The following is a 53,753-nucleotide window of genomic DNA, read 5'->3' as shown; positions in this document are numbered from 1 at the left end:
TGATTTACCTTATATCAACTATTAAGACAAGTCCCGAATTTATCTGTTACCAGTTACCACATCGACATATATCATCAAATGAATCATGAATGAAATATGTGATTTGAAAGTACTAAAGGTAATATAACGGAAAAATAAAGCACATGCAAATAATAAATTCAACATATTTGTTCGCCTTTTTTTTTTTTTTTTTAAAAATAATTCGTAAGTTCATTTCATATTAGATAAAATAGAGAACTAAGTATGAATCTTTTTAATACGTATGCTAGACGTTAAAAAAAGGTTGATTGAACGCTTTGTCTTCATTACACGACTCTATAATAAACAAAAGTGTCATTTAACTATTTTTCTCATATTTAGAATTTTAAAATCAACTAAAAATTTGTGTACTAAATACATCCATATTGAACTAGGCAAGAAGTCCTAATACTTTGGTATTCTTGTAATTTTGGACAACCTTGTCGAGCTTGGAAAGTTTTCTCAAAATTATCTCTATTACGTATATCAAGAGCCAAGTTTTAATCGGTGATCCAAATCTTTTGCAACTTGATGTTTTTTTTCATTTTCGTGTCCAACTTTTTTTTTTTTTTTGAACAGAAAAAAAAAAGTTGGACAGATATATGGTATTTATTAGTTAGTATAATGTTAATTTTGTTCAACTTTTTCACAAATTTTTTAAAAATTCACTTTTAATGATTATTAAAAAAAAAAACGAAAGCAATTTTTTGAGTAAAATCAAATAGCTATCAAAATTATAGAAGGGAGATTTATCAATTAAATACTAATCGCACTTATACAATATTACTGAATAACTAACTGGCCAAATGAACTTATATAGACTTTTAATTCAAAATTCAATTCCAATTCCAATGTTCTCTCTTGAATAAATTAATTTTATTTTACATAATATAAGAATTAAATTATTTGAGTTACATCAAAATAATTATTAGAGTTCTAAATAAACACACAGTTCTACTTTATATTTAGGACTTCAATTAAGTGTGTAATATATCTGGGATTTTCCTCTGCCTTCTTTTGGTACTTGGTAATATAGAGCGTTTGGATTGGGCATAGGCTTAAAAAATTTTTTTGAACATAAGTTCTAAAAAAATAAGTTGGGATAATCTAACTTATTTTTTTTTGACTTATAAAATTTATTTTCGACTTATGTGCTTTAGATAAACTAAGTTAAATGGGTCCAATTATTTTTTTGAGCTTATTTTAAGCGACAAATGACTTTAATTTGGCCAAGTAGGACCAAACACTCAAAAAAAAAATTTTATAAGCCAACTTATAAGCTAATCCAAACGGGCTCATAATAATTTCTTAACCATAATCAGGTTAGAGTTCTAAACAAGCTATTATATTAAACAAGTGTTTAGTGTGATGACGGAACTGGTTTAGCAAAATTAACTGATTTGTACTCCAAGTATGTTTTACAGTCACTTGGTTGCTTAGATAGTCAATTCTCTTAATTTTAGTATACTTAATTTCTCTTTAAAGGTCAAGAAAAATTTCTCTTTTTATTAATAAACTCATAATTACGCGCTTTGTGCGTACACTAAACTAGTAGTGTAGAAACTGTTTACACTATGCACTTGAAGCATGTTATAAACTCACATATCACTTTTGTTTCTTTTATCTTTTTTTCTTTTTCTTTTTCATGTTCATGCTCTCATCAAAATTCTTTACTTCATACCTCGTGATTCATGGCTACTATCCAGCTCTAGCGAACAAGAGTGAATTTGTTAACTATCTAGTTCTTCTAGTTTCCTTGAATTTTCTGCTTCTGTAGATTTGATTGTTATTATTTTACAAATTGAAAGGATTAAAAATATTCAATAGAGTACACGTAAAGAATTATTTTAACCTATTTACATATCTAATTTGAAGAATATTTCAATTGAAATAAAGATTTTTACTCATAGATCTAACAGTTTTTTCTCAAAAGTCAGGTGCAAACACATCTAGTTACTTCTAAACACTCTTTTCAATTTTGCAATTCCAATACTTTTTCTTCAATTTCAGCTCAATTTTTTATTTTAAAACTTCATTCAAGTAAATCCAAATGCCTACTAGTAGCTATAATCTGGAAGCAACTCCAATCTACTAAAGTACTAATAAAATATGAAGTAAGTTACACACAATTAGGTAATTTAACAACCAACGGTAGTAATAAGGCACCCTAATATCTATTAATTTGAAACAAAAAAGATGATGTACCTCCTCTACCAGCTGAATGATCCCATCTTGAAGCATGTGTACAGGGAGGAAACTATGGTTGCTGATGGCCTAGCTCTTTTTGGTACTCCACTGGAAGATGGCAGCTTAACTCACATGGATGAGCCTCCTCTTTTTCTTATTGATCTCTTAACAGCAGATTAGGAAGGCATCACAAAACAACGCTACGTTGCACAAGAAGCGCTAATCCATCACACTACATCAAGTTTTTGCAACTATTAATGTTCCCTTAGTTTCTTCGGAAGTTACTACTTCTGCACACCCCAACTTTTGTACTCCTAACTTTGGTCGTGTTCTTAATAACACTAATCTGTACTCGAATGCGGCCACTAATGCCTCCCATGTACTTTCTACTTGAATCTTAATACTTAATCTTTCCTACCGAAAAAAAAAAAAAAATTGTTTGAACTAGTCAAGTTAAATTGATCATTGTTTTTTTTTTTTTTTTTTTGTGCATTATCAATGTAAAATTTTAAGTTCATAACTTGGGTTGGTAACCTGGGTGGGGTTGGGTTGGAGGTGGAAAGGGTGTTGGGCCTGGGAGGTTGGTACTGGTGCTGACCCGATTAACGACACATCGGGAGCACCGACTCGGTTGAAGTTTTTTCTTTTTAAATCAGATTTTGAGCAAGCATGATAATAATTATTTTCATCCAAAATCATAAAAAAATTAATATTAGGAAAAAAGAAGTATTTTTAAATGGTTGAAACATGAAATAACATAACTTTTCACTCGTTTGTCCCATACATTAAACGCTACTTAGTTGTCCATCTAAGTATATTTGGTCAAGCTTTTGGTAGGCCAAAGGTGCTGATTTTATAAAGCTGGGTGTTTGATCAAGCTTTTGGAAAAAAATAACTGCTTTTAGAGTGTAGTAAAAGCTATTTTTCAGAAGCTAAAAAAGTAGCTTTTACCCCAAAACACTTTTTTAAAAATATTTTTTAGAAAATACACTTAGAAAGTAATTTTTAATTTTTTTGGTCAAATACCAATTACTGCTTAAAAATATTTTTTCAATTAATTGACCAAACACAAATTGCTTATTAATTGACTAAACACAATTTTTTAAAAAGTACTATTGAAAAGACCCTTTTCAAAATAAGCTAATTTTAAAAATTTGACCAAACAAGCTTATAAATAGGACACATTAGATTATGGGGAAAGGATAAAAAATACCCCTCTACTTTGGAAAAAGGACTAAAAATATCATCCGAATTTATTTTGGGTCAAAATTACCCCTCCCGTCCTTAAAGTTTTCAAATATACCCCTGTCTTGACTGAATTATCCCTCAATATAACCCGAAATCATTTTTTAAACTCGCTCCATCATTTAAACCCGACCCAACTAAATAATAACCCATAAGATCCCCTTATTCCTCTAATTCCCTCAAACTTCATACCTATGTATTGGGGGAATAAAGGAATCTTATGGGGGCGGGTTTAAAAAAAGATTTCGAGTTATTTGGGGGGATAATTTCCATCAAGACAAAGGTATATTTGAAAACTTTAAGGATGAGAGGGGTATTTTTAACCCAAAATAAGTTCGGAGGATATTTTTAGCCCTTTTTCCAAAGTAGACGGGTATTTTTGACCCTTTTCCCTTAGATTATATATAGCAAAGGCTTAATGCATATGCAACCCCCTAAACTTGTCCCTTTTTTCATTTTGACACCTCAATTAAGTGCTATTCCTATTGAACCCCTAAACTCGTCCTCAAGTATGTCTATCAAATTCTCTAAATCTGATTTTTATTAGAAGCAAAAATTAAATTGGGAAAATGAAGGTGGAGTAATATTTTAGACATATGGTAAGTTATTTTTTAGGTCGTGAATGTATCGGTTTCTGTTAGTTCTGCTCTTTCACTATCAACTTAATTAAGAGCTACTCTTTTTTTTCTCTCAATTACTATTAGTCTTAGCTAAAAAATAATATAATTAAATGAGAATATATATTAGAATATTATTTCATTGAAGATGGAATACTATATAAGTCGAATTGTGTTTGAAAGACGTTAGTTTGTACATGCTAGCCTATGTGGCTGTTAGTTAAACAAATGATTAGCGACAGTCAGATCAGAGACTTAAAAAACCCGCCGAAAACAAAGCTGCCTAAAGTTCCATGGCGGCAGCAGCAGCAGCAGCCGCCGTACGTTCCCTCGCCATATTCAAAACCACCGCCCAAATTCTCCGGCACCGCCACTTCTCCTCCGCGGCGGCGGCGATTCACCGGCCGTGGGATTTTTACTGTGAGGATAGTAGTAGTGAAGGCGAAGAAAGTGCAGTGTATCAACACGTCCTCAAATTCCAACGCCCTTCAACTATAAAACAACACCAGTTTCTCCACAACTCAGTTAGTCTCATAGGCAATATTGAGTGTCCGTTAAGAAGAATTAAAACTAGAAACGGCTCTTTTGGTGTCCATACTTTACTCAATGTTTCAGCGTCTTCACAAACCCACCCGTCTTTTAAGTAAGTCTCTAGTTTTACTGGTATCTGCAAACTTCTTTATTTCAAAGCTGATGGCAATTTCTGTATTACGAAACTATTAGGTGATAGCTACTACTTGAGTATAGGTTTTAGACTCTTATGGAACTATTATTATTATTATTAGTAGTAGTAGTAGTAGTAGGCGTTTGGCCATAGAAACCAAATATTTTTCACTTTATTTGGAATTTTTGAATTTGGAGTTATGTTTTGTACTAGTTTTTTTGCTAAGAATATTTGGTTGTTTGGATGTACTATAAATGAAAAAGGTGAAACCAAGGTTTTAAGGACCGTTTGGCTATAAGAATTATTCACTTTTTCCCGAATTTTTTTTTTCACTTTTTAAAAAAATTAGTGTTTGGTCATGAAAATTTGAATTTGAAAAACAAGATTTTCTTGTTTTTCAAGTTTTTCACTTTTTTCACAACCAAAACAAGTACATTTCAACAAAAAAAATGCCATTTGCAAAAACTTTGGCCAAACACAACTCCAACTCCAACTCCAAAATTCCACAAAATGTGAAAAAGTTTTTGGTTTCTATGGTCAAACGCTGATTTTCAAATAAAGTGAAAAAATATTTCGGAAAAAGTGAATAATTCTCATGACCAAACGAGGCCTAAGTATTAGTACTAGTAATATTATTTATATAATGTGTGTTTTTGATGTATTTTTCACTTTTACTTTATTTATTATGATGATGATATAATATAGCTGACCCCAACTTGCTTGGGACTGAGGCGTAGTTGTTATTGTTGTCAGTTGATGGTGATTATTTGGTTCCTTTTTTGTACTTTTTTATAAATAAACTTTTGTTGGTGTGCAGAGTTATGCTGAAGATGTGGGATGAAATGGCAGAAGTGTCAATGGAGCATTTTAAACCGAAGGACTTGGTCTATGTTTGGGGTCATTTGGGATCATACACCAAGGCTGATGAGAATGGTAAACAGAAGATGAGATACGAGGTTTGTAACCCGGAAAAAGATTGTATTTTTCTTATGCTCTTTGTATGTAGAGTTATTTGTAAATATAAGGGTTTGACGGAGAATTGGGTAAATTTTGGAGCTTGATAGTTTTCGACATCCCACCTTTAGTTTGCTATACATCCTCTTATATGTTTGTATTTTCCAAATTCTGATGAGTATTCTTCCTGAATTTTCTCTCTCAAATTGCAATAAGGCGGATGAGAGTATATGGGAAGCTCCTGGTTTCTTTTGTTTAACGAACTAAGTGACCTTTTCGCTTGGGTCACCGAAGCAAGGATAAAATGATACATTAGAGTGCGCATAGTCTGTTTCCTCATCATAAGATCATCAGTATTTGCCTTGTGGCTTATTAGTGCTTTAGACTTATATAAGAATTCATCTTCAGATGGACTTATCTTTCAGACTCGAGCTATTTTTCTATTTCATCTACAATGTGACATTCTATGATGATGACGGGGTGATGGTATGGTTGCAGCATAGCAAACTCATTAAGAGAAATCCAGTTGTCTTCTCGTAACGTTTCATTTTATTCTGTTTGACACAACACACAATTTTAGCTTCCAAAGAGGTGATTAATTAGAAGTGCATCTACCATATTGTGTTTATCATTCCTGTATGAACTTCCTGATTTTTTTTTCTTTTTTTTTTCTTTTTTTTTTTCCCTTGGGAGAGGGAGGCTGTTAGTTCATATATCAGCTTCTTAGGTCACCAAATTAATATGCTTTGCTCTTTCTATTTATTGAATATCTCTTTACAGATAAAGCCATAAAGGCTAATAGAGGAAGTCGTGACATAAGTGCACTTATTCTTTAGCTGTTGAATTTTCTCTTGGATCTTCGAAGAACAAAAGGAGATGGCATATAGAAGCTCTACCCTAAAGAAAACATGATCCTGCATCAGATGTGTTTTTGAGATCCCTTGCTGAACAAAATGATCTCTTTTTTTTCTTTCTATACTTCTATGTAGCTTGTGCTGCACAATTTCTTTTCCTCATGTTTTCATGTATTGATTCTTTTGTGAAGGTAGTTGTCAAGGAAATAAATTTTGTGACTCCAGATGTTCAAGCGTCAACATCCCCAGAACTTGAGAAGAAAGAATCAGGAGGTACAGGTTGCCTTTCTGTGCATTTCTTATAAATTGATAATGTTCATAGATTGTAAGCAATCCATAGACATTTTTGATATTGGAGAGCAATGGGCTCAATAGAGCAGAATGGAATATAGAGAATTTATATGACCAACCCCAAGTAGGCGAGAAATATGGTATTGAGGGTTGTTGATTGATTGTATATGAGACATTGATGGATAATTGAAAAATAGCAGACTGCAGGAGGATAACTTCTAAATTTCTTGAATGGAGCTTTAAAGTTTATAAAAAAATCCAATACTACTAATTTTTGACACATTCACTATGGCCTGATTTTAAAATCTAAGTCTGCTATTACTTAGTTTAGGAAAATGCACCTTATTGTAAGATATTCTCTGTAGCTTCCACCTTTCAATTCTTGGAGTTAGAATGGAGGGGGTGGAAATTTCTGTTCTGACAAAAGAAAGAACTACTAAAGAGACTTTATAAAATGCTTCACATAATCCAAGATGATCCTCTTTTTTATATTTATCTTGCACACCCCCCCCCCCCCCCCCCCAACAACAACAAAACCAGAAAAGAAGGAAAAAAAAAAAGGATATTGAGACATGAACTGGCTTGGACATTCCTGCTAACAATTTCACTGCTTTGAACGTGGGGCTTGCTGGGTATTGAAATTGGTTGATCCTACATATCCATGCTTCTCGAACTCGTTAACTCATTTCTAAGTCCATTTACTTGCGTTCTCAGGTGAAGAAGAATCGGAGAAGTACACGAACCGGATCCGTTTGTGGCAAATTTTCTTCGCTAGCCCTTATGAATGGATGGACTTCAGGAAGGGTAAAGTCAATCCTAAATACCCAGACTTCAAGCACAGAGATACTGGTGAAGTTCTCTGGCTCAGGACAGATGATCCACCATGGATAAAAAAGCAGTTGGATATTCTAGATTCTAGATTTGCTTACCCGAGTTCCCAAGAACAATTAAGCTCCATACAAGACATGTTGTTTTGAAGGGATGCAAAGCAAGTAGAAGAGAAGTTCCACAGGTTGTCACATTCATCAAAGGTGCTGTGGGATATGTACATATTTCTTATAATACAACTTTGGTAAATATAACAGGATCCCCGTTATAACTTTGAAGAAAGCCACCATGTGTTTATGTCACAAGTTATGTAATCTTGGCAGCTGTACTAGTTGAATAGTGCTGCTTGTTGAAAAATGTCTTGTACAAAATTTGCCAGTAAGATCAATCCTTGTATACAAAATGTCATGTCCGTCTCAACTTTACCAACCTATGCCTGGTTCTTTAACATGTACACTGTTCGGCCAATTGGCCATGTAAGCAGTAAGTTCCCCTGTTGATCTTGTTATTTGTCTGAGTCTTCTTATGATCAAGCGGTCAGGGACGAGTTTATATTGAGGATCAATTCCTTGTCATTCAAAGAACACGCCCCTTTTGTTGGAGCCTGTAGATTGATCAGCTTGTGCAGTGGAGTATTAATATTATACTCTTAAATTCTCTTCACATTTCCTGCTGCAGCAGGGCGTGACATGGCCTTTATACAAGGAAACTTCCGATGTTCCTCTCTAATAAAACACTCTCTCCCCAAAAAAGAAAAAAACTCTCCCAGTTGTATGATCAAGGGGATCAGTCAATTAGGGTTTTCACTCGTGTGTCAAAATGATTGCCAAACTCTCGAAATTTATGCTGGTCGTGATTCATGATGTTCATGATTTACACAGTACATTCTCAAGTCTGTTCAGTAGGTGGTTCTTAGAGAGGCAGAGAGCTTGGAGGAAGAGATCAATATGGAAAATTATTAACCAGATTAGGTCCTATATTTTGCATGATGTGGTGGAAAAAAGAGGAAGTTAACATTCTTAACTATCACAATGAAAGGCTGGGTCTTGATTTAGTTTAGTCTTATGAATGTGAGTCCAGGAGAATCAGTTCATGTAATGAAAATGCTGAAATTTGCAGTAATGTGGTTCATTCTTCAGGTCATAACTTGCGAACAAGGCAAGCTGAACCTGTGAATAATTTGTACTAAAGTTAAGCCCGCCGAAATAACTTGTGAAATCATAATTCCCTATTCTTCTGCCGGGCATAACTTGTGAAAGTTATGACCTCCAGGTAATTTTTGAATTAATTATTTGAATCAAGAATTATGCAGCTGCATATTGCTCTATATGAGAATGTAGATCTCTGTGTTTTCTGTTGGAATTTGTATTTACCACAATCATACTACTTCGAAAGAAATTGAGAAACTTTACCATCGGTTAAATTTGTCTAACATTTCGCTGCTAGTGGGGGTATATTTCGTTTTTGCTCTCATCCTTAAGGCCCTTAATGGAGCTTCAACTTAATCATATTCAGAAGTTCGAAGGGAAAGATTGAATTTTTTCTCAAAGAATTTGGAAGCACGGAGTCCACATATTTCACACTAGACCTCCATTAACAACAAAGATAAATACAAGACGACTTGCTAATGGTAAAGTTATGAATGAAATAAAGGTGTAAATGACGGACAAAATTGAGCAATTCCAAATAATACACGAACAAATTTAAACGTTGTTCCTATTTTTATATGGCTATTGGGATATTTTGAAGTAGAGATAATTTTCTTTATTGTCTTCTAGAAAGATTTAACTGTTAATAGTCTTGTAAAGCACTAGAATCAAATATTTGAAGTGACTTAGCAGCCATGCATTATAGGGATTACAAGGCATATTCTTCAGAGTTGACTAGGAAATACGGACAGTGTCGGAGTCAGGATCTTAATTAAGGGAGTTCAAACATATGAAGAATTATACAAACGAAGAAGCCAAGGGGGTTTAACATCTACTATATACACATAAAATATATTTTTCACCTTATATATACTATGTAAATTTTCGTCAAAGGGGGTTCGGATGACCCCCCTTGGTCCTTACTGGCTCTGCCCCTGGTAGCGGAATCAAGATTTTTGCTAAGAGAATTCAAAATATAAACAACTAAACATGCGAAGAATTAAAGAAACTTAACGTCTAATATATATACATAAAAATTAACCTTGTATAAACAAGTAAAATTTGAGTGAACTCTTTTACGCCCTTAGCTTCGGCCCAGGTGTAGTGGGTCGTTTTGAAGTACCAATAAAAGTTAAAAGCCTGAAGGCTTTATGTCTAAATAATTGATGTCTTTGGTGAGGAAAATCACATCTTATCTCCGAGTACAATCTTTCATTTAAGTGGAATACAAAATAATCAACCTACCATTTGCGTCTTCAATGGAATGACTTCTTGTACTTTCGTGTCCAATTTGAACTCTTTAAGTCACATCACACATGTATGTCCAAATAGTGAAAGAAAAGTCGTAAGATCGTGCTAATACAAAGAACTTGGATGAGTTTATCTATGGGTCTCAATCTATAATTATTATATCCTTCATTTATGCTGTGAATTACTCGCAAGGAATATTTTAAATTTTATCTCGCATAAAATAATATATAAATTCAAGCCAAATGTCTGAAATTACATATGACTAAAGTTTAGACAAATAATTGAATATATCCATATATGCTGGAGTTCAAGTAAAAATTATTGAATACAACCATATAAAATTGAAATTCGGACAAAAATGACTGAACTTCAACCACATATATCTGAACTTGAGTCATATGAAACTTTAAGTAGGCGTTTGGCCATGAAAACCAAATATTTTTCACTTTGTTTGAAATTTTGAAGTTGGAGTTATGTTTGGTTATAATTTTTGTAATGAATATTTGGTTGTTTGATTGTCCCGAAAGTGAAAAAAGATTTTCAGGTGTTTTTCAAAGTTGTATTTGAAATTCTCATGGCCAAACCTTGATTAAGTAAAAACGTGTTTAGGAAAAAAGTGAAAAATTGTTATGGCCAAACGAGTTCTAAATATTTTATCTGAACTTTGGCTTTGTCAGAAGAGGCGGATTCGACATTTAAACTCTTTGGGTTCAATCTTACGATTTTTATTATTGAATTTATTATATTTTAAAAGTTAAGAATTTATATCTACTATAATTTGATTAACTTTTTACTCCTACATTTATGCTCCGCCTGAAAAGTTAGGGTTTAATCGAACACCCCATAATAGGCTAATACATGATGAATACTCATGATTTAAATGATAATAATCGAGTATCCGTACACTTTCATCAGAGGGAAAAAAATAATAAGGAGATAGAGAGCGTTGGCCCAGTCGCTTAAAAAAGTGGCAAATATAGAGTAGAGTAGTAGGCCATCATCAGTAGCCTCAACTAACATGGGCCCATATCACCGTGTTGACCGGGTCGGTCTACCCATGGACCACATCCAATTAATATTACAAGTCCTTTCCCGATTTTGATTGATTAACAAAACATTCACTCAAATTCAATAAATTATGGAGTACTTCCTTTTTTCCATTGTTAGTAGCCTAATTTGTCTCGAACTTCCACTTATCAAATTAAGGAATAATTAATTTTATTTTTTCAAAATTGCTCTTATTAAATATTAAGTGATCAAATTTTAATATCTAATTTAGTTAATTAATTATTTTTGCCTCGAAATTAGAATTTTCTTAAAGAATATGCAGAAGCTAAGTGAACGATATTTTTTATTCAGAAGGAGTATAATATAATACTTGATGTGAGATGTATATTTAATTGTCGAATTATAATTACATCGAAAAGCGTGCGAACAAATTTCAAAGATGCTTTTGTGTCAAATTCAAATAACAACTTTTTAAGAAAGTACAACCTTTGTGGAAGCAGGACAGATTGAAGAAGAAAATTGAATTATCTTTTTGAGGTATGAGAAGTAATTTCAAATTGCGGTTAAAGTTGTTAGTTTTTAGTAGTAGTAATTGTTTTTTCAAAAGGTTTACATAAAAATAACTATATAAACACAACTTTTCTTTAAAATAAAAAAGGGGAATAATTTAATATGTCAGTCTTCCAAATACAAAAGGTATGTAATATAATAAGACAAAAGAATAGTGTATAACTATCTTCATTACAAAATTTGCCTGTTTTATACTATAGTAATAAGTATCTTTCACTAATAGAAAAATCAATTTTTTTATGGTGTCAGGAGTTTAATAAAACATATAAAAAGATAATATCTAGTCAATATATTACAATATAAATGTTTTATTGAAGGATATTTAACTGACTATTCCTCACTGGTGTAGCTATGTCTAGGGGTATTCATGGTTCGGTTTGATTCGATTTTTTGGTTTATGACTAGCAACCATGAGACTTATCAGTAAAATATTAAAAAGTTGAAAAAGATATGTCTTTTTTTTTTTTATTCAAACGATAACTTTTATTTATAGTTTAAGGTGGAACATACATCATAGAAATATTTTCACTATTAGTAATAGTGTAGTACTCAAGTTACCCAAAATTGTTAAACTATTACATATAGAGTTAAAAACTAACTTAGTAGTGGTTGCATCATTTCTGTCATCTTAATACACATACTTGAAAATAAAGTAGAGCATAGGAGCTTTTAGTTACAAACGTACATATTAATTAAACATAAAGATTACCTAAAATTAAAATGAAAATATATGAAATTAAAAAAAAAATTGTGTAATGATCCCAAACTTTGGAGTAATACTTGCATTTTGCCCTCAATTCTCCCATTTTATTAAAAAAACTTTATGTAATGATCCCAAACTTCGATGGTTTTCTATCATTATCCCCGAGTTAGGGTCTCAACTACAAGCGAGTTGTTCTTTTCTCGCTTTTTAGGAGGATTACCCACGGAAGAAGTATCGTGGGATTACGTGTTGAGTTGCAGCAAATGCTGATGTTACTGAAATATCTTCTATAGAACCTCCAAATCTACAACCTCTGTCCTTTTCATATGAATTTTTTGAGAAGTTTAGGATCCATTCAGACAAGAAAAAAGAAAGGTATAAATTTGAAAAAAAAAAAGAAACCACCTAAAATCCCAAACTTCAGATGATTTTCTATCATTATCCCTAAGGCTAGGGTCTCGATTACAAGGAATTGTTCTTTTCTGCTTTTTAGGAGGATTACCCACAGAAGAAGTATCAGGGCAGTACCATGTGCTTGAGTTGCAGCAAACGTTGATGTTACTGAAGTATCTTCTATAGGAACCTTCAAATCTACAACCTCTGTCCTTTTCATATGAATTTTTTTAGAAGTTTAGGACCCATTCAGACAAGAAAAAAGAAAGGTATAAATTTGAAAAAATAGAAGAAACCACCTAAAATCAAATGGCTGACAAAGAAAGACTAAAAATTTAAGTTAAAGTCATTAGAATCTAACGTGAGCTTCTGTTAATAGGTTTACACTTTACACTTAACACTTAAAAGAGTTAAAAGACTTAAAGCTATGGGCTTGGATATATTCTTAAAAATATGGGCCTTAAACAATCATATAAAATAAGTAGACAAAAAATCAAATTATTGATTAAAAGGTATAAAATATTTATAATTATTTATGAAAAACTAATATTATACATTTAAATAATTATAATATTTATTTATATAATTTATCGGTTTGGTTCGGTTATTTATTAGGTTATTTTTTAATAGAACCATAACTAAATCAAATATTATCGGTTTTTAAAATTTAAAACCAAATCAAACCAAACCAAACCAAATGTCGATTTTTTTATTCAATTTGGTTAAATTTTCAGTTTGGTTTTGATTTTAACCAAAACCGTGAACAGCCCTAGCTATGTCGATATCAGTCACTCTATCAAAGGTTATCATCATCTTGCGTATCTATTACTTCTATGTTTCATCTTTATTAGAACAACCAGCTTTTTTTGTAAATGAAGTCGCGTCCCCTTGTCGTGGATTGGCATTTAGTTAAATATAGGTATATGAAGTCCCTTTTGATAGGAAATTGTTTTGTAATCCCCTCAAAAATCTTGATAGAGAATGCTTTACTTTAAAAATAAAATTTTCTGATGAAAATTTTTATTAATCAAATTTTAAAGCGAGTACCGAACAGAAAATCAACAAAAGATATATATGTGAGTTCAAAGCTACAAGCTTCTGCGAAAGTTGGATCTCAAATTTTCAACTTTTGAGTACTGAGTGTGGACCCAACTTTCAAGCTTAATAATTCCAATATCTTTAAAGTCTTGGAGTTAATAATTCGGTATAGACTTGTAATCGGTAATATGATTATACTTTTTGAGTCTCAAATTAGTGAATTGTCTAAGACTAGAATCTCGTCGTAATTGAGTTTATTGTGCTGGATTGGAGATTAAAAAGGAAAATCATACGAAATAATTTAACAATAGAAGAAATTTTATGCTAATTTGCGGTTTAATATCAGGTAACAGCAATTATCATTAAATCAGATTGAAAATTTAAATTATTTAATCACAGAAACACAAAGCGACGTCCTAAATTACTGGGAAAAGTCACCAAAAGTAGACAAATGCCGCCTTCTGAGCCAATGGCATTATGGGCCCCACTAATATGGGCCCAAATTGCCGTGTTGATCGGGTTGCTTGTACTTACAAAACAGTTCCATCAAGTCGCGTGAAAAACATTTATATTGCCTGTGAATATAAACTAAACTTGTGAATAAGCCCACGCTTCGCGCGGTCTTAAAATACCTCATTAGACTTTATGAAATAATAGTTGTTCTAACATTAAAATATCAAACTCTTCATGATTACTTTAATTTTTGGTTCTCTACTGTATATATTTTACAGTTTAGATTCTGCACAGTTTGGTTTTACTTTGTGTGTATATATATATATATATATAGACAGTCAGATCTCTCTATAAAGGCATCCGCGTATAATAGCACTTCTCTATAACAGCTAAGATTTTTCGGGACCGATCTTTTATGTTATATTTTACTTCTCTATAATAAAGATTTTACTTATAACGGCAACAACTAACTTTATAACAGTACGCTTTTTATAAAATTACCCCCCATATAACAACTATCTGCTTTTTCGGGTAATATAGTAGTTAATTATCTTTATAAAAAATATAATATATATGGTTACCAATAGTAAGTGTATAGATTTTGATCAAATATTTAATTTGATACTTTAATATACTATATTTATGACAAAATATTACATATGAATACATATTTGTAATCTAAGAATATCATTGTCTTCTATAACTTTATTTAATATACATATGAATATCATTGTTTTATTACAATAAATAAAAGAGCTTCATGGAAAAAATATTTAATTTGATATTTTAATATATTATATTTCTGAAGATTTAAAATGCGTGTCTTAGAGCTTAAATTTTATACATTCGGTTATGAATTTATTAAAATTGTATTAACTTTCTTAAATGTTTAGTTAGTAAAATATTGATATCTTTGAGATTTAATTTTAAATAATTTGTTATTTTTTACAACATTAAAAATAAAAAATATAGGTTTTATACATCTTTTTTGTCTATAACAGTCACATATTATTTTAATGGCAACTGCTGTTATAGGTGTATAACAATAACTCTCTATAACAGTCAAAAAAATTCGGACCCAATGATGCTGTTATAGAGGGGTTTGACTGTAGTAGAAAGATACTCTCTTCAGCAGTGTCAAGCTATATCACGTTGAATTATCAAATAGTAAAGTAATAATACCAAAAAGGCAAAAACCGACGAATGAGAATACTCAGTACTAACAGACAAAGGCATATCCAATCCTATGTATTATCAATGGGTTAATCTGAACTCATACATTTTGACTTAGACTATGTAGATATGTTAAAAATTTTCTATTAAATATGTACAACCAATGGATTTTTAACCCAATAATTATTTAATGAAAATAATAGAATTACGGATTTAAACCCATAAAATTCAAATTCTAGACCCGCCTTCGCTAACGGACCAAAAGAGCAAGCAATAGCAGTACATACCTTCCATCTCCTTCCAATAAGAATTAGCAACTTGTTTTTATCTTTCCAACCCGGCAAAGGTTTAGCACATGCGCGTGTTCAATAATAACAGTAAAGTAACTATTCCACAAAGAACACAAAAGAAAGTAATTTGGAATAAAATCATAGCATTGTAAAGACGCACCAGAGCCTTGTAAACCTTTGTTACCCTCTAGTAGAAATGCCAAAAGCCATGCCAGATTTTGTAAAGGAAGAAATTCCAGAAGTCTCTTCAACAAAAGTAAAACTTCAATACCATTCTGCAAAGTGAAGCCTCATTGGTGATTTCCGTTCATTCAGTTTATTTTTATACACTCAAAAGCCACTTTTAAAGAGACAATTATTCCCATGTATTAGAAAAGCCAAGAGCCTAAAGTTATGACTTTTGGTTAAACTTTGACGTACCCATATTAATGGCCTTCATTTTGGCCATATTAATCACAATATGTATCCACGGTCAGCAAAGTTAAGGTTCAACACAGTAAAGGGAAACCCAGGCCAAATCCTAGTGCGTCCACTAAATTCCTTCCACATAATTTCTTTTTGTTTGTATTAAAAGATAGGCCGATTTTTCACTTTCAAGGATCCATAGAGCTTTTATAAAATCAACAATCCTTTCTTGATTTCATGGATCCAAACAATCAGACCACCGAGATGGCTGAAACTGACTTTTATAGATATGGGCATCAATTAAAAAATGGAGTTCGCTCTGTTGATGTTAAATAAAAAGGCCTGAAAGGGCATAATTAATTAATTTTTTTTTTTTAAAAAAGAGTTGGGCTCTTTTTAAAAAAAAATAAAAAGGCCTGAAAGCATTATTGGTCAATGAGGCATGCCACATCAGCGGGTCTTTGCCTGCTTTTATATATATATATATATATATGATTATTTATGTTTTTTTTTTTTAAAGAAAACTAAAACAATAAGAAACTAGTCCGAAACTAAGCGAGAAAATGAGATCCCAACAACATCACCTGCAGCACGCGAAGAAATGCTAGAAGACACATGTGAATGTCATTCAAAGCGAAACTCTTGACCAGTGGCGGAGCCAGGATTTTCATCCAGGGGGTTCAAAAATTTCAAAAGGTAAATATACGAAGAAGTCAGAGGGTTCAACATCTACTATATATACATAATAAAATAATTTTAACTTTGAAAATACACTGTAATTTTTCGCCGAGGGGGTTCGGATGAACCCCCTGGACATAAGCTGGCTCCGCCCCTGCTCTTGATCAAACGCCAAATTGGCTAAACCATCAGCAGCCGAATTAGCCTCCCTGTAAATATGGGCAACAGAGACCACCCAATTCTTAGCCAAGTGGTGACAAATGCGGTTGACAATATCACCAATCCGATGAGGCAGAGTTCTTCCAGCCCGCAGCACCTGAACTACAATAGCATTATCAAGCTGCAAGGCAACTCGGCGCCACCCCCTATCCCAAGCTTCTTGAAGGCCAGTGAGGACTCCCCATAGCTCTGCTCTACATAATGTACAAACTCCAATTTTGATTGAAAAACCTCCAAGCCACCTGCTATCAGAATCACGAAATACATCACCAAAATACTCCTTCGAAGAGCCCCATGTCCAAAGCTACCCATCCTATGCTAGGAGGTGACCAGCCGAACAAAACTATATGCTTGCTGTTAGACATTTCCCCAATATTCTTCGACGAAAGCCAAGAAGTAGGTGTGCTCTATTAGAATAGACCATAATTTGAGTGTCTAAATGAAATTTACTGATAAGTTTAAGAGGTTGTCAATGTAACTATAGTCTATCAGACCTTCTTTCTAATGTTTCAAGTCTTTAAAATAAAAATAGCATCTATCAGAGTTGTACTTTATTGAGTAATTGTTAGTATCTGTCAATGTAACTACAGTCTATCGGACCTGCTTTCTAATGTTTCAACTTTATACTAAAGCCGGCTTCTAAAATCGTTGTTTTTCTTCAAGTGGACTGCATTTTCTTGAAATATAGGCACATGGAAGCGACGAGAACCTGCGAAAATTGGTCAGTATGCTCAAGTCTTGGAGGCGATTTTATTTGCCCATAGACTTGTATAGTTGGTGGTAATTAATTACAGTTAGTCAAATATGTCAAGTTCAATTTCAGCAAAAAATGGACTTTGCTTTGTTCATTTTATTCGATGTAGAGAATTGAAAGGATTAATTCGAGAATGGCAGAATGTCTTTTTTTTTTTTTCCATCCGCATGAGGTGTTCGGTATCCGTTTAGAGGCCCGATTGAATTTGGATTAGCATTGGAAAATCCCACATTCTCTAACAAGACGATTTCATAATCGGGGCTCAAAGACAAAATTTCCGATTAAGGATGAAGGAGTACTTACCACTCCAGTACAATTTTTGTCCGTGAGAATGGCACAATATTGAGGGGAAACTATAACTTATTTAACGGATCCACTTATTTAATTAGTTGACTTTAATTTGTTGCTATTGGGTTGTATTTACATAATTTGTTTGCAATCGGGAGTAGATTTACGAACTTTAATTTGCTTGCAATTGGGTGTTACATTTACAGACTTTATTATAAAGTTGATTGTCATGTATTCAGATGCTCAATTAGAACACCTCATAATTTAAGTGTATAAATGACTTTGCTAAACAAGTTTAAAGAATATCGAATTTATTCTACCTTTTTAAAATGACCAACACAAATTTATTCTCTTAAAAATTAACAAAAAAAATAAAAACAATAGAGGAATAACTTTGTCATTTCACAGTCCCCACGAGGTAGTACCGTATAAGCGTAGTAGTAGCTTAATAAACATACACTACAACTCCAAACTCTTCCACCAGAAATGTGAGAACCAAAATTTCACCAGCAACTCCAAGTCTCCAAACATGGCAGTAACTGACTTTTTCGCTGGTGAAATCGCGACGGAACTACTAAAACACCTGATAGCCATAGTAAGGAAATCATCTTTATGCAGGTCAAGTGCTGAGAACCTTATCAGTAGCATTAATGGTCTCCTACCAATCATTCAAGAAATCAAACAAACAGGTGTTGAACTTCCACAGATACGTCAAAACCAGCTTGATGATTTCTCCAAAGTTCTCCGAGATGGTTATGAACTTGCTGGAAAAGTGATCAACTCCGGTCGTTGGAATGTCTATAGGTGTGATCATCTCATCTAAAAGCTTAAAACAGTTAGAGATATTATATTCTTTATGAATGAATTATACTTTTTCATGAACCAAACATGTGTGAATATTTTTTATTTTTGGATATTTGAACCTGATAGGTCATTGAATTTGCCTGTTCTTCATCTAAAAGTTTAAGCAGTTAGAAATTACTTAGTAGGAGTTTGTCCATAGATTCTAAATATTTTTTTACTTTATTTGGAATTTATGAAGTTGGAGTTGTGCTTGGCAGGGGCGGAGCCACATTGGCTCCAGGGTGTTCATTCGAACCCCTAATCGGCCCCGAAAAATTACAGATTTTCAAAGTTAAAATTATTTTTTTTATGTATATATAGTAGATGTTGAGACTTCTTCGTGTATTTATCTTTTAAATTTTTGGTTATACTTTTTGCAAAGAACATTTGGAATAAAATTCATGCTTGAAATTTGAATGTAGTTAAATGTAACTTCAAAAGTGAAACGCTAGTTGGAAAACAGGCTATAAGTTGTTTTCCAAATTTGAAATATAACTTCGAGTTGGAATTGGAATTTTCATGGTCAAACACTAATTTTTAAATAAAATGAAAGATTATTTCGGAAAAAAGTGAATAATTTTTATGGCCAAATGGGTTTAAATAGGTGTTTGGCCATAGATTCCAAATATTTTTCACTTTATTTGGAGTTTATGAAGTTGGAGTTGAAGATAGAGTTGTGTTTGGTTATACTCTTTGCAAATGAGAGAAGCAAGCACTTTATTTTGAATTTATGAAGATGTAGTTGGAAATAGGTTTGGATCACTTTTCTGAATTTGGAATCCAAATCCAAGTTGGCTTGGAAATTTTATAAGTGAAAATTTATTCCGGAAAAAAGTGAAAAATTCTCATGGCCAAACAGCTAATTATGTTACCTCAATAACAGGAACCTACAGTTGGCGAGGAAAATGGAGAGGCTGGAGAAAAGAGTAGCGAGATTCATGCAAGTTACAATGCAAGCACATGTACTAGCTGATGTTCATCATGTTAGGTTTAATATGGAGCAGAGATTTGATGTGCTTGAGCATAGGCTTAAAGCTATAAAAATTGGAGTTGACGACGAAGGTGCTGGTGGAGGAGGGTGTTTAGGTGAAGCTGTGAAAAGAGTGGAACAGGATGAGAAATGGTTTGAGGACAGTTTTGTAAATTTAGGTGCTGGGATTGAATTGGGGAAGAGGAAAGTGAAGGAGATGCTGATGGGTGAACAAGATAGCGGTGTGTTTGAGATTTGTGGAATTGGTGGTAGTGGCAAGACTACCTTGGCTAAAGAGATTTGTAAAGATGATCAAGTTAAAAGTAAGTAATTAATCCCAGAAAAGTCTCTCATTTCTCTAACTTTACTGTTTTGGATTGCTGATGATCAAGTTAAAAGTAAGTAATCACAAAAAAGTTTCTCATTTCTCTTTATTTACTCTATTTTGTTGCTGATATAACAGAGGATAAAAGGAGAAAACTTTATCGGTTATCAGCTTTATTTTATCAGTTGAATTCTAACAGACATAAGAGACTTGATTCCAGCTTCATTCAACACATTCAATTTTGCGCTCATCAAAAGGTATTGATTGGAGTACAGTCTAAATTAGTTGTGTTTTTCCAGGTTATTTCAAGGACAAGATTTTCTTTTTCACTGTTTCTCAATCTCCAAATGTGGAGCAATTGAGGAAAATGATTTGGGAAAAGATATCAGGGTGCAATCTCCACGGTTACGGATACGCGGAGATGTTACCCCAGTGGAACCTACAGCACCAATGGAACATGAAATCTCCTTCCCCGGTACTCTTGATTCTTGATGATGTTTGGTCCCTATCTGTTCTGGAGCCGCTAATTTTCAAGATCCCTGGCTGCAAGATCCTAGTTGTATCGCGCATCAAGTTCCCTCCATCGATCATTGATTGCATTTATGATTTGGAGTTGTTAAGGGAAGATGAAGCTATGTCCTTATTTTGCCATTTTGCTTTTGGACACAATTCCTTTCCACGTGGTTTCAATCAAAAGCTTGTCAAAGAGGTATGAGTATATGTTTTGCAAAAACTTCTAGTAATACTTGAGCATTAAGCAAACTAAAGCTTCTTGGATTTTTAGGTTGTGGATGAATGTGAAGGGCTTCCTTTGGCTCTTAAGGTCATTGGATCTTCATTGAAGGGAAAGCCTGAGATGATCTGGAAAAGTGCAAAAAACAGATTATCACGAAGCCAACCTGTCTGCGAGTCTCATGAACTGCAATTGCTTGAGCGAATGAAATTGAGTATTGACTGTTTGCCTGAGAAGGTGCGAGAGTGTTTCCTGGACTTGGGTGCTTTCCCAGAAGACAAAAGGATTCCTCTTGATGTTCTAATTAATATGTGGGTGGAGCTACATGATATCGATGAGGAAGAGGCTTTTCACATTCTCGTTGAACTTTCAGACAAAAATCTTCTAAATCTAGTCAAAGATGCACGGTAAGCGGTGAAGTCAAATCTTCTTAAAACAATCTTTTAATTTTGTTAGAAGGTGATTCTTTATGGAAAAAATCAATGTGTTGATAGACTTCAATGTGTTGTTCACGTGGCAGAGCTGGAGACATGTATACCAGTTACTATGAGATATCAGTGTCTCAGCATGATGTCTTACGAGACCTAGCAATTCATATGAGCAACCGTGATGATGTAAATCAGAGAAGGCGATTGGTCATGCCGAGAAGAGACACGAGGTTTCCAAAAGAATGGGAAAGAAATGTGGATGAACCTTTCCATGCACGGGTTATCTCTGTGCATACAGGTATTACCGGTTCTTATTTGCTTCTGGTAGCTTAAAAATGAAAAGTTTGTTCTTGTGGTATAAACAGAAATTATTTCTCTTGAAATGCAGATCAAATGAGCGAAATGGACTGGTTCAGAATGGATTGCCCGAAAGCTGAAGTACTGATTCTCAATTTTGCCTCATCTGAGTACTTCTTGCCTCCTTTCCTGGAGAACATGCCAAAGCTAAGGGCGTTGATAATCATAAACTATAGTGCTGCCAATGCAGTTCTTCATAACATGTCTGTCTTCAGTCATTTAACCAACTTGAGAAGCCTTTGGTTCGAGAAGATATCCGTCACTCACTTATCCGACTCCACAAATCCTCTGAATAACTTACGAAAGATATCTCTAATGCTTTGTGACATGAAAAACAGCCTAGATGAGTCAGTTGTAGACCTCCCTGGTTTGTTCCCACAGCTCTCGGAGTTCACAATGGATCATTGCATCAACTTCAATAAGCTGCCATCAAGTATTTGCCGGTTGCATAAGCTCAACAGCCTTAGTATCACTAATTGTGATAGTCTTTATGAACTTCCATCTGATTTAGGTGAATTACAAGCTCTACAAGTTTTAAGGATATATGCCTGCCCACACCTGAAAAGGCTTCCTCCCGGAATTGGTCATCTGGTAAAGTTGAAGTATCTTGACATTTCACAATGTGTTGGTTTGAGATGTCTCCCCGAGGCCATTGGGTGCTGTAGAAATTTGGAGAAGATTGATATGCGGGAGTGCCCTCAAATCTCGAGTTTGCCAAGCTGTCTAGCCTTTCTTGAATCGTTACGTTGTGTAATTTGTGACGATGAAGTTTTTTGTCAATGGAAAGATGTTGAGAAGGCTGTACCAGGTCTATGTGTACAAGTTGCCGAGGAGTGCTTTACTCTTGACTGGCTATCTCAGTAGTCAGTTTTCCATTTACTTGGAGTTCTTTTTGTGTAAATGTTGTCTAAGTCTTTTTTTCTGCAGGTTGCTGAGGAGTGCTCTATTCTTGAGTGCCTTCCTCAGTATTCAATTTCCAGTTCTGTAATTTTCCCCTTTAGTTGGGGTCTCTTAATATTCGTGTAAATAGTATGTAGCGATATGTAAATAAATAGATGGACAACATCTCAAAGTTGATCTTTCCCTTTACTAAGCGTTAATGCCGGAAACGAGTAAACAGGGAATCCATAAAAGTGAGATTAAGGTAAGTTATCTGCTATAACATGATAGTTTATGTTGATCGTGTAAATCTGGTGTAGTAACAGTTAGAAGTGATATCCATTCTAGAAGGCACTCTTTCTTTATTCTAACTCAAAGCTACAAAATCTTAATTTTGAATGATCACGGCAGTGTTGACTCTGTTAGGGCGCATCCACAATATAAGTTACAAAAACTGTCTAACTCGATAGTTTTAGTTCAACTTCTATATTTATAGTAAGAAGTTTTACTTGATATGTATAAATAAGTTATTTAGAACTCAATAAATAAATAATTATATTCAGAATTCATAAATTTAAAACCTTGAATTTAAATTTATGAACAAAAAAATGAACATTGGAAGTAAACGTGTGGACCCGGCTAAGTGCTAACAAGTAATCATGATCACTGAAAGTGTGAAAGTAAAGACAATATTTAATATTCTGACCCAAAAAAGATAATGTTTAATAGGCCCCATTTAATCTGAGGTTCATGGAACCAAAAAAATCTAGTAAAAAATCTGTAGGGACTCTTTGCTAGTTTTTCTTCAGATGATTGCGAAGGAATTGAGGTTTGTTCAAAGCATTTGATAAATTTCCCACCAAAATTTGGTAGTGTTCACATCCAACATATTGCTTTCAACGAGTTTCTTGACCCATAGACGTTGAACAAAAATGCCGTTTCAGATGACCCCTCTTATGTGACATCCTTTTCTTAAGGTAAGTAGGCAAAGGAACCACATTCTCATGAGATCTAATTCGATCGTCAGAGAATTTTTTAGATACTCATTTTAAAGAAAGTTTTATAATAGCATTTATAATTGCTTTAAATTTAGGCGGCCAGCTTAGTAAATGTAGATCTGTACAACGGTGGCGTTCTTCTTCTTCTGTTAGATTTTATCAAACTTCGGATTCAATTTATTTTGGTTTCGATTTTGAAGGTGACATCGAACACCGAACCCAACTACTGTTTCTTCTTTCGGTTTCGGTTTTTTTCTTCGGTTCGGTTCAGTTTCGATTTTTTCAGTTCGATTTTTTTGATATGATATTAGAAGTGATTCCATTTACACTAATTCATATTCTCAAAAGCAATAAAACATAAAAATGATAAATTGAAATCAAAATCAAACAAACAGGATACATAAGAACAGAAAATCATAACCATGATATAGGATTACTAGGTGTTATATACATACATACAGTAGTTAATAATTAAGAAAACACATAAAGGACATACATTAATCCTAAAGATACATCTTAGTCACCTTCCTTTGTTAAGGATATTTGATTTTCTCAACTGAAGTGGAAAATTAGGGATACAAAAGCAAAAAAGGACTTGCTACAATTGAATTTTTTTGGGTTTAAACTTAATGGGTATGGACTAATTTAATTTTTTTGGATAATGTATTAAATTTTTGTTTAAACCGAATCACCGAACTCTAAAAACCGAACACCGAAGTTTCTGAAAACGTAAACCATACAGTGTTTGAGTTTGTTGAAATATTCCAATAGACCTCCGCTCGAATTTTTTTTTATTAACTAATATTATACCACTAAGCAGCGAGCCTAGCGAATTTTTTTATTAATAATGAAAATAACGAAATCAATTACAAAATGAATAACTACGCTTTGCAAGAGTAAAAAACTATAATCAACCTAAGAGTATCTCAACTCTAAGTTGATTTCACAGAATATGGTCCTACTAATTAAGTAATGGCAAAATAATTAAAATTACTAAGAAAAAATTGGTTCGAGTAGCCTTTACATCAATACAACTCCTTATTTCTCCAAGCTCTCACCAAATGTGAGAGAATATACTTGTCAAGAAGAGAATAAACTACGGTGGGCGTTCGGTTTTTCGGTTCAGTTTTGTCAAACTTTGGTTCGGTTATTTCGGTTTCGGTTTTTTGAGGGTGGACACCAAATGCTGAACCAACTAGTTCGGTTCGGTTCGGTCCGATTTTTCGATTTTCGATATTTATGTCCAGCCCTACATCTGTATGCATTAGCTCATTGACTTTCCGAATAGTACTATACAGGTTTGAGGTTTCCGTACCAAAACATATTTTGTTTTAGTCATATGCTCTTGTAAGTTACCAAGGAGATCACTTTCATGGTTAATGCTCCAGCTGTTAAAATTGGAACTGTTTGTCTATAACTCAATCTTGGTACTGTCTTATAATGATCAAAGTCAAAAGCATAAATCTACAAATGAAGCAAGTTCTATGTAGCATCATAAGAGCAGACCATAAACTAGAATCTTGACCAATTTCAAAATCTTTGTGAAATAATTGAATTTTGAAATGTTACATCAAGTACACAAAACTGATGGAATCATAATGTGTCAAATCTTCTTCTTCTTTTTTTCGTTTTTCTTTTCATTGTTTGAATATGAGACCATTCTAGTTTCCCTTTCGCCATTCATAAATGACAATTTACTATAAACCTACTATTTCGTTTAGTTTTTTAAATTTATTTCCAATCTTACTTTATTAATAGCCATGATTGGGGAGCTCGATGGAGATACGTTGATAGTGTTATTTATACTGCACAATTATATACTTCAAATTCATAATATAAACTTAGCTTAATAACATGCATGGAAAATATAAACTGAAATGAAATTGCCATACCTTCCTACTGGCTATGCATCATCAAAACTTGCAGGCCTCAGATGTCTGATGTTCACAAATTTCATGCGACAGAATTGAAATGAAAGGATAAAAAGGCTAAGTTGTGAGCTAAAAAGAAAATTTGTCATACACCTTGTTACAGTCATATACATGGATGTATAAGTTATCACAGAAATCTACTAGGGATATACTCATTAATTCTAAGAGGGTAACTATAAAACTCATCATTTCTACTATCTCCTTTCCTCCTCTGGAAGGGAACCAACCATGGGACGCCTCTATCATCAATCGAGTGTCTCGCTTCGAGTGTGTTGTCTACGAATGTCCCGACAATCGTTGTCACAGTAGGAGGTGAAGAGAAGATCGTGTTCAATATGTCGTTGAACTGCAAGAAAAATCAGACAAGTTTAAGTTCTATGCACTGCCCATATAAAAGAATGTCTACCTTAAAAGATCGCTTATAAGGTAATTGCAAGTGCACCTTTAAGGATTAATTTTTATTCTAGGAGTAATATAACTCAAATTCACTATCAAATGCATATCGCCAAATCAGAACGACGGGTCATGTGAAGTTATGTTTCTTACCCATCCAGCTGTAGTTCTAACAGGTCCATGACCAGAAACATCTGTGTTCATTACAAAGTATTGGGGTATTGATATACCGAGGAATAGAGAGATTCCGAGCACATATATATTCCGCATCGAGTTTTTGTTGGCGAATTGGATGAAGGAAATACCAATAGCAGCTGCAGAAATTTTTAACCTTTTTTTAGTCACCGTTAACAAGACGAAGAGAAGATAAACAAGATAAGAGAGAAAAGCACTTACCAACTATACCGTATAAGATGCAGTAGATAGCTGCAAATATGGGCAACGGAATTTGAGCAAAGAATGCTCCAAATTTTCCTGGATGATAACAGCTTGCGTTAGTCATTGCTGCTGATAAAACATAATTTGGGAAGAAGAGAGCAAGGGACAGGTTGGGGATGAAGGAAGAGAAAGTGTCAAACCAAATATAGAGAAGAAGATCATGAAAGCAGTAGAAATCTGAACAACTCTTCTACTTCCAACACGAGTTAGTCCCAGAAGGCCGACATTTTCGCTGCAGTTTTATATCATCCGTAAATTAGTAAGGAAGCACCACAATAGTACTAATTTGAACTTTAAGGAACAGAAATCTTAAGTAGCTTTAGGCAGTAGCCTACACCTAAGTTCCCGGAACGAGATAAACTATACAGTATCTAACTGAAAAGCATGCCATTGATGCTATTTATAAGTTAACCCAAAGACACTTTGCATAATCAAGAGAGAAATCAACCCTTACACAGATGCAGTATGGCCAACAACAGCACCAAAGAACCCATCAAAGAGTTGTCCTAGACCCTGGACAAGAAGCAAAGCACAATTTAACCACTTTCTGATGCTAAAACTTTATCAAAGTATTAGAAAAATTGTACTCTAAGTAAAAAAGCCATTGATGAATCACTTGGTGGATGTAGCACCTGTAGGCCAATGCTTCTACTAACAACATGCGCTGGAGGGGGTGTCGCACCTGCAAGCCTTGATGCAGCATAAAAAGTTGCTGTTGACTGCAAACAAATATCCCAGGTAAATTTCAATCATAACGAAAGCAGCTCTCTAAGCGGTTGCCACAATCTGTTTGCTTTAAGACTACAAGAATCGATGCACGATCAAGGAAGAGTATACACAGACGACTTAAAGGTGAAGAAAATAGCTAAAGGGAGAGACAACCAACTGATTATAGCAGAAAAAAATCATAGGGTGCGAGTAGAACTCGACACAAGAAAGGGGTGTAGAAAAAATCCTTTTTTCTTGTGTCGAAACGAAGGAGTAATGATTCTTGATCCTGTTTGCTAGAAAACGGCTCTTCTGCTCCGAAACAGCTTGTTCCAAATGTTCCTGGAAATTCTTGCTCCCATTGGACCATTTGTATCTATATGCATCAGGATCCCGATTCATGGATCTACTAAACTCCGTAAGATCTTCAATCCAATCCGATATAGTTCTTTAAAAGTTAAAACCACAGGCTAATTTAACAGCTTCCAGCAGTTACTAAATTGACTAGACATTTTCTTATTTATTTTAATAACCTTTTCAACTACAACAACTCCACCTCAATATCACAAATGCTCTTTATGGATCTCTAATTTACTATTGTGGTTATATCTCCAAATATACTACTAAATTTCCTTTTCAACTCAAATAAAAAAAATGAAATTCTTCACTCTAGTGCTACTATATCTTCTCTTTTTGTAGGATACTTTAATTCATCCATCTCCTCCCTGGTCAAATTAAACTCAGAATGAAATGCAGAATGACCCCCCAACTTAAGTTCATAATTTTGAGTATTTCTCAATGAGAACCGTTTCCACTGTAGTAATAAAACTAGTATCAAAGCATAATTGGACATTCAGTAGGGTCACTTGAACCCTTGACCTTTGTGGCATTCTCACTGGTCCACAGAAGCTAAAAAGTGATACTCTCCAGGCGCCAAGAACTAGTTTTCTTCTAAATGCAGAATTAGTTAGTAGAAACAAATACTAAAACCCATGTTTCTAAAAGAAAATTTAATCAAAATGGGAAGTGAACCTCTGCTGATGAGACAAGTGCAGCACCCATCATTCCAAAGACACTGCCAGCTCTGAATATGGGAGTTCCCCACTGGAAAGGGTAAGGGACTCTGATCCTGCACACAACCAAACATACATGTCAGGAAAAGAAAGAAGCCGAAGGCATTATCATAATTGTATCCAGATGAGTACCATGGAGCAGATGACAAAAGGAACGAACGGTCAATTCGGCAGCTCAGCTCAGTTCGCTCCTTCACATGGTTGTAAGCACCAGCAACAGTAAGAATAGCAGCAAAAGCCCAGATAAGCCCAACGCAGAGGAGCAAAGCAAACCTTTCAAGTATGGATTGGGCAGCTGGATGAACACGTTGCATATACTGCAGATGACTTGACCAACATTACAATCTTCCAGTAAATTGAAAGAACTATCAAATAGAGAAACTAGTCAACGAAATGATATATTACCTGCTGGGAAATGATAAGTAGAATTAACATGGGTAGGCCAATCTCAATACAATCACCCACCTGATCAAATCATAGGATCATAAAGAAAATTGCATGAGGTTTATGCAACTTCTTCGAGCAATGAAGCTTTTTAATATTTGGGATAATACCTGAGGAAAGCCTCTACCAAACAAACCAAGACCTAAAACACAAACGAGCGGCGTAATGACAACAGGACTAAAAAACCTGTAGAAAAGAAGAAGGATGACGTGTCATTCCCTCGTCGGAGAAAGTTACAAAATGATGGAACATAATGGGAAGGCAATCCAAAAACAGAAAGATAATTCCAAAGTTCCAAACAAGAACTAATGATACTAGTAGTAAGTATTCAGAAGAAAAAAACACAACTTACCTAGTAAGATTTCCCCAGGCTTGCCCATATCCAAGTATTATGTTGATAAAGGAAGACACTATCAACGACCCTTGAATAGCTCTCATAGTGTGCTCGAATCTCTACAAACAACATTAAAAGAGGTAATGCATCAGATATAACTGTAAACTTTTGTGCACTCTTAAGTAATTTCAAGAACACCCATCAAAGGCCTCCTAAGACACCATGTCTATCTCGGTTCCTTAAACTGTGGTTTTGAATTATCCTAATTCTTAAACAAGATTAAAATTTCATCATCATTTTTGTTTATACATCTTGTCTTCCACTATTATGCTTCTGCTGTAAACTATAAATGAAGTACTTATCAGTTTTTCTTTTTTGTACAAGAGAAAATCTTGTCTTCTAATATTATCTATAGACAAAGTCAAACAAACTACTTACCCAACAAAAAGTAGTCATCTGGTAGCTCCGTCATGTAATATATTAAGATTATCCCCCAAACAAGGTCTTGCTTATCTTAAATTGATAGGACTAAGATTTCACTAGCAGTTTAGTTTATGACAATATCTTAGTTTCTGCCATTGTACTTCTGCTCTCCGCTAACCTCTTTTTTGTACAAGTGAAGGAAAACAATATTTTCAAATTAGACTTCCCCATTAAAATAGATCAAGAAATTTAAAGAAATGAAAGCTTTGCCTTATCAGTGGTCCGCTTTAGATTTCCACTTTGTTTATTTAAACCTATGATGCTAGCCAACTTACTTTGGATCTTATAGTAGAATTTGAAAATGCAAAAATAAGATCCAACATACAATATCAAAGAATTAATATAAGAGTAACAAACCCAAGGTAACTTATGATGTACATGAATTTATGTTTCCAGAGTAATCAATGATGTTAGGAGAATTAGAACAAGACCAGAGAAGAAGAGCAATCACTTTCAAGTTGGAGACAAGTGCTTCAACATAAACAGGAGGTTGGTGACAAGTGCATCAACAATTGGAAGTTGGAGAGAAGTGCTCCAACACCACAAAAGAAAATGAAAGTTGATGAGAAGTGCGTCAACGATTGAAAGTTAAAGTTGATGAGAACTGTATCAACAATAGAAAGTTGAAGAGAACTGCTTTAACAATTAGTGGTTGATGAAAAGTGCATCAACATTTGGTAGTTGAAGAGAAGTGGTTCAACAACTGAAGGTTGAATGAGAAGTGCACAAATGAAAAATCTATTCCTACATAATTTTGACTAAAAATCCTATTTAGACATGATATTAAATAAGCTAATAATATCATATCCTAAACAAATTTGGTTTCCTACAACTTAGAATTATTCTTCAACATTCTCACATAATTCATAGTTGTATGCGCCTCTCTCTTTGTTATTGTATTGGAGGACTTCTCTCCAATCTTCAACTTTTTGTTTGTGTTGAAGTACTTCTCTCCAACTTACAATTGTTGTGCACTTCTCATCAACCTCCAATTGTTAAAGCACTTCTCTTCAACTTATTTTTGATGCATTTCTCACCAACTTCCATTTTTTTGTTGGTTTGGAACACTTCTCTCCAACTTCCAAATGTTGATGCACTTATCACTAGACTCCTGTTTTTGTTGAAGCACTTGTTTCCAACCTCCAATTTTGTCGAAGCACCAGTCTTCAACCTCCAATTTTTTATTTTTTTTTCTAATCATCAACTTTTGGAAAAAGCTTCTTCCTCTTGTGCATATTTTCTTGTTCCTTTTTAGCCTACAATATTTTTACTGGAACCTGCCTATAAAATTTTCACCAAACAATCTAATTTTTAGTTGACAATTGTCGTGAGTTGACAGCATAGTCCTTGGCCAACTGGCGACACATACTGGCTAGTGTTGCCTGCCGGCAGCAAAAGTTACTTAATTCTCTACCAAAATCGTAGAAGCTATAATACCAATTTGAAGGAAAATAATTTATTCATAAACTCAATAATCTACTACTTCACTACAATTCTCCACTACTCTCTACTACTCTCTGCTATATGAAAATAACTAGCAATATGCCAATATCCCTATTTATAATAATATGAAACTTACTTTGACTACAAACTAAAAACCTATTCCTATATAATTTTGACTACAAATTCTACTTAGACATGCATTAAGTAAACTTATAATATCAAATCCTAAACAAATTTGGTTTCCTACAATTTTGAATTATTTTCAACAGTTTCTAATCAGTGAAACAGGGGAATGAACCTACTAAGGGTTGTGATACAAGAAAACTGATACGTCTCCATAAAATATATTATACAAGTTATAGAGATAATACCTAAACAGTAAACTTTATTTACCTGATGCTCACTCCTGAAATTATCGTCAGAGAGATCGTTAATTACCGACAGGGCTGATATGATGTAAGCAAATGACGGACCCATCACAGTGGGAAGTCTTGTGCCAAAAAGGGTTTGCAGAAGAGTATTCACTCCTGATGTGAAAAGCAAAGACTGGATAACTCGAGCTTTGTCACCCTGCTCATAAAGATAGAGCTCATGATGTCATAATTACATTGAAATGGCATATCGAATACTCAACAAGGGAAATGCTAGAGATATACCGGACCCCCACCCATCTGAGGTACCAGAATCGTGGCTATCATTACTGTAGTTCCAAGCATAACTATGTAGTGTTGGAAAGCCAGCAAAACAGTTTGAGCTGCAACATGTAGAATCATGCAACTAATTAGAGAAAAAGACCAAATTAGGTTTTGGAATCTGTAACTCATTTACATAAGGTGAAAACTTCATATCCTAAAATCAGGATAAGTCAGATCCTGAAATTGTTATGGCCACGGTTTTCTGAAATTCTTTTATTTCTTTATTTTATAACAATGTAAAAACTCCAATTTTCAGGAACAAGAAAAAGAACTGTGCCGCAAATAATCAGAAGTGATCTAATGCAACTTCAAATTATTCAAGAGAGTTTCTAAATTCCATCAAAATCCATCTAATTTCCTTCAAGCGGGGCCACATGCAGCATAAACAAGGCTCAATAGGGAAACCTTTGTTCTATCAAAAGTATATTCCTCCAAATGGTTAAATACAAGAATTCTCCTTCAGCTGAATAGCAGGTGATGTTGAGGCAATCTTGCAATGGTTTAGAGGATCGTTTGTCTGTACCGGAACCCAATCCACATAAATTTCAGTCATTTCATGGATAGACTGCAGCTCCTTTTGGTTGGGGAATTAGTATTTATTGTACGAATGCAAATTTTTACGTTTACTACTTCTGTATCTTAAACAAGAAGCTTGACACCACTCAGCTTCCCATAAACAGTTTGATTCTTAAGTCTTCTGGTGATATACAGCTTCCCCAAGAAAAAAGTGGACATGTTTCAACTCCATATCACAAACAAAAGCATTTTTACTCGGAGGTCGGAGCAATATCAACTCCAAATATTGGAGAAATGGGGAGATTTCTGAAGTCATAATGCCTACTATGATTTTCATTTATTCACCTGAGTGTTGTCGTAAAAGCATAACCATCAATTGACTCACATGAAACGATCATTACATTGTCGACCATTCAGAAGATAAAATGAATTTGAAGTCGATAAACTCTGCAGAGACTTTTCCTTTTGACAAGTGATGAATTAGACTCCCCCAAAATCCTTTCAATTACTCACAGTAATCCGCTTAGACTTGCTGAAGGCAGGTCACTTTCGAGGAATAAATGAAATAAAGCCAAGAGACAACCTCACCAACCTGTGTCTCCTTGTTAAACTACAACTCCTCATTTTCCTTGAACCTCACAAGGATGGATAGTGATGAGGCCCTTTCGTCTGTCTAATCTTTGGCTCATCTCAAGAACTTTAAATATGTTCGTAAGCATATTACTTGCTGTGCCACATTATAAATCTGCAACCAAGATGCATCAGACAGTGTAGACCCAACCATACAATGTCACATTCCATGCAATAGAGGAGAAAAAAACTTCCAACAGGCGGACCTAATTCTACTTATCTACTGTCGCACATGAAGGGAACTCTTCACTTAATGACGGATGATGAAAAATGAGTAAACTGAGTAATGGCATTAGAGCTTGACAATCGATGTCAATATAGGTTCCTGGACTGGGGATTCTCTCAATTGGTAACAATATGCAGGTATTCTTGTCAATCCCATTCCAGTACTATCCCCCTTGAGGAAACCTCCAAGTTATCAATTCTCTCCACTGGAAGGGAGACATAGCTTTTAAGTAATTCATTTTCGTGATTGTCTCACAATAAGAGCAAACTGAGCTAGGCTTGCAGAGAACTAGAATCGAATTTGTACCAAAGAAAAGAATACAAAAAGAACTGCTGGAACATAGCTTTAGTTTCTCAAAGATAACAAATTAACACCACCACTCAATCTCCAACAATCAGAAACTAAAACATAGATAAATTAAAAAAAACCACGATAAAAGGTTAAACCTTTTACAAGTAGATTCTCGTTCAGCAAAAAGGTTATTCAATAGAAATACTTTTAGATTTTAAAATTCACCCCAACCAATAAATTAAAAACACAAACTTCACAAAAAGGAGGGTATCAATTTTTCCTCTTTATCTTTACAAGTAGATTCTTGTTCAGCTAAAAACATTAATTTCAGTGGCAATACTTTTAGGAGCCGTTTGGACATGATTTGAAATCACGAGATGAAATCATGTTTGGACATGCAATTTGGATTTCTGAAGTTGTGTTTTTTCTTATGGACATAAAACCCCACAAGTTGTGAAAACTATCAAAACTTTTCCAATTCTTATACAATCTTATCAAATGAGCAAGTCATAGTTCAAAACAAAATTAATACACTACTAGAAGGCTTTTCTAAAAAATACAACAAAGAATTGATCAAATTTTAGTTCAATAAAATGGAAAATTGAACGTGAGTTGTAGATCTTTTAATTTTTTATATAAATGGATGGTAAACATTATTGGTAAATATATCTACCAACTTATGGATCTTTTTTACAAAATATAAACTTATGGGTCAACTTTCACATTTAGAACATTTAAAATCATGATTTGAAATCCCAAATCATGCCTCTTTGGATGATTTGGGATTTCATCTCATGAGTGCGAGATGAAATCACATGTCCAAACGCCTACTTAGATTTTAAAATTCACCCCAACCAACAAATTAAAAACACAAACTTCACAAAAATGTCAAATTTTCATCGTTATCTTTACACAAGTAGATTCTTGTTCAGCAAAAAAAAAAAAGCATTAATTTCAACAACACCACTTTTAGATTTTAAAATTCACCCCAATCAAGAGTGACAAAGACACAAACTTTACAAAAAAGAAAGTGTCAGTTTTCCATCTTCATCTTTACAAGTAGATTCTTGTTCAGCAAAAGCATCAATTTCAGTGTCAATACTTTTAGATTTTAAAATCCAACCCCAACCAAAAAATTAAAAAATACAAACTCACAAACAGGAGGGTGTCAATTTTTTAAAATTTATCTTTACAAATAGATTCTTGTTCAGCAAAACACATCAATTTCAACAACAACACTTTAAGATTTTTAAAATTCACCCAAACCAAGAGGGAAAAAGACACAAACTTTACAACAAGGAACATCAATCTTCATCTTCATATAGTTTACTATAAATAGCTGAAAAGAGAAAAGAAATAAGAATACTAACGCCAAGAAGGATTAGAGTGTATGCAGTAGTGAAGCTGAAGTAGTTGCTCTGCAGGTGGAAAAAGTGGTCCTTTGGCTGAACCAAGAGGCATTACTGGTGGCCCAGCCGCCTGTGGTGGCTGGTGGTTGTGGTTGGGGTTGGGGTTATGGTTATGGTTTTGGTGCTGGTGGTCATGATTGTGAGTCTCCCCCATAATTCTCTCTCTCTACTTTCACCAAAAAACAACAAAGAAAAATGGTGTTGAAGGGAACTTTAGAACTTAGTTTTCAAGAATTAGTACCGACATGACACTATAGAGTAGGGATAAAGAAAAAGGAAAGAAGGTACTAGTACTATAGAATAACTAACTAAAATTGAAAATGAAATTTGAGCTTAAAAAATGTGACTTTCTTTCTTGCAACAACGACCATTAATTACAATAGTATAATACTAGTAAATGAAATTTGAATACACAGCCCCAGCCAGATCAGATTGAGATCATGTACTGAAACATGCAGCTGGACACCCCAGATTATAATATTAGCTACATACTAGAATTTAATTGTGTTTTCTTTTAGTATTTTTTTTTCTGACAAGGTGAAAGTGAGAGGAGATATTGTAATTGTAGTAGGGATAAGATAATTACAGAAGTGGCCAAAAAGAGAGAGGGAAAAAAAATTGTTAGATTTTTTTTTTTTTTTTTGTGGTCTGAAGAAAGATGGTTAGATTACGTTGTAACGTAAAGTGTGTTGAGGTTTTTGGGAGTTTCGAGGAACTTAACGTATAACAAGGACACCCCGCGTGGGTCAACGAATTTCGATGTTCTTCTTTGTAAATACCCCTTGACTCTTCTGTTAATTACGATTTTGACATTTTTTGTTTTTGTGTGGCATTCTATATGTAAATCATGTTCGAAATTGGATTAGTAATGGTAAATACTCTCTCCATTCCAAAATAAGTGTCTCTTTTAGTTCATGCACACTCATTAAAAAATTACTCACTCCTATAAAATTAGGAGTATTTTTATCAACTTACCCCTAATTAATGCTTAAAAAAAGAAAAGTTATTTAATAATTTTTGATAATAAATAAGAGTAAGTTTGGAAGAATAGAATTAATTTCTTCTTGAAATCCTAAAGTATCATTTATTTTGAAATAAAATAAAAAGCTTAAAAGGACACTTATTTTGAAATGGAGGGAGTATGATTTCTAGTTACGGGATAAAACGCGCTTTATCAAAATTGATTATATTTTTAGGTCTCTATCAGATATATAAATTAAAGTCGGAAGATATTTAGTATAGCATAATGACCTTTGGTGATTCATCATCGTACTAGTTAGGTAATTAATGACAAAAATTTAGGTGCACCGTGTGCTTGCAAAGCAAGTGAAACTACTAGTCTATTTGGCCGAACTTATTTTATTCAAAAGTGTTTATATTTAGAAGTGAGGTGTTTGGTCAAATTTTGCCAAACTTTAAGAAGAAACAAATATTTTTGGAGAGTTGCAAAAGCTATTTTTCAGAAGCTAAAAAAATAAATTCTGCCCAAAAGCACTTTTGAGAAAAATACACTTAGAAGTACTTTTTAAAAGCTTGATCAAACATTAATTACTGCTCAAATTACTTTTTAAATTAATTGATCAAACACATATTATTTTGTGCCAAAAATTCTTTTGAAAAAAATTCTTTTTAAAATAAGTTAATTTTACAAGTTTGGCCAAACAAGCTATAAGTAATCACTAAGTAAAATTGCTAACGATAGGTTATGCAATTAAATTTTGAAGAGTTGTTAATTTTGTAAAGAAAATAATGAGTATAATGTACAAGGATCAACTCCGCAAATTAAAGTTATTGAATTCTTATATTTATGAAATAAAAATCATATATACTAAAATTTAAATAAAAGGTGCTACGAATAAATTATGTAGTTTCTAATTTCTACAATTAAATTTATTTTTAAATGTTGATAAATTAATACAAAAGATAGTGGTGACTCTTAAAATAATTATAGCTTTAAATAAATTAGGCGAATGTGAGTGTTATGCGTTTTGTAAAAATTATAGTAATTGGGAAGGAAATTAAGAATTTAAACAAGGGAGGAAAAGGAAAGAAAAGTTTATTAATAGAAGAAACTACAAAAAAACCTCCATTCACTTTCTTTAAAACAAATTGAATATTCTAATTTGAATTGAAATGATGGTGTAAGGACTAAGGAGAATATAGGAGTAATAATTAAAGCACAGAAAATGAGAAGAAAACAAATTAGCAGCTTATGGTTTCATCTTTTTTTTCCTACAAATTGTCTGCCATTAGCAAATAAAGACAGGCAGTCCATGTCCAATTCATAACCTTATCTTCTCCTTAGCCAACTTTTCCATCAAATTATCACTTATCAACATTAATCAAACTACATCCACGCTCCTAATGATTCAATATTGAGAAAAGACATCATTTGACCCTTGAACTTGGCACGAAAATATACCTCCCATTGTGAGAGTGGTATTATTTTCTCAGGGTGGTAAATAATTGAGATGAAAGTTGTTAAGGGGGTAAATAAATACAAGTTAAGTTTAGTTCTTTAAAACTGAAGTTTTAAATCTTGAGTTCAAGGGTCAAATGATCTCTTTTCTCTTCAATATTTGATCTGACACATGAAATGAAATGAACAATGAAAAAAAAGGAGAAAAATTAAATTGAATTAAAGTTAATTTGTCACCTCACGGAAGGTCATGGGTTAAAAGTAGAAACTTCCTTCTTTTTTCTTAATATTAAATTATAATTATTCAACAATTCACTCCTATATCCTTTTGAAATCCTCGATTGATGATACTTTAAGTATTCCGAACGTTATCAAAAGAGGGGTCGTGATGATATCATCTACCTTTGTAAAACTCCTCATAGAGTATATCACACATCAACCAAGTATTTGACCAGAGAATGAGAGAATTCCACAACCGCTGGCAGGCTAGCCCCAACATGAGGTGCAGTATGAACGAGCTTCCTAAGAAGTCAGCTTGGTTGGGGTCAGCATACAATTAAATGGATTGACCCTTATCTTGTGTTGGCTTTGCCAATTTATTGGGTTGTAGACAGGGAGAAATGAATGTGGGAATACAGGTTAGGGAATTAGCAGGTGTGAAAGAGTCCTCTCTCTATCTATCTCTCTGAGTTTCTACGACTAAGTGAGTTTCTACTACTAAGTGACACTTACACTATTGATCAATTATAGAATCGATTCCTATCAAGCTTCAAAAAAGTCAATACTATATATGTTATTAATAAAGCGCTAATGCCATATTTATAGTAAAGGGCCTTTATTGCTATTGGGTCGTTTGGTACAAAGACAAGTAATGCAGGGATTGTAATGCAGGGATTGTAATGCTGAGATTATTTTTTATCAAGTGTTTGGTTCATTATATTAAAAATTAGATAAACAATGTATAATCTAAGCTTGTGTTTGATTTACCGTACAAAATCTTCTTTACAATTAGACCCTTAAATATTTGTCGGATTTTCTATTTCATGTAATTGGAAAAAGGATTTGAGGGGTAGTTTAGTCATTTTAGGGGTCTTATCCAGGTATAGTTTAACCTGATATAAGTAATCTCTTGGTTTCCTCAGTATTAGATAAGCCCCCCTATAGTGTATAAGTAATCCATATATTAGGCATGATTAAATTGAATTGAATAACCAAACATTATATTGGATAGACTAAATTTTAATACAAACACTATTTTGATTCCTATTCTTTGATTGCAACAGCCATGGTCGATTAGTTAGATGATGGGACCCAAAGATTCTCCAATAGGAAAACCTTTGAAATTGTTGTTAAATCCATGGGCAAAATAATTGGAACAAAAGAAAGCAAAAGCAAGCCTTGTAATAGCAGCGAGCGAATGGGAAGTAGCCTATACCATGAAAATAGCATTGCTAGAGCAATACATGCATCACACATTCACACTGCTAAGCGAAAAAACCCGAATACTACACCCATATTGAATCAATAATATGATTATATATTTAAAACTTCTATAATTCCTCAGAAATCTCGCTGAAAGCTCATGCTATCAATTAAAATTTCAAAAATAAAAAAAATACAAAAGGAAAATAATAATTGTATATTTAAGATAAATAAATCCGATGACAAAAATGAAATGCTTAAATTCATTGTTCTTTACATTTTCATTACAATCTTCGCCAACGCAAACTTCTTCACGGTTATCATCATTTATGATGTGCCGATCTTTACCATTAATTTCATTACTATTGTAGCCATTATAATGGCACTCGTGGCATTAGATGGTAAATGTGCAACAATGCAGCTCCAAATTGGGAAAATAATACGATTTCTATTTGAAACTTCGCGCCAGCACGTGATATTTGTATGGTGTGTGGGAACAACTGCGGCTAACTGTTATATGCATTATAGAATTCATTGTACTGTACTCGGATCTCAATTTTTATTATATAGTACTAAATTCATTCATCATATTATTATATATAGTAAGTTATTATACTCCTGTGATTAACCTTTTACCAACTTTTGCTATTTTTACCAAAAGCAGCTTTTAACTCAATGGGAGTTTTACGTTTGGGTCTAATTTTGAGTATTTCAGAGGCTTCTGAAAATTATAATTCATGTAAAAGAAAAATATACAAAATCTGAGAATGTGATTATCTTCTGTCATTTTCCCTCTTTTGTTGAAAAATATTTTAAAGAATATTTTCTGACAGTCAAACACCACTATAATTATGTTTTCAATTTGGAGGACTTAAATATTTAGATGCATTAGTCCATTTTATAATTCATAATCTGATACTCTCTTACAGATAGTTGTAATTTTCACTTTTTTATTTTTGCAAGCTGTTTTAAAAGTCAAATAAAGGGAATGAAACGGATACTTCGTATAGAATTATCCTTTAAAGAATTGGGGTAATTGTTACCCCACAGAATATTTGATCAGATAATAGAAAATTTACTTAAAGTTCAAAACACTAATGTCACTTCCAAAGTTACAGTACTAATAGGTCGGCACCGGCCTTTGCTCACATACACATGCACACATTATATCAATTCAAGTCGTGTAGTATTAGATTTGCTTTAGAAGGTAATGAGACTAAAATTTCAAAAGTAGCCTCTTTGTCATTTAGAACTCGAAATGCATCATCCAACAATAATAGACCCAATAGTTTGCATTTGTACGAGTGAAAAGTTTGTAAGTAGAGAGCTTCAAATAAAAATCATTACCATAAAGGAAGTGAAAGGGAGCGATCCTAAAAGTTTGGCGTTGTGTGATCAAGAGGTTATTGGTCATCTTGCATAAATGTAAGATAAGGCTACATATATATAAGATCCAATGCATAAATGTAAGGTGAGGTATATAGGATTCCGCCTTTCCGTAGACCCCGCCCGCACATAGCGAGAGTGCATCGGACTCCTTTTTTAAAGTTTAAGTGGCAAGCCCTACGGTCACAGATTGTCCAATAGTGACCAGAGTTCAAAGTCCTCTTCAAAGTTTAGAGAAGAAACAATGGTATATTATCTAAAAAGCAGTGATTACATTCTTTTAAATGATATATACCATCAACAAGAACTGTAATAGATAAATGAAAGTTTGGTTCTCCACAAAATCAACTCTAGCAAGGTTAACCAGCAATAATGAATTAAGACCTTTTGAAAGGACATTTAAGAGTCAAGACTGCAACATGTCCTGTTCCATCTCGGTTTAATTAAGGACTTCATGGATGGTTAAATCCAACTTACTGCAAGACTGTGTAAAAAGGAACAGAAGGCTACAATCAGCCAAGACTTAAAAACAGTAATAATAAAACCCTGAATACTGGAAAGCAGCAATGTTTTTCTTCAGCGTCTCCCGATTAAGCTCTTTCGAGTTTTAGATGGCATGTGCTAGTAGCACTTTTTAACCCGCTTTAGATGAGACCATTTTCAAGATAAACCTTACACATCTATTTCTGTATAGTTTGCTTGTTCATATGTACCCTATTTTGGGCCAGGCAAACAGACAAGAAAACACTTGTAGCTATATCAACCATAACTACAAGTTGAAGTATACAAGTCACACTGACTTCAATTGTACAAAGAGTAGTTGACAAATTTCACTCGCAGCTTCAGAAAGAAGTATGATTCTTGAAGGGTACATAAAAACACTCTTCCATAAGGAATAGATCTCAAGATAGGAGGGCTTGAAGGCTGTTTAAACTAACTCGGGGCGCCAAAGAAGTCCCAAGTAATACATAGAAGATGCAAACAACATATATCAACCTCCATATAGTGGAATACAACTTAGTTTATGAGAGGATTAAGCACACTACCAACAAACAGTACCACACCTGTTGCATCTTCTCTAATCAGGAAGAGATACGGATGATCAGCAACAAAGTCTATTTTCTCTTCCACCATCACTGATCTTAGTTTAACCACACCAGCGGTTGCAGCTGCAGCTTCTGTTCCCTCCTCATTTACCTCGATAAAGGATTTGTGAAAGATGCTAGATACATAAAGGTTACTGCCAGTAGGGGAGTCAACCATCTCGGTGAGGCCATCACCGGAGAAAGGCAATACCAGGCCAAGCCCTTTCAGAACGTTAGAAGCTTCAAATCCAAACGATATTTTAAATTTGGGAATGCGGAATTCACCAACTCCAACCTTCTGATACGGAAGGTGTCGCTCCAAGAATTGGGATTCGGAACTGACCTTTTCTACCAAAGCTGGTAGTCCATCATTAGCGTCAGGCAGAAAGAAGTACATGGAGAAACGACGCCTATCCTCACCCTGTTTATACGGAAGGCCCAACACCTTGAAACCGTCAAAGGCTTTCACATATTGCTTCTTCTTGCTAGTCATGAACGGCACTTGAACAGATGTCCCACTGAGAAGGTGAAACTCATTGTCCTTTGTCAGTGATGCATCGAACTTCTCATCCCAGGCTCCTTTAAAGTACAATGCATTTGCAAACACAAGTCTTGTTGCACTGTCAACCGAGTCAGCTGGAAGAATTTCTTTGATAAGCCCGCTTGTTTCCTTTTCAGCCCATTGATTCACTTGACCGGCAACCTCAACAGCCTACAAATCATCAAAATTTTTGTACGTAAATAAAAATTAAGGCAAACGGGTTCCTTCTAATTTTCCTTTACTTTAAATCTATCATTATTTCTGATTCCAGCTCTAGTTGCTGGGTGATTAAAGTTCATAGGTCAGTATAAGTGTATATCCATCCATGCAAAGATTGCACGGATCTTGAAAAGTTTGAAGAGTATAGCCAGTTTTAAAAGTTTTTCAATCTCCAGTGGAAGTGGTAATACATCAGTATTGAGATCATAATGAATGATAAACATAGTGAAAGCGTGTGAGATAACATTCATTGGCCTGCTGTTTATCAGTCATGTGAATGCATAAATTCAACCCCATCTGTTCATAGTTCTATCCCCAGCTAAAAGAAAAAGGTACACACAAAAATAAAGCCAACAGAGCAAACCTGCGAATGCCAAAAAGATGAAGTGCACTAAAAGTTTTATCTTAGCTGAAAGTAGAAATGCAAATACCTCAAGCATAAACATTAAGCGCACTGAATTTCATATGTAACAAAAGGAGAAACAGGACCATTTCAGCTGGTCCTACTCATCAAAAGATATGTGAAGGTCTAGCAATTGACAAGCAGTAAGAAGATTTTACAATGACATTGTTACTTCCGCTGTCCTAGTTCACAATCCATTCAATATATTACTCCACCAGGCTCACTTAACAGTTTAGTAGTTTACAAAGATCAAAAACGCTACACTGCTTCCCAACTTTATAGTATTTCAATTCATACTTTATACACCTCCTAACTGATTATCAGCTGCTAAATATAGCGCAATCTTAAGCAAGTACGACAAATGCATAAGTATATTATAAAAACCATATAAAAACCAGAAAGGCAAAAAGAAAAAAGAACTTTTTAAAGAAGTACTACAACTAAATATACTAGAACTAAATGGCATCCAAAATTGCCTGTAACAACTCAAACTCAAATGATGCAACAGATTTCCTCATATTATAATTATCCCATCAAGCATTTCATAACTGACTCAATCAATTATGTCACAATCCCAAATTAGTTACTTTCGGCTTTATGAATCACCAATATCTAATCCTCTTATTTAGGCTATTTCCATCTATTAAGTACTAAATAATTTGATTAAGGAAAACCAGGGTCCTATAAAGTAGAAGTTCTCAAAATGTCGCATTCATCCGTATCCAGACATATAAGTACCTAAGTAAATTGAACAAGTATGCCTAAATCTCAACTAGTTAAGTACTCCCTCTGTTCCACAATGCTGTCCCACAATTTATATGACACTTTTCGTTTCTCGAAAATTCAAACTACATGAACTTTGACCAACATTAGGTAATTTTTTCACCAAATTGATATGAGAAAAATTGCAACTTATAGTTTTTTCGTGTAATTTTCAAATATACAAATCTTAATCTTAAAAATATTGAGTTAAACTAATCCAATTTAGCTTCAAAGTGTCAGGATCAGGAGTAATTTTAAAGAAACATCAAAAACAGGAAAAAGTGAACTAATCCTGCTCTACTGAAGTAACTAAGCAATAGTAATTAAAAATCTAACCTTTTTCTGAAAATCAACAGAAGAAGAAGTAGCCTTATAAACATTGTCCACAATCTGTTTGAAAGAATGCTTCAAAGGCAAAGTCTGTTCAACCCAAACACTATTAGCAACAGAAAGACGGGGGCCACCACTAGGCCCACCATCAACAAATACAACATCAACAAGCTGAGAAGAAAGAGAGTTGAGTTCATCAATAGATTTGGATTTGAGGAAAGAAAGCAATTGGGCCCGGGTCGGGTCATTTGAACCCGATGCTATGAGACCCAATACTACATGGATCGACAAAGGGGAGAAGACCATGTTGGTGTCCCCTTTAACTTCGGTGGAAAAGACATGTTTGGATAGTGTTAAGGATACGCCTGTTTGGTTGCTGATTGATTCTTGAAGGTCCATTGTTAATGGAGATATTCTTTGAGTATTTTGTCTGTGTAAGAGTTTTTAAGAGTCAAGTAGAAAGAGAAGACACGTATTGACTTTGAACGGTGTTAAAAGTCAATACTTAGCATAGAAGTATGGAATTTGTACCTCTGTACTCCCTCGGTCCGGAAATATTTGTGTCCTTACTAAAAATATTTATCTCAAAATATTTATATTTTTATTTACACAAGATAAAATTAATTGGCTTTTCCCAATTTAACCTTGTATTAATTAGCACATCAATTGATTGATTTTGTGAGCTCACATTTCAACATTTAAAAGTTTCATCATTAATGGAATAAATATTTATTGAGGAGAGAGAATGTAATGATGAAGGGGGTAAAATAATCAAAATGCTATCTTAATAAATATTTTTTTAATGGGCGTGTAAATAAGAAATGTGATAAATATTTTGAGTCGGGTAAAGGAGTAATCAACAAGGTGACCTAACGTTATCAAAGATTTGAAAGAAATTGTTCATTGAAGTTAATTATGGTGACTACGTTTAAATTAGATATAATGATAAAAAACACACATGAATTCTTTTTTTTTTTTTTTCGCGAGTGTTATATCCAAACTATCATTTGTTCCTTTCTCATACCTGAACTATAATCATTCATGTATTAAAACACAACACAACAATATAGAAATTAATACATGAATAATTTGTCTCTTGTCCAGCTACCAAATGACCCCCAATTGTTTATTGAAGTGATTGATGTTAACTCCGTTTAAATTAGTTTCTCAAGACATGAGTTTGTCAACTTACACATACGTAGTATTTTATTTAAAATTTAGGTATCTGAAAAAATTATCTACTTTTTAAGTTGAAAGCGTGTGTTGTTTAGACATATGTGGCTCCTTAAACTTGTCTGTGGTCAATGGGTCATGGTCTTAGGTAAAGTGTCTAAGTAAAAAATCGGATAAATTTAAGGCCACATATGCATTCAGTCTTATTTTTACTTGAACTATTTGAAATATATCTCAACTATTCAAAATAGTTAAAATTTGTCATCCGTTACGTTTTAGCTCAAAAATGCCTTTTCTACTAACAGTTGCTTCAAAATTAGGGAAAATGGGCTAAAAATTGGCTCATTCTCCCTTGTCTTGGAGCAACCGTTAATAGAAAGAGTATTTTTGAGCTATTTAGCTTGTTGAAGGATATTTTTTAGAAAAAAAAAAAAAAAAACTTGGAGGGCATTTGAGCCAAAAACGTAACAGAGGCAAATTTGACATATTCTAGGGTATTTATGACCCTTTTCCCTAAAATTTAAACTCTCTTTGAAATTTGAGCATTTTTTCACCACAAAAAAAAATGCTGGGCTGATTTGACAATTAAAGTAAATATAGTTAAATTTAATCGAATTAGATTTTGATAACCCTACAATGAAGGTAGGCAAATCACTATACTATAATGGAATAGGCTAATTGTTGGAGGCAAGAAAAGGATAGAGAGTTCTGATTCTTCATTTTTTCCAAAAATTAGTACTAACTAGAACAAGAATTGGTTGTATACCATCATGGTTTTCTTTTTATTTGCTTTCTTCTTTTTGTTAAAGAAACGTTCTTCCCCATCGTAGAATGTGTTTTTCCTTTTATGCAATATACTAGAGAGTGCAGGCCCGTGTTTAAATCCGGCCCAACATGTTAGCTCTGGAGCAAGTAAAACACACTCTTTTTCGAGATAACTCATCAAAGTGAATATGAAAATACATTCTAAAGACCTTCATATATTATCTGTATCCAATGTATGTTTGAAATGTTTTTATTTCAGCCAAAGTAGTAAACACTATACCAAAGAGACATCAAACGTTGGCCCAGCAGATAGTTTAGCCACTCATTTACAGACCAAATACAGACTTCATAACATCTTACCGGAAGCAATACATACTATAAGATGACGAATCTAAGTCGATAACCCAACTAAACTGAAGATTGACAATAACAATATTCTGATGCTGAGAATCCAAAGAACAATGACAAAACATGGTAAGTTATGAGAGGTCAAGAGCCAAAAGATTTCCAAAAGCTGATGCTTTCTATCAACTGTGAGTAGTAAGATAGCTAAGTCTTCTGATTATAGTCCCTTCCGATATTGGTTGACTGCTGCGTTTTTAAGTCCACTGCAACTAAGATAAGAAAAAAGGGGGCAAAAGAGCCGGGTTTAATCACTGAAGAGATGAGAATCAATGCATGGATACCTAGGGAGTGTCTAAGGAAGCAATCTAAGAAAGCAATCTAAGAAAGCATATAAATACAAATATCTTACAGGGCAATGCAAAGCTTTACAATAAGATCTATTCTATATAAAATGACAACAAAGGTCTTAGCACGCCCAGGATCCAGAAGTGTGTATGTTGCCAAACAAAGACTAATCAGTGCACCTTTCCAAGGGCTCCCTGCCAGAAGAAATGAAGTTTACCATAGTCATACTTTATCTACGACATCCCTTTATCTCTTGGCCTGAAAAGCTCATCGATTTTTGTGACTGCAATTCCTTATAATAAGAGCCGGGGCTAATCACTGAAGAGCCGGGGTTAATCACTGAAGAGATGAGAATCAATGCATGGATATCTAGGTCGTGTCTAAGGAAGCAAACCAAGAAAGCATATAAATACAAATATCTTACAGGGCAATGTATAGCTTTACTATAAGATCTATTCTATATAAAATGACAACAAAGGACTTAGCACGCCCAGGATCCAGAAGTGTGTATGTTGCCAAACAAAGACTAATCAGTGCACCTTTCTAAGGGCTCCCTGCCAGAAGAGATGAAGTTTCCCATAGTCATAGTTTATCTACGACATCCCTTTATCTCTTGGCCTGAAAAGCTCATCGATTTTTGTGACTGCAATTCCTCATAATAAAGTCTAAAATTTTTTGGGAAACCAATCTCTCTAAGCACGTTAAATTAAGACCCATCAACTCCATCTCGCTTCAGAGCCTCACATGTACGTTTGAAATCATTTTTCACCATTGCATAGAAGCCAGGTAATTGCTAGTATATTGAATTGCTCACACCAACTGCATTGGTTAAACAGTATAGTTCTATAATCAAGTAATCTGATGGTAACACCAACCCTACTCTAAAACGACTTCTTCCAACAGAGAATACTCCTCAATATGTATACTAAATTTGCACAATCCTTATTTCTTGAAAGAAAACAAAAAGTGAGCTTATGAAACAAATCACGAGAGTAAAAATACTTTTGCAATTACACAAAGACAAATTAGGAAAACACTGATTTAAGCCTCACAAGTTTGTGAAAAGCTCTTTAAGAGTTGTTGTAGGCTAGACCACATTTGAAATAAACCACTAAAATTAGAACTGAGATAAAGTAAAAAATTAAAGCTGAAATAATGTACAGTACACCTCTAAAGAATGAGATAAGAAGTCAATAAAACTTAATTAGCATACACGTTGGTGAGTAAAGCAGCAGTCCCAGCCTAGACATACAGTAAAATTACACATTCCACGAGTTTTTGTAAGTAAAGATGAAGTTGGACATCATTAGTTGATTAGTCATTCTAGTTAACATCTTATAATACAAATTCACTAATCAAAATAGAACACATGATCTTTCTTGATGTTCAAGATATATTGTGTACTAAAATTAAAATTCAAAAAAAGAAAACAATAGCAAGTACAACAACAACAACAACATATCGATAGCACCAGTCTAAGCAGGTATAGTGAAACCCCACCTTGAAAGGTAGCATGTATAGACGTAAGAGAGGAAGAGAGGAAGACAAGAGGAAAACAAGACAAAGGTCCATTAAAGCATATCGAAAGCAATATGATAACACGAATACCAAAAGCGAGAAAGTCATGGTAGAACCATCCAGTAAAGTAAGAAGTATTGAATACTAAAGTAAATAAAATAATCAAAGAAAAGTGAATAAAAAAATAAATAAATAAATAAAATAATCAAAGTTCAACGTCCCTATAATCGTCAAATGCATAAACCAAAAGGCAATTAAATACAAAAGCGCAACTACTATGGTGAAAAAAGAAACGCCACCTTCTATCAACAGTCCCTCCACTTCTTCTAAGGTCATTTCCCCAAGTATATCCCGTTAATCACCTCTCCCCAACTGGCCTCCTTCCCGTCCCCGATTCATACCATCTCACACCTCCGCTTTTTTGTGTCTCTCTCTTCACATGCCCATAACTATCTTGTCCTCCATATATTGTTCTTCTTTTCCTAATTCTATCCCTCTAGTGTGTCTACACATCCACCGCAACATTCGCATTTCCGCGACTTCAATGTGACATTTCTTGACCTGCCACATAATTAAGTTCATGTCTGTATATTTAGGAACTTCTTTAAGTTTTGAGGCACTTTCTTATCACACGTGAGGCGAGTCTCCATTTCATCCAAAGAACCAATACGATGTGAAAGCATCGTAAGATATCCCCAAATCTTCAGTTAATAGCTTGCAGATACAAACTTCCTTTCTTTTGAATGGAGCATATCATTCCTCATCAAACAACTTGACCGCATTGGACTCATGCAAACCTTTGACTCCAACGTAAAAAGCCCCCTAAAACCCACTCGTCAATCGGGAATGTTTGGCAACATACACCAGGCACCTCACCTTGTATTTGTCGCGTCAATTCATCCATCACCAAGCGAATACGTAAAGCAAGCAAGAGCTAATCTTACGCAACCCCATCGACTTTTACCGTCCTTATTTTAGCTCCTCATCATGTCCTTTATCGCTCTAATGTACACCATAGTTACACCTTTAGCCTCCAAGCATCTCCATAGGACCTCTCTTTTATCGTAGAAACTTTTCTAGGTCAATGAAAAAGAAAACAATAGCAAGTACGATAGAAAGAAAATATATCGATGCAGTCTACCAGTGAAACACCAAGCATGTATACACGTAGATAAAGCATTCATCCATTAACTGTCACAAGCCAAGTGAGATGCACCATCCTATCTACACTGTTCCTGAATATAAATGAATAAAAAAAGTGTCTCTTCGTGATCATTGAAATTAAATACAGCTTTCTCAACAGACTTCTTTAGAGTCTTTTCCCCAAGTAGTTAACTACCACAACTGATTATACATAAGAACCTACATAACTATAACTATATATATGTTCTTCTTTTCGGGAGCTATACGACTATATTCAACAAACATAATTAAGTTCATGTGTATATTATAGGATTCTTGTGAAAAAAAGAAAGAAAAGCAGTAAGAAAAATCTTCAGTTGCTTCAAGCATATCATCAAAACAACTTGACCGCATTGGAGTGCACATAAAATTCCCCCTAAACCCACCAAATTTTGGCTTCTTCTTTGTAAATTTTGCGCAAACTTTTACCGTATTTGTGCTTCTTCTTCGCTTCTCTCTGCCTGCTCTTTTACTCTCTATGGTGGATTCTTCTTCTTTCTCTTTCCTTTTTGATCAGTGTTAGCTTCTGGTTTCTTTTTACTTTTTTCTGTTATTTACTAAAAAGAGTCTGTGAGAATACTTACAAAATATGTTGTTGTTATTGTTGTTACTATCTTGCAGTGTCGTTCTTCCTTTTTCTCTTCGTTTCGTTGAGTTTTCTTTTTCTCTCTATTGCATTTCTGCTGAATTATTTATTTTAATCTGATGGTACTCATCAAATACTGGAAATCACACACACTAACTAAAAAGCCACTACAAAGTACAAATGCACAGAGAACCAAAATGTTGGGATATAGTTTGCCGCAGAATTCTTAAGTTCCTAATTGTATAACTTAAGCATCAATATACAACTTTAACTTTTTAGCTAAAGAAGTGCTTCTCAAGCATCACTTTTACTTTTTGAATATCTGTTGTATAGAAACAGTACTTAAGAAAAAAAAAAAAAAAAGCTCAACTGTTTCTACTAACTTAAATATTAATTTTTTTCTTCTAATTCTGCTTACTTCCATTTTGTGTGGGCATGCTTCCTTCTTGTGCATCTTGATTGCTTAAAGAAAGTTAGCTGCAACTCATTTCTAATTCTAAAGGAAGGCTGTTCATACTTAAGAAATTCAAGGATTGAAACTATAAACAGAGTGACCTTAACCACTCAAAGCTCAAGCTAATTCATAAAGACCGTGTCATATGCTGACCGGAAGCTTAAATTCAGGTTTAGCTCAAGGCTCAGACCATGAATTAAAGTATTATTTTTAGTAATTTCTTTTCAGAAACTCCATAAAAGAAATAAAATCATCTAGACGACAATTATAGCAGTCATATAATTAGAGAAAGAATATTCTCACATCCATTTATAAGTATAGACAGATCAAGTGAAAAACTCAGTTGCTAAGCTTGAGTTGTTGATAGTTAGGCTTTATCTCCTTCCTCTCTTGCCAAAATTACTTTGTAAATGCAAAATCACATTGGGATCATAATTACAGTTCTTTATATCTAAGTCTTTTTTGTTAACACAAAGGTATTAGACAATGATATTACAATCGAAATATACATGGAAGCAGCCATTCTTTAACGAAAGGACGTATTGCTTACTAATATTGTCTAGTAGTAATAAATACTCCCTCCGAATCAAAAAAAGAGTCCACTTAGCCATTTGCACACCCTTAAGAAAATACTATCTTCTAGACAAAAATAGGTAATTTGACTAAACTATCCCTAATTAAATAGGGATTGAAATTTGATCATATAACACTTAATAGGGGCAAATATGAAAAAACAAGGTTAATTCTTTCTTGATTTGCTAAATGGACTCTTTTTTTGATTTAAAAAAAAAAAAAAGACTAAATTGACTCTTTTTTTTATCTAGAAGGAGTAACATACCTCTTGGGCTATTGAATGGCGTGAAAGTCAAAGCACTCCTGTGTGAAAAGAAAAAGAAACGAAAACTTGTTTTACTTTAGGCATATTATCAAAAGGCGTTGATCAAATAATCATATTACTCAAAATCAATAAAGAAACAAGAACAGAAACACCACACACACAAAAAAAAATAAAAAAAATATGTATGATCCATCAAACAATACAAAATGGTACACTTCACCATAAAGTAGAGAAAAAGACACAAATCCAAGAACTTTAGAAGTAGAATGAAGATGTCATAACCAGTAATTTCTAAGAAATATAGAATCAAAGGCTTACATACTTACCGAGTTATTACGCAACACCAAGACCAAAATACAAAAGCCCGCAGTCATTTTCTTGGATGAGAAAAATAAGAAGGTTCCAGAAGTCACAGAGGAAAAAATTAATGACATAGTGAAGCTTGGATCACTAAACTCCTAAGGAAAAATTCATGTGGCTTCGTGTCTGCAAAATAACATATGTGCGGCTAAAGTTCAGTGTACGCCCAAGCTGCAGATTGAAGAAGCGAAGAATTAATTCCTTTGGTAAGTTCAATGCATAAGAAACCAAAAGAATTTCAAGCCTGTAGCAGTCCATTCCAAGGGAAAAGACAGATAGGAAAAAGAACTGCATACCACAAAAGATCAATGGAAAACTACAAATAACATAATTCAGACATATCATCAAACACTCGGTATCAATTTCTATGAGAAGGAGCTATAGTCATCAGTTTAGCAGTCACCTTTATTTTTTTTTTTTTTTTCTCATTCCAGAAACCATAACATAGGGAGAAGTTATACTGACAGTGTCGAACTGCAATTATACCAAATGCAAGCAAACTAGGATGGGGCTCCTCTCCATTTCCACTCTCTCCATTTTTCCCAAGTTCCTATTTGGATGAAAGACACATGTCATAGTTAATAATTAATGGTTGAGATCTAATTGACAAATCAAGGTCCTAACTATAGTTAGAATGACAAATATTTTCTTTGTTTATTCTAAAAAAAAATGACAATCCCAAAATTCTAACTAAAACATTATCTCACTTATAAATTAATCCTAATTTTTTTTTTTTTCCTATTTATTACGTGCTCTTCCTTTTTTTTTTTTTTTTTTTTTTTTTGCTTCTTTTGAACTTTTTTTTTTTTTTTTTTTTTTTTTTAAGAAGGTTCTTCTTTATCCCCCCCCCCCCCCCCATTAATGTCCATAGGATGTGTTCCCATATTATTATTTTTGTATACTTCGTGCTTTAATTTTAATTCAAGAAAAGAAAATTTATAAGTCATTTATATGACACGTAATAAATAGGAAAGTAAGAAAATTTTAGGATTAATTTATAGAAAGAAAATTTTAGGATTAATTTATAGGGAGATAATGTTTTAGCTAGAATTTTGAGATTGTCAAATCTTTTAGAGTAAATAAAGAAAATATTTGCTATTCTAACTATGGTTAGGACCTTGATTTAGGCAATCAGTCTCAATCATTAATTATTAACTATGACATGTGTCTTTCATCCAAATAGGAACCTTGGGGGAAAATGGAGAGAGTGGAAATGGAGATAGCCAAATCGAAAGCAAACTATACACATGTCAAACCATATTCTTACCTCATTATATGCAGTAGTTAACTATTTGACAACTAGTTAGCGGGTGACATGGCTGAAGATCATCTATGGAGGATGGATTAGAAGCGCCCTTTTTCCCTACGTCCAGAACTCTGAGATGACGATCCACTTCCCTACATGTAGTTGTTCTTGAATAGAAGGAGAAGAAAGGCAAGTGGAAGACTACCATTTTGCTTCCCGAGGGCTTAGAGCGGTACGCGTGGAAGTAATTCTTAATTGTTGAATAAACATTAACCTCACCCGTCAAAGTAAAGCTTGAAGGATTAAAGTGTGAAGTCCCTTTAGTTTTTCAGTTTTATATTCTTCTGCGGAATGAACTTGTATACTACACATGTATGACCAATACTCACACACCAATCAAATACTATAACAAATGACAAACTTGACTATAAATAAACCGAGACACAACTTTTGTAGTTAGCATAATTTGAAATTCATAATAAAATAAATGTAACATCAATATAACTAACTAAAATTGACTAATGAATGCAATGAAAGTACTGAAGCAACATGCTAAACAACAAGAGCATTCAGCAGAGTCCCCATGAACAAAACCGCACCAGTAGTCTCATCTTTCACAAGGAAAAAGAAGGGATGATCAGCAACAAAGTCTATCTCCTCCTCTTTAACCGGCATCATCGAGCACCCGGCCATCATCGAAAAGACAGTAACAGCTGCAGCTTCTGTACCTTGTTCATTTACTTCGATAAACGATTTGTGAAAAATTTTTGACACTTGTAGGGGGAAATCATCCTCCACTATCTCAGTGAGACCATCACCATAGAAAGGTAATGTGAGGCCGAGTCCTTTAAGAACATCAGAAGCTTCAACTTCAAAAGTTATTTTGAACTTAGGGATAAGAAACTCGCGCACTTGAACTTTACGTACGGGAAAATGTTGATCTAAGAACCCAGGTTTCGAACTAATTTCCTCCAGTAAAGCTGGTAATCCGTCACGAGCATTTGGTAGATACATATACATGCTGAGAAATCTCTCGTCCTCGCCTTGTTTATAGGGAAGCTTTAACACTTTGAAACCATTAAAGGCCTTCACGTATTGCCATTCTTTGCTGGTCATGAGGGGTACTTGAACAGGTTCTCCATTGAGGAGATGGAAGTCATGGTCTTTTGTATCTGAAGCATTCAACTTCTCATCCCATGCTCCTTTGAAATATAGTGCATTCGCCAAGATCAAACTTGTCTCTCTATTAACTGCACCAGGAGGAAGAATCTGTTTGATGAGACCATTCGTCTTCAGCCCACTTATTGACTTCAACAACAGCCTTAGCAGCCTTAGTTTTTTTTTTTAAAAAAAAAAAAAACCAGAGAACATAACATCAGCAAGCTACTAATGAATATAGTTGAAATTAAAGAAACAAAGAATATAAAATCAGCATGCTACTAACAGAATCAAGTTGAAATTAAAAGAAACATAACAAAAAAAAAGTACTATATGCACATTAGATTCATTAGCTCAATTGATCTTAGTTTGTCTAGATCAGTACCTGCATTTATTCGCATCTTATTGGAAAAGCATAATAACGGCTTATATTTTCTGCTTGTGTTGAGTGTTACTTAAATTGTATTGTACCGTTTAAATCTGTTGTTATGTAAGAATGGAAAGTGTCATTTTATGTAAGGAGCAATTTGGTGTAATACATTGTATTCATCGAAATAATACAATCAAAGTAACACTATATTGCAATACAATTGAAACGATATGTACCGACCATCCAAAACTGTGAATAATTATAATGTAC

At 33.8% G+C, this 53,753-nt stretch overlaps 4 protein-coding genes, 1 long non-coding RNA gene and 1 pseudogene across 5 annotated transcripts; 3 read left to right on the top strand and 3 right to left on the bottom strand.

The window, feature by feature from the left end:
• Nucleotides 1-4,291: 4,291 nt before the first annotated feature.
• On the top strand, nt 4,292-8,168 carry LOC132033330 (protein OSB1, mitochondrial-like). The gene is made up of 4 exons (XM_059423278.1): nt 4,292-4,710; nt 5,549-5,687; nt 6,731-6,812; nt 7,545-8,168. Exons 1-4 carry the CDS (start codon nt 4,361-4,363, stop codon nt 7,805-7,807), a joined length of 834 nt encoding a protein of 277 aa, XP_059279261.1. The 5' UTR covers nt 4,292-4,360; the 3' UTR covers nt 7,808-8,168.
• Nucleotides 8,169-15,565: 7,397 nt separating this feature from the next.
• Nucleotides 15,566-16,452, top strand: LOC132035312 (uncharacterized). Its single transcript, XR_009409215.1, has 2 exons — nt 15,566-15,741; nt 16,077-16,452. It is a non-coding gene; the product is annotated as an uncharacterized LOC132035312 (long non-coding RNA).
• Nucleotides 16,453-18,464: 2,012 nt separating this feature from the next.
• LOC132033329 (probable disease resistance protein At4g33300) lies at nt 18,465-22,774 on the top strand. Its single transcript, XM_059423277.1, has 6 exons — nt 18,465-18,833; nt 19,756-20,165; nt 20,467-20,876; nt 20,952-21,307; nt 21,421-21,626; nt 21,717-22,774. The coding sequence occupies exons 1-6, from the start codon at nt 18,559-18,561 to the stop codon at nt 22,547-22,549; spliced, it is 2,490 nt and encodes an 829-aa protein (XP_059279260.1). The 5' UTR covers nt 18,465-18,558; the 3' UTR covers nt 22,550-22,774.
• A 2,656-nt stretch (nt 22,775-25,430) lies between these two features.
• LOC132033328 (nucleobase-ascorbate transporter 3) lies at nt 25,431-35,108 on the bottom strand. Its single transcript, XM_059423276.1, has 14 exons — nt 34,538-35,108; nt 31,466-31,563; nt 31,203-31,379; nt 28,902-29,002; nt 28,660-28,735; nt 28,511-28,570; nt 28,238-28,422; nt 28,065-28,161; nt 26,957-27,043; nt 26,779-26,837; nt 26,465-26,556; nt 26,283-26,360; nt 26,040-26,200; nt 25,431-25,839 (listed from the first exon to the last, which is right to left on the bottom strand). The coding sequence occupies exons 1-14, from the start codon at nt 34,728-34,730 to the stop codon at nt 25,621-25,623; spliced, it is 1,683 nt and encodes a 560-aa protein (XP_059279259.1). The 5' UTR covers nt 34,731-35,108; the 3' UTR covers nt 25,431-25,620.
• Nucleotides 35,109-40,538: 5,430 nt separating this feature from the next.
• LOC132033325 (serpin-ZX-like) lies at nt 40,539-43,648 on the bottom strand. The gene is made up of 2 exons (XM_059423274.1): nt 43,150-43,648; nt 40,539-41,600 (listed from the first exon to the last, which is right to left on the bottom strand). Exons 1-2 carry the CDS (start codon nt 43,540-43,542, stop codon nt 40,821-40,823), a joined length of 1,173 nt encoding a protein of 390 aa, XP_059279257.1. The 5' UTR covers nt 43,543-43,648; the 3' UTR covers nt 40,539-40,820.
• An 8,824-nt stretch (nt 43,649-52,472) lies between these two features.
• LOC132034795 (serpin-ZX-like) lies at nt 52,473-53,504 on the bottom strand (annotated as a pseudogene).
• Nucleotides 53,505-53,753: the final 249 nt, after the last annotated feature.

The sequence above is a fragment of the Lycium ferocissimum genome, chromosome 10 (assembly GCF_029784015.1).
Source record: "Lycium ferocissimum isolate CSIRO_LF1 chromosome 10, AGI_CSIRO_Lferr_CH_V1, whole genome shotgun sequence".
Taxonomy (NCBI): Eukaryota; Viridiplantae; Streptophyta; class Magnoliopsida; order Solanales; family Solanaceae; genus Lycium; species Lycium ferocissimum.
This window is presented reverse-complemented; position numbering and strand designations above follow the sequence as displayed.

Bases quoted from the DNA above. Each gene is read 5' to 3' on its own strand.
- LOC132033330 (XM_059423278.1), top strand. From the start codon at position 4,361: ATGGCGGCAGCAGCAGCAGCAGCCGCCGTACGTTCCCTCGCCATATTC. The intron at 4,711-5,548 runs GTAAGTCTCTAG...GTTGGTGTGCAG, and splicing joins CAAACCCACCCGTCTTTTAA to AGTTATGCTGAAGATGTGGG. The intron at 6,813-7,544 runs GTACAGGTTGCC...TTGCGTTCTCAG, and splicing joins TGAGAAGAAAGAATCAGGAG to GTGAAGAAGAATCGGAGAAG.
- LOC132033328 (XM_059423276.1), bottom strand. From the start codon at position 34,730: ATGGGGGAGACTCACAATCATGACCACCAGCACCAAAACCATAACCAT. The intron at 28,162-28,237 runs GTACTCATCTGG...GGTTGTGTGCAG, and splicing joins CTTTTGTCATCTGCTCCATG to GATCAGAGTCCCTTACCCTT. The intron at 27,044-28,064 runs GTTCACTTCCCA...ATTTGTTTGCAG, and splicing joins CACTTGTCTCATCAGCAGAG to TCAACAGCAACTTTTTATGC.
- LOC132033325 (XM_059423274.1), bottom strand. From the start codon at position 43,542: ATGGACCTTCAAGAATCAATCAGCAACCAAACAGGCGTATCCTTAACA. The intron at 41,601-43,149 runs GTTAGATTTTTA...GATGATTTGTAG, and splicing joins CTGTTGATTTTCAGAAAAAG to GCTGTTGAGGTTGCCGGTCA.
- LOC132033329 (XM_059423277.1), top strand. From the start codon at position 18,559: ATGGCAGTAACTGACTTTTTCGCTGGTGAAATCGCGACGGAACTACTA. The intron at 18,834-19,755 runs GTGTGATCATCT...CCTCAATAACAG, and splicing joins GGTCGTTGGAATGTCTATAG to GAACCTACAGTTGGCGAGGA. The intron at 20,166-20,466 runs GTAAGTAATTAA...GTGTTTTTCCAG, and splicing joins TAAAGATGATCAAGTTAAAA to GTTATTTCAAGGACAAGATT.